This window comes from Chlorocebus sabaeus, chromosome 9 (assembly GCF_047675955.1).
Source record: "Chlorocebus sabaeus isolate Y175 chromosome 9, mChlSab1.0.hap1, whole genome shotgun sequence".
Lineage (NCBI taxonomy): Eukaryota > Metazoa > Chordata > Mammalia > Primates > Cercopithecidae > Chlorocebus > Chlorocebus sabaeus.
Window position 1 is genome coordinate 62,234,797 of NC_132912.1, and position 72,089 is coordinate 62,306,885.

The 72,089-nt window shown below is 47.5% G+C and overlaps 2 long non-coding RNA genes across 2 annotated transcripts; both read right to left on the minus strand.

The window, feature by feature from the left end:
• Positions 1-17,350: 17,350 nt before the first annotated feature.
• LOC119627911 (uncharacterized) lies at positions 17,351-29,887 on the minus strand. The gene is made up of 3 exons (XR_005244119.2): positions 29,743-29,887; positions 18,071-18,172; positions 17,351-17,970 (listed from the first exon to the last, which is right to left on the minus strand). It is a non-coding gene; the product is annotated as an uncharacterized lncRNA (long non-coding RNA).
• Positions 29,888-42,799: 12,912 nt separating this feature from the next.
• Positions 42,800-46,822, minus strand: LOC119627912 (uncharacterized). Its single transcript, XR_005244120.2, has 2 exons — positions 46,377-46,822; positions 42,800-45,169 (listed from the first exon to the last, which is right to left on the minus strand). It is a non-coding gene; the product is annotated as an uncharacterized lncRNA (long non-coding RNA).
• Between the last annotated feature and the right edge of the window lie 25,267 nt (positions 46,823-72,089).

Here is a 72,089-nt window from a genome sequence, read left to right on the forward strand (position 1 = left end):
GCAACACTCTGTCTCAAATAATAATAATAATAATAATAATAATAATAATAATAATAGCTATCTGTGAGCTTAAGTTGATCAACAGAAGCCATTTAACCTAAAAAAAAAAAAAAAAAAAAAAAGAGGAAGGGGAAGGGGGGATAAAAAAATGAACAGTGTCTAAGAGGCCTGTGGGATAACATCAAAGATCTAATATATGCATAATTGGAGTGCCAGAAGGAAGAAGAGAAATAGGAGAGCATATTTTTTTTTCTTAAGAAATAATGGCAAAACGGCACGGTGGCACACACCAACCTGCTCAAGAGACTGAGGCTAGAGGATTGCTTCAGCATGGGAGTTCAAGACCAGCAGCCTCCTCAGAAAAAAAAAAAAGAGAGAGAGAGAGAAAGAAAGAAAGAAAAAGAAATAGTGGCAAAAAAACAGCAATACCCACTTTCCAAATTGGTGCAAAACAAATTTACATACACTCATTCAAACTGCCAAAAATAAAAGATAAAAAGAAAACCTTGAAAGCAGCCAGAGGAAAAAAGACACATTACAAAGATGAACAAAGATTCAAATAACCACAGACTTCTTACCAGAAACTATGGAGGCCTGAAGCAGAACACAGTCATGGGACCTCAGATGGAAAATAGTTTTCAAAGATAAAATATAACAATACAATGATAAAAAGAGTAAAAACTTTTAAATGATACAACAACTATTTACATAGCATTTACATTGTATTAGGTATTATAAGTAATCTAGAGATGTTTTGAAGTGTATGAGAGAATGTGCAGAAGTTATATGCAAATACTACACCATTTTACGTAAAAGACTTGAGCATCCATGGATTTTGGCATCCATGGGGAGGTCCTGAACCCAATTCCCCGTAAGTATAGCAGGAGTACTGTAACATCATTTAAAGGGCAAAGAAAAAAAAAAACAACTGTAACCCAGAATTCTAAATCTAGTGAAAATATTAGTTAATAAGGAAGACAAAATATATTTTCATTTAAAAGAAAATGTATGGAATGTGTCACCAGAAGACCTGAACTATAAGAATACTAAAAGAAATTCTTCAGAATGAAGCAAAATAAAATCAAAGAGGCACTGGATCCTCAGGGAAAGAGAAAAAAAACATCAGAAATGGTAAATATTTGCTAAATATATAAAATTGTAAGTTAATTTTCCTCTTAATTTCCTTAGTATGCAGATAATTAAAGCAAAAATGATAACATTGTCTTATAGGGTTTATAATGTATATAGATGTCATGCATGTGAAAACTATAGCACACACGGGGGATGGCAAATATTTTTAAGAGGTTTATATTTTACGTAAAGTGATACAGTATTAACTCTAAACTGAAAAGTTAAGGACGTATATGTAATCTCTAGAACTTAAAAAAAAAAACACACTTTAAAAAATGTAAAGTAGTATAGCTAAAAGGACAAATAGTTGCGTGAACAGTGGAATTCTAAAACAATCTCCCTGGCTTCTATGCAAAGGGTGACAGGAGGCAAACTAGTCAGGGTGTTACTGAAATAATCCAGGTGGGTGATGTTGCTGGCTTGGACTAGAAGGGAGCTGTGGAGATGGTGAGAGGCAGTCAGATTCTGGATGGATTCTGAAGGTAGAACCCGGAGAATTCGCTCATAGATTGGGTTTGTGGTGTGAGAGAAAGAGCCAAGGATGACCCTAAGGCCTATGACCCTATAAGCTATAGGGACAGAGCTGAGTTTACTGAGACTACAAAGAAGACTTTTCTCCTCCCTTGCCCTCCCCGCTTCTCTGTGGCTTATGAGACCTGCAGCAGCTCCATGTTTGGGAACGAGCTGGGCTGGAGGCCCAGTGAGGAAAGAGGGGGACAGAGTCATATGCTACCCAGCCTAGCCCTCAAGTTGGAGCAGGGATGACAGAGCATGTGTGCCTCTCGGCAAGGTTCACGTCAGATCAAAACATCATCCTTATGGCTTCTTCCAGCTTCCAGAGCTCCATCTCCAAGAGTCCCTTCCCAATGAGAAGTAATTGAGAAATAATTGCTAATATTTCACAGAGATGGCAGAAGCCTCAGCCCCAGCCTCTGGAAACAAATTAGAGATGAGGATGAGGTTTAGAAATGGAGAGCAGCCCTGCTTCTCATTAGCAATTGCAAATAAGATTACAGAAAAAAATGTTTCTGCCATGAGGATGGCGTCTGCCTGGAAAAAATTAAACGAGTTGCAGGGTAATTTAGAGATCCTGGACCAGGATTCAGATTCTGGGTTGGGGGTAGGGCTCTAGGACTGACTTGCCCCAAATCAAAGAGCAGATCTGCGGCAACCTGTCTGAGCCTCAGTTTCCATGCCTGTTAGATGGGAAGAGGCTGTAGGACTCAACTCTGGGGCTGGACAATGACTTATGGGTATAAGTCACTTTGGGCAGCCAGTCAGCCCGGGCCCCACCAGCACAGGTAGCTCAGACTCACAGAGATGCGAAGACAGCAGGGAGCACTGGCTTAGAGGTCTTTGCCTTCCCTGGCCTGGCCTAAAGCCCCTGTATCCTGGCTCCATCCTGAGTAAGAATGGCTGACATTTATCGAATGATAGCACTGTTTGGAATTCTTTGTGGGTGTACATTTATTTAACCCTTGCAACAACCCTGTGAGGTAGGTACTATTAATATCCCCACTTTATAGAGAAAGAAAGTAAACTACACAAAGGCAAATTAACTTGGCCAAGGCCAGACAGCAAGCAAGCTGCAGAGCCAGGAGAGTGAACTCAGTCTAATTTCAAAACCTGTGCTCCTAACTGCCAGCCTATGTGGTCCTTCGAGTCTTGTGGGGCTCCCTAGCTCTGCCCACTGACTTCGAGACTGCAGAAGTTTTGGCAGTTAGTCCACGAAAAGTCCCAGGCTCCGAAGGCCCCATAGACTTAGGTGTGAGTTCTGATTCTACCACTTACAGCTGCACAACTCTGAGCCCGTGTTTGCTTGTGTGAATTTTTTTTTTTTTAATTAATTATAGATTTGGCACAGACTTGCTCTAAGGAAGAAAGAAGACCTAGATACTAAGAAATCAGGCCGGAAGCAGTGGCTCATGCCTATAATCCCAGCACTTTGGGAGGCCGAGGTGGGCAGATCACTTGAGATCAGGAGTTCGAGACCAGCCTGGCCAACATGGCAAGACCAAATACAAAAATTAGCCAATTGTGGTGGCACATGCCTGTAATCCTAGCTACTCGGAAGGCTGAGGCAGGAGAATCACTTGAACCCAGGAGGCAGAGGCTGCAGTGAATCGAGATTGTGCTACTGAACTCCAGCCTGCGTGACACAGTGAGATTCTGTCTCAAAAAAAGAAAAGGAAGGGAGGGAGGGAGGGAGGGAGAGATGGAGGGAGGGAGAGAGAGAGAAATCAGGCCCTGTCTAAGGGTCGGTTGCTCTCCCTGCAGCCCCATCTCTGGCCAAGAGCTAAAGGACCCTCAGGGCTCCTTGAAATACTCTCACCCCTCCAGGCTTGTCAGTCATCTTCTTGACCCAGCCCTAAGGCCACCCCTGAGTGAATCCCTCCTCTGTTCTCCCACTTCAAACCCAACCCCCAACCCACAGGCAGCACTCCTTCCCGGGCACCTGCCACTCCAAGTGTCATCTGTGTGGTCCCCTTTCCATCCAGAAATGTAGCACCCCATGGCTACCTGGTCTTCAGGTGTTTTCCCGTCCCTCCTTTGCCATTAAAGGTGGTGTTTGAGGATGGCCAAATTCTGCAGCCTGGCTTTCAAGGCGCTCCCTACCCTAGCTCTTGCACTCTGACCTCATTTCTATAACCTCCCCAGGGTTCATTGCCCCTACACACACTAGAGTCTTTGTCCAAATCCCTCTCCCCAGCCCCCACCCAGAAGCCAGGAGAAGGGAATGGATTCTGAAGTACCAGAAGAATATTCTGGCCACAGCTGCCCTGGAGACAGTCCATGAAAGGGAATCCTGAGACCAAGGCAGAGGGGTCGGGTTACTGGAGAGCTAATCTGATTAGATCCAGTCAAAGGGGGAGGGGGTGGGCAGTGGGGACCGGAGCCTTGAGACTGGAAAAATAGAGTAATAGACCAGGATGTTGATGCCGGATATGGGTACAGGGCAAGGAGAGGACAGAACACAGAGAGAACAGAAGGACCTGGTTTCCAGTCCCAGCTCCAGCACTTACCTGTGCCTATACCAGCTGGGTGGCCCTGCATAGGCCACCTAAGCTCTTTGAGGCCCAGGATCTTATTTCAAAGTCAGGCCAATCTACTCAGTGCCCCAGGATTTCTGGGGATTCTTTAAGAGAGCACAGGGGACCATGGGCTGGGTGCCGAGCTTGGCCCTGCCAGGGCTTTCTAAAGGGAACTTCCCCTCATCCCCTCTCCGTGCACAGAGCAGGACAAAGTGGCCCCCATTGCACCCTGGGGGCTGGCAAGGACCCTACAGCCGCCAGCAGCTGGTCTGTCAACCTGAGAGAGCCTCTGCCCCCAGGGAGGCTCCTAATTTAATCAGCTTTGCAAATCAGCTCGATGGGCTTAATTGATCTTTTTCACTCCTAATATTGTCGCTGTCACTTTCTGGGTTGTGCCTCCCCCAGCCACCCCCTGTGTCAGCCAGCTGGAGAGGGAAAAGGAGCCCAGAGGCCACAGCAGGAGGGAGCTGTGAACGGGAGGGTAAGGAGGGCAGGGAGAGTGAGAGAGCACCCAGACTGACACCTCAAGCCAGACTTTGGGGACTGCGAAATGCCGAAATGCCATGGTGGCAATGGTGGGGGTGGAGAGCAGAAGGGCTTCTAGAAATTCACCTGGCTGGGGCATTAAGCAGGTCACTCTAGGGTTCTCTGGGGCTCCACTTCCTCATCTATAAAGATCAAAGCAGTACTCTGCCTCTCCAGATCCATTCATTCTACATGCGTTTGTTGAACACCTACTATATTCCAGACATGGTGCTAGCTAGACACAGGGAATGGTGGTTAGCAAAAATAAATCTGTCCCAGACCCCATGGGGCACTCTAGACAGGCTGTCCTCCCCTGGGTGACATCTCCATGGAGCACAGACTAGTGGGCGTGTGTGCCATCAGTGGAATAAGTACTTGAGCACATGTCAAAGTGCAGCAGTGAGAAGCGCTATAAAGAGGAAGTCCCTGGTGCTGTATGGGTGGATGCTGGGTAAGGGTGAGGGTGAGGAGGGCCAAGGAGGGCTCATGGAGAAAGCAGTGCCTGAGCTGTGATTGAAAGAATGAGGTCAAGCTGGGCGCAGTGGCTCAAGCCTGTGATCCCAGCACTTTGGGAGGCCCAGGCAGGTGGATCACCTGAGGTCAGGAGTTCGAGACCAGCCTGGCCAACATGATGAAACCCCATCTCTACTAAAAATATTTTTAAAACATTAGCTGGGCATGGTGGTAGGTGCCTGTAATCCCAGCTACTGGAGAGGCTGAGGCGGGAGATCGCTTAAAGCCGGGAGGCAGAGGTTACAGTTAGCTGAGATCACGCCATTGCACTCCAGGCTGGTCAACAAGAGTGAAACTCTTTCTCAAAAAAAAAAAGAAAGAAAGAAAGAATGAGGTCGAGTTATCTAAATGAAGAGGCAAGAACAACATTCCAGGCAAAAGCCCTGTGTCTTTGACTAAAAGCTGAAAGGGGCTTAAAGCTGACCATGTGACTGTGAGCTAAGAGGCAGGGGGTGTGGGCTACATGAACTTAGATCAGGAGCTCCTGTATGACTGAATTCCCACATTTTTTATGATGCCCTATGGTAAGAAACACATTTTGCATGCTGACCCAGAACATAGAACACACACTTGTGCATACATGTATAATTACCTGCATATATCCACTTCAAAAAGACTGATGAAACAGTTATTCTTGCCACTTTAAATGTGACCTCTCAGAGTTTCTATTCTATTTCTATTGTAGCTCATTCTATGTCTTTGCTTTAAGGTCACAAGCCACGACATTGATTTCTCAGCCCCCTGATAGCTCATGGCTGCTGGTTAAGAGGCCGTGTGACTGGTAGGGTCTGGTGGGCTGCATTCAGGAACTATGTCCTTACCCCATAAGCAATGGGAATCACCAGTTCTCTGAGACACTCTATTGAGATTTGCCTGCTGAGGTCACCCTGGCTGCTGCCAGGGGGAGTCATTTGGAGGGACAGAAGGGGAGTCAGGGAACCAGGGAGGAGGCTACTGCAGTAGCCAGCCCAGAGATGGGGGCAGCTTAGAGCTGACTGATTTGCAAAGCCATTCAGGTAACAGGTATGAAAAACGGTGCCAACTAGAACAATGTTTTATGAAAAGCTGCCCAATGGCACTGCAAGATTGCCGTATCTAGATTCAGGCAACCCAGGTACCAAGACCAGCTGCATCATTTCTCACTTGTAATCTTGGAAAAATCACTTTGCCCCGGTGGGTCTCACTTTCCTAACTGTAAAATGGAATGTAAGAGTCCCTATCCCTTAGAGGCATTGCCAGATTAGATATAATGCAACATGCTTGGCCAAATGCCTGGCCTGTAGCAAGCACTAGATAAATCACAGTTATTAATATGGATGGATATGTTAGAACTCATTCAGTCATCAATGCATTCAGTGCCCATTCAGTGCCAGGTGTGGAAGAGATGATGGGGAATAAAGTCACACAGCCCCTGTTCTGCATTCCTGGTCCAGGGAGAATTTCTAGAACCATAATAGATATATTTTGGTCAAAACTGATTTTTAATCTGACAGCTGCCAAGCTCACCTCTCCCGTTTACAAGGTGCTCTCTCATTGCAACTGGCCCAGACCAGTTAAGGTTCCTTTTAAACAGGTTGCACCTTCATACAAACACTTACCTAGTGCCTGTTGCCTGAGCTCAATTTATGCTTGCAGAGTAACATGACCATTCTGGTGTATCTGGTTTGTCTGTGCCATATCTCTTAAACATGTGCGCTCCCTCTCCTCCTCCCCCTCAGAAACTTCTGAGGGGCAGACTTGTGGGGAGGTCAGAGTGACAGCAGGCTGTGCAGCCAGGAGCCAGCACAACAGAGCAGGCTCCCTGCAAGCCAAGCTCAAGCTGGCAGATGGGGATCAGGGCTGGTACCTTCTTGACAATGATCATCGCCACCGCTGAGGCTCAGTAAAATGAGCAGGGGCAGGTGGGTGCAAGATCTGTACTACCCACCCTTGAGTTGGGCTCTGGATACCTCATCCAGGTGCAGAGGGAAGGCTTGGCCTTCACTCCAGCACCCTCTCTGCAGCCACAGACTCACCAACCCCAATTTCCGAGCCATGTGCCGACTGATCATCAGGGGACTGACTCTCTCAAGGTCTGCCGGACTTCATCCAGTAAATTATTTTCTCCTCTCCTCGGCTGGTCTTTCTGGGAATAAGAGACTTTGTGTGGCTGGCTCTGTCTCTCTCCTTGTCTTGCTATCTTCATGCCTTCATGTGCATGGGTTAACATCTCTCCTGCATCTCTGCCTTCCTAGGTATCTGGGTGCATCTCTCCGGCTTCTCACCTGTCTCTCTAAGTCTGGACCACTCTCTCAGGCCTCATTTGCCATGGGTATTTCTCTTTGGTTTGCATCTCTGTGGATGCTGGTGAGGTCTTCTCTCAGTTGCCCCTGTAGCTCCCTATGTCTTGGGCCAGTCTTCATGTTCGTTTTTCTGTTTGTTGTCTCTGTGTTTATCTCTTTCTGAGGTTTCATGTGGCTGAGTCTGCCTCTCTCTGTACCCCACCTGGCGTGGGAGAGTGAGGAGGTGTCTCTCTCTGAGTCTCAAGGCACCTGCCTCTGGTGACAGGCTGTCCTTGAAATGAGCCAATTAGACTGCAAAAGTCATCTCTCCACCTTCCCATCCCACCCACCAGCTCCCACCAGCACACACAGAGATACACCTGCTTCCCTAAGCTTTGCACAGACAACATGCCCAGGAGCCCTTGACTCTGCTGAACAAGTCTCCCCTCCCACCCCTAGCAGTTGAAGTTCTCACTCTGATCCATAGAAAGCAGCCCTCAAATGCTGCCCCTGCATCCCACAGCTGTGTGACCTTGGGCACATCCCTTAATCTCTCCTTCCCCTGTTCCCCCAAAAAAGGTCTCAGTACAGCATTATGCTGCCTTCTCAACTGACCCCTCCAGGAGAGGATGATGAGGACTCGATACCCATTGGGAAGTTCTTCCCTTTAAAGGAGGAAAACGTCGAGTTTGCCAGCATGAGAGCACTCACCTCCTCCCAAGAGGAGCCTCAGCACTGGGGCAGTAACGGCGCTCAGGATCAGAGGTGGGACCAGCCATTTCACCTGGAGAAGAGCAGGGCTGTCCTTCCAGCTCCTTGCTGGACAAGAGGGGAAGAGATCCGCTCCTTAAGAGGCTGTTGCTCAATGAAGAATAAAACTAAATGTAGGCATAGATAGCACCCTGATGGTAGGAAAATCTTACCTGACTCTCCTGATTCTGTGCCTTTCTGAGGGCAAGAGGAAAATGGAAGTAGCCTTATCTGATGATTCCTGTCTAAGGAGGCAGGAAAATGCCAGCTGGTAATAGGTCCCTACTTTCTTCCAGACATCCACACAGATGCTCCCAGTGTCCAGGAGAGGCCATGTGTGGAGCCTGCAGGAGAAGGGGGCAGTGTGCACCATCTCTGGGGGCAGTTTTTATAGATGAAGGGCCTGGACTACAGGGTCTGCAGAGTTGCAGCAGATGTGTGCAGACTCCACCCTCTGGACCAGGGGCTGTGCTGAGGCCAGTTGTGATAGGGAAGGCTTTTGGAGCACAGCTGCACACCAGGCACTTGACATATGATGCCTCATTAGTGACCACAGACTCTGATGAGGTAGGTGTCATTATTAGCCCCCATTTTACAGATGAGGAAGGTGAGGCACAGACAGGTCAGGAACTGGCCCAGAGTCACTCAGTCCCCTAGCTAGACATGAACCCAGGCAGTCTAATTCCAGAGTGTGCACTCTTAACTACTGTGTGATGTATGTGGACTAGAAAGCAGGACACACAGCCAGCAGAGAAATTCACTCCGTGTGGTTTGGGCACTTAGCATGACTTCTTGGGAACCAGAGAGGCTCCCACTATCGTATTTTGTCTCTATTAGTAATGGCTTTATAAAATGCCAACAATCACTTGAGCCAACTTCTCATAATAAATCCTTTATATTTAAAAAAAGGTCAAAACAAGGTAACAACATCTTGGATGATTTTAAATGTTTACATTTCACAAATTAATGCTTTTAGCCTTATCAATACAATGCAATAAAAATTATGCTTTTTCCAAGATAGCTACATTATTTTCAAAAATAATGTGATTTCAGAGTACACTCAAGTAACGTGGGCTGGCGATGGGGAAAAAGATGTAAGCCGTGGATGATCATCTCTCTTTGAATGTTGTTGCTCTGAGGCTGCAAGTCTAACTATCCTCTTTAGAGGATAACATCAAAAGTCCAATCTGGGAGGAATCAGCCCGATGTTGCTGGCTTTGAAGATGAAGGAAGGTGGCCATGAGCCAAGGAAAGGACTTCTGTTCCACAGATTTGTAAGATAATAGACGTGTTGTTTTAAGAAAAATAAAAGAAAGTAAGTAAGTAAGTTTAACCTGGAGACCCTTCATGAACCTAGCGTTTCTTCTCTCCCACTCCCTTGGAAAATACTAAGTATTTACAAAAAACAGAAGTAGTGTAGGAAGGAGATGTGATCAGTCTGTCATGGGGAGGGGTTGGGAATTAATCAAGGATGGTGTCACAGAGGTGATGACCACGGAACAGGGGTTCTGCAGGCTGAATAGGAGTTCGTCAGGCAGATAAAGGGGGAAAGAGCATTTCCGGCAGAGGGGAAAGCCTGTGTAAAGGCTCAAAGTTAATGAGCAGTCTGTGTAAGGCCACCAGCTATGGTTCCGGACTACCTGATTAAAGCACAGAGAGAAACTGTGGGTGATGGGACGATAAAGCTCGAGAAGAGATTTTGCAGGGCCTTCACGGTAAGGCCTACTCTGCGGAAAAGAGAAAGAAATAGAAGAGGCTGGAGTTCACTTCCTTAGAGGAAGTTTCAAATATCCTGGAAATGCTTAGGCTGGAGGCTAAAGATTTAGGGGAAGACCAGAGTGTGATGATATCTATAGGACAACTTTCACATTTTTGTGAAGAATTTTTCATTCCACCCAGATGCACGGGGCTAAGAATATGCATGAAAGTTAACAAGTGGTAATGATAATCAAAGGTGTCTAAGAATGGAATGGGCCACAGAGGTAATGAGTTCCCTATCATCGGAGGTATTTAAGTAGAAAGCAAAGGGCTGCATGGCAGAGATGTTCACAGAAGACTCAAACATCAGGTGAAGGCTGGACTAGTTAATTTCTGAGTTTCCTTCTAGCCCTGAAAATCTCAGATACTATTTTGCCTTGTATTAGAATAGATTCAAGACATTGCCTTTGGGGGGGAAATAGTAATCAAAATGTAAATACCATGGGAATAATAGATTTGGCCTAATTATCAACGATTACTCAGAGTTTGTCATTATTTCCGTACAATATATCCCAAAGTTCCAGAAAACAAATCAAAGAAAGTACCACGGTTGATGCCATTAATAGAAGCAAAACACTTCAAGACGAGAATTTAATTTACTGGGTGAGTTCTTGAGGCACGTTTTTGTTGATGAATATTTATAAAAGTGGATTAGGCTGGACCTGGTAACGATTGTGAAATATTTTAATGCTGTCCCCCTCATTAATTTACTTTTAATGAATGACTTGGTAAAGCGTAACCATTTGTACGTAATGATTTCATTAATGGCTATGGCATATGCAACCGTTTTTCACACGTTTGAATGTCACTTGAATAAAATGATACCTTAAATTATACAGTATAATAAAGTATGTTTGTTGAAAAGTGACAAGTTTCTGCCTCTTTGTACTCAGGCTCCAAGAATTGGTTGCATTTGGAATAGCAACAGTTTAATGGGACTCAAGTGATGGATTACTTTTTCCATTTCTGAGTTTTCTCTCAAAACCGGTTCCTGTGAACCCTGCGCATGAAAACTTAGAGCCAGAGAACAGCAGTGAGCCTCTCCTAGGCCCCCACCTCCCTCTCCTCTTCTCAGTCTTTGGGATTCACTTAAACCCATTCCTAGGAGTATCAGGTCAGCCAGATTATCCTATGTAAGAAGAGTAACAGTGGGCAGAACCAGGCCAGGGGAGGGGCCATTATGGGGATGGGACTCAGACAGGGGAGGAGTCTGGGAGGGGTGTGGCCTGGCCAGGAGGCTGGGCCTGAGGGCCATTGCGTGGTGAGAGCAGCACACCAGAAGATGCTTCCCTTGGCTCACTCTTTCTGTTCATCTCACTGTCTGACTCTCATCTGTGTCCTCTAAGGACTTTCTAGCCTTGGTCATACGGGGTGCCATCCCAACATAGGTCAGCTTTGTAGAACCAGCTTGGGAAAACAGAGAGGCCTCCACCTATTTAAAATGGGTCTCCTGTCTGTTTCTCGCAGAGTGCTTATCCAGTATGCACCTGCTGGATTTATTTGTTTGTCGCTTATTTAGTGCAGGGACCACACTGCTCATGTTTGCTGTTGATTCCCCACCCCTGGAACACTAACAAGTGATCCAAAAACATTTGTTGGCAGAGAGACAGACAATGAGGAGGGAAGGGAGGAAAGCAGGAAGGGAGGAATGGGAAGAGAAGAAGGGAGGAGTGGGGAGGGAGGAAGGAGGAAGATGGACTGAATTAGATTTGAAGCATAAAGCAAGGCAAGCCACTGGCCAGGAAAAGAAAAGCTTAGGACCAATGCCCTTGGCTCCGTAGAGCAGCCATGTCCCTTCCTGCCACCCACCACCCCGCTCCCACCAGGCCGTGTCCCCTGCCTTCTTCACCTCTCCCCACCCCTGGTTTCGCATTCCCTCATATCACCATGAAAGTGATTGGGAAATGAATCAGGTGTTTGAACAACAATGGAGGGCATATTCCTCTGCAGGTGTATGCTGGTATGTGGTTTTCAAAGTGCTTTCCCATCTTTGATCTCTTCAAATTCCTGCCCTTCCTGTCTACCTCATAGGGTTGTTTCAATATTCCCACTTTTTTCCAGAGGAAACAAACTCTGTATAATTGAATGCTGCCTCAAGGTCATGGAGCCAGGAAATGGCTGAGCTAAGACTTCAACTCAGGTCCTGGATTATGCGGCTGAACAGCTTTTAAAGTTTCTCAGCCGCTTAATAGGTTACCTCTCCCAGGAGTGTTTGCATTTTAAAAGAGGACTAAAAGAAAGAAATGTATAATCCAAATGAATGAATGGTGTCTAGTGCAAAAGCAAGTGCACAGGTGATACTTTGGCACAAGGGCCAGAGGGACACAGTGGTCCTAGAAGACTCTTAACACATAGGCTTTCAGGGCCAACAGATCTGGGTCCAGATCACTTCCATTCCACTTACTAACCCAGTGATCTGGAGCCAGCTGTTTCTATTTCCTGAGCCTATTTCCTAATCTGTGAAATGGGGATGATAATCCCACCTCGAAAGGTTGATGTAAGGCTGACAGGTGTGCAAATTGGCAAACAATGGGTGACAGCAAACAGCATCACTACACAGAACACCAAGAGAATAGGGCCCATCCACAGCTGGCCTCAGCATGAATGAGGGTGCTGAGCAGGAGTCGGGTCCCCACCCTCCCAGCTCTGCAGGGGAAGGAGAGAGGAAGACAGGAGATGGTGAGCCCAAGACTGCTTCTCCGGGCCCATCTTGGTGCCCAGCTCTGGGCTGGAACCACCTACATTTGGGTTAATTCCTTGGTTATTAGGATCAAGCCCAGACAGGAAGGGCCAGGGTACCTGCAACTACATTGCAGCCCTCATCTTGGAGTCTTCCCCCACCTCCTCGGAAAGATTTATGGAAAGATTAAGCGGCCTTTTTTTCAATATCTATTAATATTCATGGCAGTCTTCACAGCCATCTGCTTTTAACGATTTTGTTTGCAAAGACCTGAGATTAAAATATGGCCTGCTAGTGCTCTGAAGCATCTGAACTGAAGGCGATAAAACAAAGGCCTTTTCAGGAGCTCCTGAGCCCGCCTGTCACTCTACCTGCAGTGGGGGAGACTAATGACTAGTGGGAGGGAGGCTGAGATTGGATCCTGGGCCAGTGCTCCCCTCGGGCAGGCAGGGTTAATTGTGGGGGAATGAACAGCCCCAGCTCCCTCCTCACCAGCACGTAGAGGGGCTCTGGGGACAAGAGGGCTTAGACAGGGCAGAAGGGAGATGCTGCCAGCATCACAGGGGACACTCAGAGCTTTGAGGGCTCTGAAACCCTGAGATCAGCATTCTGGAGAGAAGGCTGTCAGCAGTGGATGTGCCCAAGGGTTGAGAGAGGGCAGAGGGAGCCCCTTACTGTGAAACTGCAACCCAAATCCCACCAGTGTGGGTTTTAAATGAGATCTAAGAAGAAAGGGAAATACATAATCCAAATGAACGAGTTGTGCTCAGTTCAAAAGCATGTGGGCCGGGTGCAGTGGCTCACACCTGTAATCCCAGCACTTTGAGAGGTTGAGGTGGGTGGATCACTTGAGGTCAAGAGTTCAAGACCACCCTTGCCAATATGTCGAAACCCCATCTCTACTAAAAATACAAAAATTAGCCAGGCATGGTCATTCACATCTGCAACCCCAGCTACTCATGAGGCTGAGGCAGAAGAATTTCTTAAACTCGGGAGGCAGAGGCTGCAGTGAGCCAAGATCGCACCACTGCTCTCCAGCCTGAGTGATAGAGCAAGACTGCATCTCAAACACACACTCACACACACACATACACACACACACACACACAAGCATGTGCACAGGTGACATTTTGACACAGGGGTCAGAGGGACAAGGTACCCCAGAATATTCTTAACACAGAGGCTTCTAGGGCCAAAGAGGGCATCAGTGCAATGCAAGCTAAAGCCTAGTGTCTTTGTCCAAACTTCCAAAGGCAGTCACCTCAATATAGCTCTGACTTGCATGGAATTCCCCCTAAGTCACCAATATCTAGGGGTGCCTTGGCCAATCTGGTGACCCTCACTTGGCCTCATCCAGATGACGAGTTTTCAGTGAGCTTCTAGGACGTGGCTTGGGGACAAGGGCAGGACAACCAGTGGAGTGGGCCAGGGCCAGCCTGTGTGGCTGGGCTGATTGTGCCTTACACAACTACAGGGGGTGTCCCTCCTAGCCTCTGCAGCTGTCCCGAGTGGGCCTACAGGCCTCCCACCTGCAGCAGCCCCAGGTCTTTCTACTTTATGTGAGGAGGAGGCTCATTTGACTGAAGGCTCCTGCTGCTTTGGAATGTTTGCAAAACAGGGGAATTCCATTCACTCCTCCCAGTGCACAGACTCCTCTTCTCTCTGGCTCCATTCGAGGTTGCACACTTCCAGAAGATCCCAGCAGGGCAAATACTTGCTTCCTAGAGCAGGCAGGTGTGGTCAAAGATGATGGGATTCCATGTGCCTGGCCTGGTGTCCTTGTGCCAACAGGGTCACCTCTTAGTCCAAGCCTCAAACTTCCTGCCCCAGTCTCCTGCTTTCCAGGGTATAGAGTCACCAGTCTTCTCTACCCGCCTGCTTCTGTGGGTCAAGACCTGACCACAAATACCAGGAAATCCCCCTTGCTGATTGTCATGGGAAAGGGAGAATTTGAGGACAGGATCTCCCCGGAAAACCACTTCACCCTAAGGGAAGAGACTCTGTGACCTCATGAGGTGGGGATATTCTCGCTTTATTCTGGCTCCCTCCCTACTTATTGTGTCCACTTGTGACTCTAGAGTCAGGCAGCCTTTTTAAAATGTGGCAGACCCCACCTGCCATGGGTCTCCATGGCCTACAAACATCCATGCAATCTTCTGCCAGGCTTCCGAACCTGAAGGGAGGGAGAGTGGCAGCCGGTGAAGCCCCCACAATCCTGCAAAGGGGTTTGCCATGTTTTGCCCATAGTAGTACTCCACCTCTTTTGTCAAATCCGATTAGACTCAAGTGGGACCCGTCAGATTCTCTCCCCAGAGAACCCTGGTTCCTCAGTCTAGGTTGTGGCAAGCTGAGAAGGAGTGGCCGTTTTCCTCACAAGCCAGCCAGCCTCAAGTAGGAAAAAAAAAGAGCAAAAACGGTATGAGAAGAAAACCAGAGGTTGACGGGTCCCCCAGGCTGGCCAATTGTGCGACCAGCAGCTCCTGAAGGCCAACAGCTCCTCCCGCCCTGGTGCCCACAGGATACTTTGTGGAGCCTTCCTGAACCTCCCTGCCTCCACTGGAGCCACTTTGTGTTACCGTCTAAAACAAGACCAAGGTCTCCAAATACCCACACCTTCCTAGCCTTGCCCCTCAAGGTCTCACTCTCTGAGCTCCAGGCAGTCAAAACGGGTCCCAAGCACACCCTGAGCTTCTTCCTGGGCCCAGGCTATGCCCCGTGCCTGAGATGTTCACCTTCCCTTTTCCCCAGAGGCCTGGCTCAGTCTACACACGCTGCCCCTTCCAACCAAATGGGGTGCCACCTCTCCCTCACTCAGCGCCCAGGGACCTTGGCGTCACCTTCCAGACAGTGTCTGTCCTCCAGGGACTTCCACTGTAACAGGAGGGCTGGGGCCAGGAGGGAGCAGGACAGAGATATCCTCTACCACTCAGGTTTGAATCCCCTGCAGCACCTGGCTCTGTGCCTGGCACTCAGTAGACTGTTATCCCAAAACTGCTTTTTGCTTTGAAATGAGCTCACTGCTTTGTGGGGGGCATTTCTAGCATGCACTGATGTGATTGTTTAGCCCTCATGAAGACCCTAGAACAATCTCATTAGATGGGCTTGTGGAGAACAAGTTCAATTCTCCCATTTTACAGCTGGGGAGACTGAGACCAGAACCAGATGCCAGGTCTCCTGCCCAAAGCTGTTGCCAGCCCATGCTCCTCTACCTCAGAGGCACTCCCTTCGTATCACAGAGGAGCGCATAAGGCCTCCAGAGGTTTATTTTGGCAATTTCCGCCATTAATCGCATCTCTGCCAACCCACTACCAGGTAATTGAGGAGTCAAGAGCCACCGCAGAGAAATGGAGTTTCACTTTAAAAGTCCACCTACAAGTGCCATTTGGGAAACAAGAGGAAAGGAAAGTTTGTGTGCATTGGTGTGGAACTGTAGCCTGTGGGTGAGTGGTTATGGACACATGTAAGTGTGCGTGCGTGTCAGTGAGTGAGTGTGGGGGTGCCCCATGGCCTCTCAGAACACCCTGGTCTCTTATTTCCAGGCCCACTCCAGGCCATTCCCACCTGCCCCCTGATTCTCCACGGCTCCCCCCATCTGACAGGCATGCTCAACAGACCACAGCCTTTCAGCAGCCCCCAGCTCCTCAAGGGAAACTCCACCCTCAATGAAACCCAAGGTCTGTTGCCACTCAGGTACATCCTGCCTACCTTTCCAGAACCTTCACCCATCCATTCCTCCTCCTGATACCTCACACTGTCCTCCAGTCACACCAGATGTTCACCACGGATGGGACATGAATGTGCCGCCATGCCTGTAAGTCTTTTCACAAGCTGTTTTTTTCTGCCTGGGATATATGCTCCTTTTCCTCTAACCTTCAAGGCTGCAAACTCAAATATCGCCTCTTCCATGAAGCCTTTTGATAACGCCAGGCCACTCCTCCTCAGGCAGAGTCAGTCACTCTGCACACCTCTAAATGACAGCTAGCATTTGGGGAACACTTTGTCTGTGTTACTTCATGTACCTCATCTTGTACCTCCTCCTGTCCAGGATACCCTATTATTGTCCCCATTTTACAGTTGAAAATATTCCAGCACAGAGAAGTCGAATGACTTGCCCCAGGTCACACAGCTACAACAAGATAGCGCCAGAATTCAAACCCAGGCAGCTCGGCCCACAGCCTGTGCTCCTGCTCCCTCCACCACATGGTTCTTAGGTGCCCACATGGCACATGACACCTGTGCAGTGTGACACAAGAGAACACAGAAAACGAGCTACTGTCTGCCTGTGTGTTTTCCCTGCTGTCCCGCTACCCTGAGAGGACCCTCTTTCAAGCCTGTGTCCCTAGAACCAACTGGGGGCATGGGAAGGGTTCTGAACCATCCAGTGAAGGAAGGAGTACTCTACTCGTGTGAGTGTGTATGTGTGCACGCACGCGTGTGTAGCAGAGGACTTTGTGAGAGGGTTATGAAAGTGAGTGCCCGTAACCACATGTATGGTGTGTGAAGGGGTCTGGGAGCAGATCCGAGTGCGTGTGTGCATGTGTGCATGTGCGAGTGTGTGAGTGTGTGTGTGCATGCACCCTCAGGCATGCTCAAGCTTCCCAGCGGGAGGGTAGAGGCCCCATCTCAGCCACATGAATACTTAAAGCCCTTAAACCGCGTCGCTTCATCACTGATATTTTTACAAAGTTGTCACAGAGAAATATCATTTTTCTCCCTCCTTTATTTCATTTTCTTTGGGATATAGTAATTAACAAAAGCCGTTAGATGCCAGCAAAACTGTTTCTTTTGAAGTTTCTACATGGCTGTCACCCGGGAGATAAAGGCAGATTATTCAATCTTGACATTATAATTGTGGATGCCAGATGAAAGCCTGGATTAGACACTTCACAGCCCACTCAGAGGGGAGGCTGAGATCACCAGGCGGCGATCCTCCCTCAGCTGGGAGGGAAGGGGAGCTGGGTGGGGGGCAGGGGGCACCCCACATTGGGGAGGGAGTGGCTCACTGCATGGCTTGGCTTCTTTCATTTGAGTTGGATGGTCCCCAAATCACACAGTGTTAGACAGAAGGAGCATATTCCATACAGAGGTGGAAAAATCCAGAAGTCAGGAGTAGAACCCTCAAGCCTGGTCTATTAGCTCCCATGCCCCAAGGCTGCCTCCTCCACCAGCCCACACCCCCTCCTTGATTGGCAGGGACTTCTTGGCTCCCTGACTGGAGGCCAAGTTCCTCAAATGCAGAGGGGGTCCGGATCCTCCGAGGCCGTGGACCCTGGGTTCCAGTGGTGATGACTCCCTCACTGTGACTGGGCTGTGGAGAAGGCTGGAGAGGTCAGGGGAGGGAGAAAGTCATTTGCCTGCATGGAGCCCACCCAATCCCCCTTCATAAAAGAAGTCACCAGGTTAGGCGTAATGGCTCACACCTGTAATCCCACTTCTCCTTTGGGAGGCCGAGGCAGGTGGATGGCTTGAACACAGGAGTTCGAGACCAGCCTGGTCAGGTCTCTTTTATAGAGACCTTATCTCTATAAAAATACAAAAAAACAATTAAACAGGCATTGTGGTGTGCCTGTGGTCCCAGCTACTTGGGAGGCTGAGGTGGGAAGATCACTTGAGCCCAGGAGGTCGAGGCTGCAAGGAGCCATGATCATGTCACTACCCTCCAGCCTGGGGTGACAAAGAAAGGCCCAGTCTCAAAAAAAAAAAAAAAAAGAACCACAAATCAGGGAGAGGGTGAGCAGGGCAGGGCCAGAAGAAGCCCCAGCAGTGGAGAACGAGAGGTCACATTTCAGTGGAGGCAGAGGGGCCAGATGCAGATGCCCTGGAGAGTATACAAGACTAGAAGCTTCTACAGTGACTGATACTGTCTGATTTCCCAGGTCTAACCTGAACCAAATTATAACCTGGAATCTTCACACCCTATCCAGCCACCCACAGACAAGATTTTTGCTCTTCATTATGTTCATTAATAATAATTTCTGATAATAAAATTATGAAATGTATCAGTCAGGATCCAACCAGGAACCCAAAAACCATGGGAAGTATTTAAAACAGAGGGAATTTAACATGAGGGCTGGAGACTCAGGTGAGGAGAAACCAGCAAGGCAACCCAGAGATCAGCACCAGCTCCAGCCCCTAGGGAGGTGAGGAGGGAGGAAGGTGGTGTTCGTGACGAAACCCTGGAGCCAGGATGACCCAGCCACCCTGGACCCTCAGGAGGTCACAGAGAGACATGGCCAGGCCCTGAGAGCAGAACAGGGGATGTGGAAGAAGGGGCTCTGAGGACAAATTGAGCAAGGGCTGGCCCACTCATCAACATTTGAAATCCCAAGCTGGATTTCCAGTTTCTCTGCAAACAGCAACATCAGGCCTGCTTTCTCTGATGGCCACAAGCATCTGAAGGGGTAGAGGTGGCCTCCTTCAGATAGGGCATGCTCCTCTATGGTTTTTCCCAGGGCCCACCAGGACTGCCTTATTCACTGATGGTACCTAGGAGTATTTGAATTTGCAACCCCTGGTTTCAATCAGTGTACCCATTTTGTAGAAAGAGAAGCTGAGACCCAACCAAGAGAAAGTGATTTACCCAAGGTTACAGGATGGGTCAGGGGCAGAGGCAAGACCAGAACTTAGAGCCCCTGGATTATTTTAAGTGCAGAATTGATTAGCAAAGATGGAAAGCATCTGTGGAGTGACCGCATCTATCAGCAGGGAACGACTCGCCTCCCTTGCTGTGGCCGGGCTGTGGAGCAGGCCAGAAAGTGGTACTTGCTAGACCAGCAGTGCCATTGCTCCTGTGTGCCCTGGCCATCAGCCTTGTCACGAGGGCCAGCAGGAGAAACGACAACAGTGATCACGAGGACACAACTCAGGCAGGAGAGCCTGTTCTGAGGCCACTTAGGTGCTGTGTGATCATAGCAGAATCCCTCTCTGTGCTCCATAACAAAAGGTGGTTGGGCCCGACGCCCTCCTGGAGCCTTCTCCACTCCACCAGGCTGTTATTCTATTTCCTGGGGAGAGGTGGGAGGAAACCATCCCCCCATAGAAGCCAGCTGAGCGCATGAGGGTCCTTAGAAAGGAAGGTCGAGGGGGAGACACTGGGAAACATAAATCTGCCGGCACAGCTCTCTCAGAAAGGGTTTTAATTAATTGTTTTTATACGACATAAGAGCAACTCATTACCGAACAGCTTTGATTTGTGACACCTGCATTATAGATGATTTTTAAATTAACATTTCCCCAATAAAAGGTGTCAGTAGAGAGCTGAAGGCGCCCAGAGAAGTATAAAAGGATAATAGTATGAAAATACAAATAAACACCAGCCCAGCCTAACAAAGGGGGCTGCTTAATCAATTTTACAATTAATTAAGGCTGCCTGGGATGGCTGGGGCCCTGGAGGCAGTTCAAGGTACCGGGTTGAGGGGCTCAGGCATCAAATGCTAGGACAAGGGAAAGTGTTTGGGGCTTGCGAGAGAAATGCAGTGAGAATGTAAGACACTCTGCTAGGCTTCCCTGGAAGGGGAGAGAAACAGGAGGCAAATCTGTCCCGGTGAGTATCCTTTCTCCCTTTGTTGTCCTGGATTTGTCATGTGTGCACTCGGTAAATATTTAGAGAGCTCCTACAAGCTATGGCAGGCAGAGCGGAACCATTCAGGTGAGAGGGAGGAGTGGCACACTGGAGACGCTGAGAGCTCCATGCGTCTGACACAGAGTGAAGGGCAAAGGAGGAGAGAAAACTGTCAGGGTAGGCAGGGGCTAGACTATCACAGCCTCTGAAAAGGGTCATATGGTATTTGGGGTTGTTTTCAGATGTCGATTGCAGAGTGTAGGTAAGGGAACCACATGAGAAGATTTCCATTTTAGACAGAGGCTCCTGGCTGCCATGTGAATCATACAATGGAAGAGCAGAGGGAGAAAAGACAGGTGACCCAAGCAAGACCTGCTCATGAATCTAGTTCAGACAGCGGTAGCCGAGGGACAGGAACAGACCCAGGAGAGGCACAAGAGCTGGAGCCCTCACACAGGTGTTGCTGCTGTGTGGCTGTTGGAGGAGAAGGGAAGGGGAATTGAGAATAATTAAAGCCAAGGACAGTGCTGGAGAAGCAGCTGTGAACAATGCACAAATAAGGTCCTTGCCCTCAGGGATTTTACATGGTCAGGAGAAATGGGAAAAAGACCCACAAAGGAATGAGCAAAGGACTTGGTAGCTCAGGACTGTAATTCTAGCACTTTGGGAGGCCAAGGCAGAAGGACTGTTTGAGCCCGGGAGCTCAAGACCAGCCTGGGCAACAGAGTGAGACCCTGTCTCAAAAAACAAAACAAAAAAAAATTTGCTGGGTGTGGTAGTGCTCACGAATAGTCGCAGCTACTCAGGAGGCTGAGCTGAGAGGATCACTTGAGCCTAAGAGTTCAAGGCTGCAGTGAGCTGTGATCGTGCCATGGCACTCTAGCCTGGGTGACACAGCAAGATCCTGTCTCTAAAACAAGGAGAGACAGACAGAGAGAGAGAGAAAGGAAGGACAAGAAGACAAGAAAGTCAAATCAGTTGCTGTGGCTGGGACAGGTGAGAGCAGCACAGTTTGGGACAGGGTATTCAGACGGTGATCAGGGAAGGTGACATTTGACCTGAAGGCTGAGGAGCCAGCCAGACCAACATCTGGGAGAGGAGTGGTCCAGGAATTCATGCAACAAGTACAAAGGGCCTGTGGCTGGGATGAGTAGGAGAAGGCACCAAAACAATGCTCATCCTCCCCCATTTCTACTACACTCTCTCTTAGTTTTATCTTTCTTTTCCTCTGGTTGACCAAGAGGGGTTATATAATTGGTGCCTAATTGGTATATAACATGAGGACTGTACATAGAGGCTGTGGAGCATTGAGAAAAGTTTCCAGTGCTCCATGCCAGGCCCTATCCACTCCTCTCTGAAAGACCTGAGCCCTCCAGAGGAGCCCATCTCCACCACTATACCTCCAACTTCCCATCTTGATCGCTACCTATCCTAGACCTCTCTCCTGAACTCCAGATCCACCTGAGGGTCTTGCAGGCAATCATCTTCCTCCCAAAGTCCATTTATCCCTCTGTGTTTCCAATCTTAATTAAAGATACCACCACCCACCCAGACACTCAAAAGGGAGACCTAAGAACAGCCGTGATACTCCCTCTCCCCAGATCCAAGTCCTATGGGCTCTTCCTCCTTAGAGCTCTTGAACCCATCTCAACCCATTGCATGTCATTCTAATGGTTCTAGCTTTCCACATGTCTTACCTGGGTGACCTCAGCAGTTTCCACTCTCCTCCTATCCGTGTACCCTGGACACAGCAGCCAGAGGAGTCCTTCTAAAGCGAAAACCTGTCCTGCTGTACAGCTGCCAGAAAAGCTTTGGGGGCTTCCCTTGCCCTCCAGCTAAAGTTCAAACACTATTGTCACGCTTTTTGGGGCCCCTAGAGTCTAGCCCCTCCCTACCCCCTCAGAGCACCACATTACCCATCCCCATGCTTTGGTATCCAGACACAAGCATCTCCCTTCAGCTCTCCCACCTGTTTTCTTTTCTCTCTGCCTGGAACATTTTGGGTGCTCTGCCCTATACCCTGGCCCTCACCATTGTCTGGTCACCTTCAGCTCCATAGCCCAGGCTGCAGGCTCATCAAATCAAATCCTTTTGTAATTGTTTGCTTCGCTGTGTAGCTCCTCCCAGGCTGTAAGCTCCACCAGACCCGGATCTATTTCTGTCTTGTTTGCCCCATATTCCCAGCACCAATGGACAGACCACATACACTGAATGGAAAAGGAATTGATGAATGGATGAATTAAATGATGTCACATACCACAACATGCATGACTGGCTCATGTCTTCACGTGTTCCCTAAGAGGATCACTCTCCCAGGGTGGTCATTGATCCATCATTCGCATAGTGACAGGAGGAAGGGACAGAGCTCCACTAGAGACAGCATTTCCTTCTTCCACAAAGCCAGTGGGCAATGTGAGGCCAATAGAATGTCTGCACGGTCTGTGGACCAGCTGGTTGCTGTGCTCTCCACGTCACCCCAGGGTCCACCCCAGGGTCCAAGAGGACGTGGCTATCAACAGGGGCTCCTGGCTGGGAGATATGGGTGCTTTGTCTCCTTTGCATAGCAGGGATGTGAGATTGGTGGCCTCTCCCAGGCTAACCCCAGAACAGGGCACCTCCAGCCCACACTTATGGGATGGGAAGAGCAACTGAACAGCAGGGCTCATTGTGTCCAACACCCAAGTCAAACAAGTGAGTGTGTCTGACTGGGCTGTTTAAGCAAGGATGCCTTAAGGCAAACGTTGGGACCTGGGGCTCAGGAAGGGTTAAAGCCAGTAAGTGGGGCCAGCGTCGCCGACAGAGCTATGATGTGTGTGTGCATGTGAGACCCATTCACAGAGCTCCAGGTGGGGTTAGGGTGAGGGTTAGGGTTAGGATCAGTTATCAGAGTGGCTACAGGGAGTTTACCTCTAGCAAATTCCCCAGGCAGACCAGAAAGTAGACAACAAAGGCTGGGGTAGAGGTCAAGTTTAAATACATGGGTCCCTAAGAAACAGGAGAGATGGCCTGTGACTGAAGAAATCTAGGAGGGCATCCTAAAGGAGGTGGGCTTGCACTGCGCCCAGAAAGCCTGGGAAAGTTGGAGAGCAGGAAGTTCATAATCAAGCCACTGCTTTCATCTTCTTCAAAACCTCCCTGTAGAAGGAAGCACCTGTGAAGAGCAGTGTTCTCCTCCGAAGTCAGAGACTCAACCATCAGTGGTGCAGTGACTGAAAGTCACAGTGGGAACAGCCGGTGGAGTTCAACCATCCACTTGACACATGAGAAGACTGAGACCCACAGAGACAAACCAAAGTCATCCTTTGCCGTTGAGCAATGCTCCGAAATGGGCTTCTCCCCACGAACCTGAACAATAGGTTTTACTCTCCTCCACTTGACAAATGAGGTGACTGAGTCCCAGAGGGGTCACAGGGCTTGTGGAGGTCACACAGGACCTGTCAGAACCGGGACTGTCAGAACCAGGCTGGCCTGACTCCATGTCTAACACCCTTAAGTGAATTTTTCAGTCTTTGGTTCTGATTATTCTGAGACAGAAAGAATAATTGGCAGTCGATGCTAAAAATATGTGTAGCTGTTTTGATTGACAGTATAAACTCAGTGATGTACAAACAGGGAATGATTCTATTTTTCTCAATAACTGATATCAGCTTTGCTTGCCAAGCTCCCACCCCCACATTGGGAGTTGATGGGGAGGAGGGACGAATGGAGAAAAACACTTTCCAAATAATGGTATCTTCATTCCTTCTGACAGATTTTTTGGTCACATTTTATATTTGTAGCTGTCACTTTCTAATTATTAAAAATTGTTGTTGTCTGGTTGAAAGCCACCTCCTGCATGGTGTCCTTGAGCCCTAGTGGCAGGGATGGGGTGCTGCCACCTGTCTCCCGGTGCAGCCACTGGTTCCTTCTGGACGGCAAGCCTCTAGTCCTGGGAGGTCAGCTTATAGCTCCTTATCTGGCATTGCAGAAGACCTTCCAGGGACGATCTGACACTTTCTCCACAATCTGCTGACATCAGAAGCCCCCCACCATGGCTTCTCCCTCCCCTTGCTCCTGAAAAGTTTGGGAAGAAGGGCATGGCTGTTCCCCCTCACCAAGTGAATTCTGCTCTTCTCCTTGTACAGAGAAGGGGGAAAGGGGCACCCTGCTTTCGCTAAAACACCTCTCTCTAAGCAAGCCCTACATTAGATGTAGTGGTAGAGATCACTCACTGTCCGCCAAAATCCAGTCTCCCCTAAAAAACTGTGACCAAGCCCAAAATCACTGTCCAGACCAGGAGTCAGGAGTCCACAAACTGTAACCCACCAGTCAGTTCCAAACCACTAGTTAGTTTTGAATGGCCATGAGCTAGGAAGGGCTTTTACATTTTTTAATGCTTGGGAAAAAAAAATAATATTGATGACACATGAAAGTGACATTAAATTCAAATTTAGGTGTCCATGAATAAAGTCATGTTGGAACACAGCCATGCCCATTCATTTGCATATTTTCTATGGTCTTTGTCAAGCTACAAGGGCAGAGTTGAGTACTTGCAATGGAGAGTGTATGGCCCCGCAAAACTGGAACTATTTCCAATCCAGCCCTTTACAGAAAGCATTTGCCAACCCTGGTAAAGACTACACTTCCCAGGCTCCCTTGCAACTAGGTGAGACCATGTCCTAAGTGCTCACCAGCGGAAGGGGAGTAGAGATGACTTGGGACATCAGGTGCCCCTCCATGCTTTCTTCCAGCTGTGGCAGAACCAAGTATGGCACCTCCCTGCTCCAACACTGAGATTACACCAAGGGTCTCAGGGATGGTGGGGCAGTGGCTTGGTGGACCCCAATCCCTGGATGGCTGTGAGGCTCAGCGCTGCCCTGCCAACCCAGACCATTCATTTCAGAACTGTGCAGTGAGAAAGAAAGAAACTTCAATCCTCCATAAGCCACTTACCTTATCCTTACCCTGACTAGTACAGATGTTTATGTCCAGCTGGGCACTGTGTCCAGAGTACTTTACCCATCTATCCCAATTATATTTAAGAATATTGTGGGCCGGGTCTGGTGGCTCCCATCTGCAATCCCAGCACTTTGGGAAGCTAAGGCAGACAGATTGCTTCAGGTCAGGAGTTAGAGGCCAGCCTGGCCAACATGGCAAAACCCTGTTTCTACTAAAAATACAAAATTCAGCCAGGCATGGTCGCACACGCCCATAGTCCAAGCTACTCAGAAGGTTGAGGCACAAGAATCGCTTGAACCCAGGAGGCAGAGGTTGCAGTGAGCTGAGATCATGCCACTGCACTCCAGCCTGGATGACAGAGCGAGACTGTCTCAAAAAAAAAAAAATTGAAACAAATTTTTAAAAAAGGATATTGTTCTTTTGCAGAAGCCTTGCTTGATAGATGGGGTTGAGCTCCACCTCACATTGGTGCTATGCTATAGAGCTGATAAGATAATTGTTCGCATTAGAGTTCTTCTGTTTCTAAGGAAGAGAGAGGCTGCTAGTTCAATCAGAGAAACTCAAAAAGAGAAATTACAGACAGTCCCCAACTTATGATGGTTCCACTTGGGATTTTTTGACTTTACAATGGTGCAAAAGCAATACACATTCAGTCTTCTCCTGAACTTACAATGGGTCTACATCCCAATAAACCCATCAAAAGTCGAAAATATCTTAAATAAAAAGTGCTTTTTTTTTTTTTTTTGAGATAGGGTTTCACTTTGTCACCAAGGCTGAAGTGCAGAGGCATGTCTCGGCTCACTGCAACTTCCACCTCCCGGGTTCAAGCGATCCTCCCGCCTCAGCCCCCTGAGTAGCTGGGACTATAGGTATACACCATTACACCCAGCTAATTTTTGTATTTTTTGTAGAGACGGGGCTTCACCATGTGGACTCAAGTGATCTACCTGACTCGGCCTCCCAAAGTGCTGGGATTATAGGCATGAGCCACTGTGCGCAGCCCAAAAGTGCATTTTTGACTTACAGTATTTTCAGCTTACCATGGGTTTATTAGGACACGGCCCCATCGCAAATCAAGGCACATCTGTAGTTCGACGTAAAGCACATCCTCACCAGAATACCTAAACAGGAGGCCAGGAGCAGCCTGACTCCATGGGAGCCAGCACCCTGAGACTGTTGGGGAAAGCTGCCCTTCCAGGACTGAGGTCTCTCTCCAGGCATTCATTTACCTTTCTGTCTCCTTTCTCAGCCAGCCGGCTTCCTCCAATCACTCATAGCTGGTTATCATGATGAGTCTCCAGCCCTAAGTCAAGCTCATCAACTCTCCCCACCTCCAGACTCAGCTTCTTCCATACCTTTCCCCAGATGGAACTCAAATTGGCCCAGCCCGCACTTTTGAGCCAGATCACTCAAATTATATAGTGTGGACAGTCTCTGCTTCAAGTGTCCACCCTGGATAAATCAGCAGGTGTCCAGAGGACACAGACCTGTGGCACCAACACAGCTGCCACCCACACAGCACACACTGGGGGACAGGGGTTTCCCTTAGCCAGGAAATCGACCTCTCTAAGAGGTCTAGACAGTGAGCTAGAATGCCAGGTTCATATCCACCACTGACACGCTGTGTAGCCATGGGCATCTTGCTGTATTTGCTGCTGCTTTTTTGAAATAGGACTCATAACAAAAACACCTGTATCGCAGGATTGTCAGGAGGATGAAATGAATGAATACATGTGAAGCCCTTTTAGAACAGCACTTCCTGACACCTAGTAAGCTTTCAGGGAAAGTTAGTGATGCGAATTACTGTCATTCTCTGTAAAACAAGAAGGAAATAATAAGTCAAGGCTCCATTCCTTTCCTGTAAAATCTCTCAATGTGTGCTCAGTGAATGGTCCAGGTCAGCCTGAGGAGAGCACGATGGTTTGCTCACAGACCACCTCCTTAAGTAGCACAGGGGCATAGGCACTGCCATCTGCTGAGGACCCACTCTCTCCATACCATCCCCATGCTTGGTCCCCTTTACTACTGTGCATTCAGCCTCACCTTGAGCCGGTGAAGTTAAAGCTGAGAGAGTCAATGAGCTGCCCAAATTCACAGACTTAGGATTAATCCCACTCACTGTTTCCATCAGAATGGATGACCCAAGGGGTCCACTGCAGAGTGCTTGCTTGCGGAGTCCAGTCCATTTGGAGATGCTAAGGACAGAGAAAGGGGTTCCAGGAGCAAGGTATAGCAGGACTCCAGTGGGAGTGGGAAGGGTGGAATGATGTGGATGGGATAGGAGGATGCCCAGAAACAGCAAAAGAAGGGCAACACCCTCTTGGGAAAAGAGGGTAAGATTGGGGCAGGCAGAGGACGTGGCCATGAGCTTGGTCTCTCCTCCCACATTGGGCTCTCCAAATATATCCAGCAGAGTCCCCATTTAGCAAACAGAGCCCTGGCCAGCAGCAAGGCCAGCAGCCCTGGGTGCTCATCCCAGCTCTGCTTCCCTGTCCCTGTGTGACGTTGAGAATGAGGCCCTGCCCCTGTCCCAGTCCCAGCCACAGTAGCCACATATAGTAGACCAGATGATCTGAAGGGCCTCTTAACTCTGGGTCCCACTGTGGTGATGTCCTAGTTTCTGTTGTGTTCTTAGGGCAGATCCAGAGCACAGGCTACCCCGTGACTCCCATCCAAACCTGGGCCCATGGCGTTTCACTCCCCAATTTATTGTATGCTTAAGAGTCATGGAAAAAAATAAATAAAACTATTATCCTCAAAACCCCAGTAGGTCTCTTAATGACTACTCCACTAATTAGTAGCAGCTGTTAATGAAGTGTGCAGGTACAAGCCTAACCTCGTCAATTAATCCATACATGCTCCTGGGCTGCAGTAATATTTAAAGGCGAAATCGATACTTGACAGCTGGGCCTGGGGAGGTCTCTGTCCGGGTGGGCAGGGAAGGTGTAGCATTTCAAGGAATTTGTAACTAAAATAACTTATGCCTGGAGCATAGTGCAGGGGCCAGAAATGAATACAGCCCATAAGGGGCACAGGAATGCAGGCATGCCTGTGGGGAGCTGAGGGAAGCAGGGGTTAGGTGAGCAGGGTGAACAGGCATCTGCTCCCCCCATGGGTGGGCAGACAGGCCAGTAGGGGCACACCTTTCAATTGTGTTCCAGTTCATCATTGATATAGTTTGGCTGTGTTCCCACCCAAATCTCATCTTGAATTGTAGCTCCCATAATTCCCACATGTTGTGAGCGGGACCCGGTGGGAGATAATTGAATCATGAGGGCTTTTTCACCCACACTGTTCTCGTGGTAGTGAATAAGTCTTACGAGATCTGAGGGTTTTATAAGGGGAAACATACTCAGTCTTGGGTATGTCTTTACCAGCAGTGTGAAAACAGACTAATACAATCATATAACAAAATTCACTTATTCCTGGGGGTAAGGGGGTTGGAGGGGGGTTGCTATACCTTCTCTGGGCACATGTCATGATCAAAGCCACCAAATGAGGCATTAGGTCACCTAAGGTTGCCAAGCAAGTAAAAGTGACAGTCACTTTTCTGGCCTACACTGGGCTAAACACCTTACATGCATCATCTCATTTAATCCTTATGCTAGCCCAATGAGATGAGAAACATGATTCCCCACTTTTAGAGCTGAAAATGCTGCAGCTTTGAGAAAGCTGGTTAGTGGCCAAGGTGGTATTCAAACCCTCATAATCTAAGCTTATATGCTTAACATACACAGACTCTTAAGTAGTGATAAGCCTTGAGCCCTACAGAACAAAATCCAAACCTCTTGACATGGCTTACAGCATCTTGAAATCTGGCCCCTGACATTAGATTCCAGTTGCTGCTATAACAAAGTACCATAAACTTAGTGGCTGAACACAACACAAACCTAGTATCTTACAGTTCTGGAGATCGGAAGTCTGAATGAGTTTCATTGAACTAAAAATGAGGTGTTGGCGGGGCTGTGCTCCTTCTGGAGGCTCTAGGGGAGAATCTGTTCTGTTGCCTTTTTCAGCATCTTGAGGCCGCCTGAATTCCTTGGCTCATGGCCCTTTCTCCGTCTTCAAGCCAGCAATCACATCCCTCCAACCTGTGCTTCCATTGTCCCATCTCTCTCTGACTCTCTTCTGCCTTCTTCTTGAGAGAGCTGAGAAGCCCAACGGGGGCTTTGGAAGCAACTTAGAAATGAGCAATAACAAGAAGCAACCTTTCCGAACCTTCCCCACTCCACTCACAAAGACACATGTGGTCAAGGTCAACAGCCTCTCCTCTGAGCTGCAATAACCTCATGTCAAAGAAATGGCTGAGGTCCGTGAGCCTCTGTCTGATCCATGGTGCGCCCTCAGCACTGAGCCCAGAGCCGTGCACAGAACAGTTGCTCAAAGAAAGATTCCCTGGGCCAGGGCTCCTTCCTCCACACCAGAGGTGAGGGCAACGCCCCAGCCCAGGGCTCCCAGAAGAGGTCATGGTGGCAGTTAGGCAGATAAATAAAATGCATTGGCTCAACAGCTGACCTTGGCTGCTGAAAGCCAGGGCTGCTGTGTTGATGTGCACTTCACTGCCAATCACGTGCTTGGCCACACCAGTCTTACCTATTTGGAGAAAACAGTGAGGGGCAGACAGATCACCCCCTATTAGGGAACAGACCCTGGGCCAGGGGTGCGGGGTGCTTGCTCTGAAGGGTCTGGCAGGAATCTGTCCACCATGCAGCTTGAAGGAAACACTGAGATTTTTCTTAGCTTAAGCAGTTGAGGCTGGCTTGTTACCATGCAAGAGACACAGGGCGACACCATAATTAGAATCCTGGATTAATAACCTTCCCTGATTGGACGTTTCCACAGCTCCTCTCCCCCAGCTGTTTATCTTGAGATCGCTGCTGAAGGGGAAGGGAGGAGACTGGGAAACTATACCAGGGAGGAAGGGAATGGAAGCAGAAAGGAAAAGGGGTAGAGAAAAGAGCCCAGAAGTAGACTTTACCAAGCAAACCTGGGTCAGGCCCAGAACAGGACACCTAATACCATGCAGTGATCCCACCTCTCCCACCCACCCAGAGCTGCAAATCATCCCCACCCCGCCCTGGGACTAGGTCTCCTCCAGGGGCCCCATCCTGGTTAGTGTCCCCACTAGTACCTCCCCGCCAGCAGGCTAGATACCCTGGAGTGGCCCTGGACTCTTTTCTCCCCAGAGGCCCTCTCCTCACACACCAGTCGATCGGTCACCAGGCCATGGCCATTCCAGCCATCCTCTGTCCATATCCATAGCGCCGCAGCCTTGATGGGGCTCCTGCTACCCCCTCTTCTGGCTTCTTCCAACAACCTGCTAGTGAGTGGCCCTGCCTCTGGCCTCACCTCATAATCTATTCTTTTCTTTTTTTTTTTTAGACTATTTTTGCTCCCGTTGCCCAGGCTAGAGTGCAATGGCGCGATCTCAGCTCACTGCAACCTCTGCCTCCTGGATTCAAGCAATTCTCCTGCCTCAGCTTCCCAAGTAGCTGGGATTACAGGTTCCCACCACCATGCCCGGCTAATTTTTGTATTTTTAGTAGAGATGGGGTTTCACCATGTTGGTCAGGCTGGTCTCGAACTCCTGACCTCAGGTGACCCGCCCACCTCGGCCTCCCAAAGTGCTGGCATTGCAGGTGTGAGTCACTGTGCTCTGCCTCCAGCTGCCAGGATTGTTTTTCTAAAAGAGAAATGATCACACTAGCCCTTACCTAAACCCTTCATGGGCCTCCTGCCACATCCAGGGAAATTCAAGGCCTTCACAGCCTGGACCTCACCTCCCTCACCAGCTCCTTCTCCTCTCACCTCCTCCCTCCTCCTACCCACCTCCCTCACGTCACTGTCCAGAAACTTCATCGGTTCACTCATGGACACACACACACACATGCTAGTGTGCACACAGGCCCACATGCACACGTGCTCTCACACACACAATGCACAGGCACACATGCACACACATATGTACACACACACTGCCTTTTCACTTTTCCACTTGCTGTTTTCTCTGCCTGGAATTCTCCCCTCACCTTGTGCAGAAGCTTACAGTCTGAAGAAGCTTTGGAAATTTGATGTAAATCTCGAGTCTCTGCAATTGCATTCAGGAGTCAGCCTCTGTGACCTCCCCACCCTGACCCCACACCCTCCTGCTGCCCCATTCTGCTCCTATACCTGTCTCCACCTGGTTTGTGCCTTACCTCCGAAACTAGCTGTGAACTCCTGGCAGAAAAGACTTCCAAGACCACCTCAGGGCATAGCATGGGGCTGGACACCAAGCAGAGGCTCCCACAGCCTCCGGGAGTGAGGGGGAAGGCTATCTACAGAGAGGTCCCACACACTTGGTAGGGGAGGAAATCGGATGTCTATTCATAAGCATTGATGTTCTGCTGCATTTTCCATCAGGATCCTCCCTCCTTTTAATATCCCTGGTCGGTCCCACAGTGACCTGAGTAGCAGAGGACAGCAATCAGTTCTGTTGTTTACTGAAGTTCAGGAAATGTTACTGACATAGGATATGGTTTGGATGTTCATCCCCTCCAAATCCCATGTGGAAATGTGATTCTCATTGTAGGAGATGGGACTAGTGGGAAGTGTTTGGACCACAGGGTTGATTCCCTCATGAATGGTTTGGTGCTGTCCTCGAGGTAATGAGTGTTCTAAATCCGTTAGTTCAAGAAAGAGCTGGTGTGTTTAAAGGAGCCTGGCACCTCCTCTTCTCCCTTGCTTCCTTTTGCCGTGTGATACACTGGGTCCTTTCCACTTTCCACCATGATTGGAAGCTTCCTAAGGCCTCACCAGGAGCAGATGCCAGTGCCATGTGCTAAAGACTGAAGAACTGTGAGCAAAAATAAACTTCTTTTCTTTATAAATTACTCAGCCTCAGCTAGCAATGCAAACGGACTAACATATCTTAACACCTACCAACACCATGGGAAAAGAGTATCCTCCTTCTCGATCTTATTTCAAAAGACTTCATTCGAACCTAGACTCTCTGAAAAACCCACTCTCCCTTTGTGAGAGGTCCAGTTCAGCCCTGCCATCACCGTGACAGTTAACACGCCACAACAAGACATGATTATCAGGAGGCACAGGAGGGGGCAGCCTGCCAGGGTGGCCCTTAGCATAACTTCAGGGTCATTTTTATCATCTTCTTGGGAGCTCTGGGCATCCTACAATATTTACCACCCACCCTTGGGCATTGCAAGGTCTTGAATGAATGTGAATTTGGGCTTGGATGAATTACTTGACATCTTGCCACGTGATTCTTCCCCATGACAGGTGATCAAGGAGCCATCCATCCGACTGCCATTCACTCACTGATTCTTCAGATATGCAACAAAAGCCTACTGGTTTCTGCAGTCCTCTAAGGGCTTTGGGTAGAGTAGCACACCCAGCAGTGAGGTCCCCACCCTCACAGAGCTGAGATTCTAATGTGGGGAACAGAAAGCAGTAAACACATGGTGCAGAGATGAAGAGAAGCACTACCGAGAACAATAGACAGAGAGACGGGGGTGGGAAGGCTGGTGCATGGGTGGTTTACAATGTCACAAGAGGACAACTATTCCAACCCCAAGGGGGTGCAGCTCCTGCACTGCATAAGAGCTAACGAAAAGTAAAATAACAGAGAACTGAATAACAGCGTCTAGTCCTGGAGAAGAATGGGGAAGAAAAGGTTACCCCAACATACTGCACCATAAGTGAAGAGCTGAGGCTAGCACCCCCAGATGCTATCCGTGCTCCCCAGTGCTCAAAACATTGGCACCCAAACACCCCTCCCTCAATGTGCCTGCACAGAAATACCATCTTGTATGGAGTGTTCACCTGCACACACTCCACCACACAGGTTTGCTTTCTTTTCTGAGCTTCTGTGCACCCATGCATTGACCCAAACTGTTCTCTGCCCTGAAATGATCTTTCTTCCTTCTTCTTCAAGTGCCAAGCCACTCCAGGCTCAACTCAGCACCATCCATGAAACTCTTTCTGCTCAGGCCTCTTACTCCTCTGAGTCCCCAGGCCGTGGGGCCCTGGTTACTTCCTGCTCTGCAGCAATGGCATTTCTGGACACACACTAGCTGCCCTGCCATGGGTCTGTTCATGTTTAAAGACAGTGGCATTTTCTGAATGGCCTCATGTCCTCTGTGATGTCTCAAATGTTGTTGTGTACACAGAGAGAGGGAAGGAGGCAGGTATGGGGGGAGTCCCACTCTGTGTCAGGAACACTGCCTCATTCATCCTCGCAGGATGAGGCATGTAGGGTGCATGGCCACATCGCTGGGGTGAGGAGCCATCTGTGCAGGCCCACACCAGTTAGTGATTAAGCTGGGTGCACGTGGAGCTCCCCTGACTATAGACTTCTTTCCACTCTATCATGCCACTTGGTCATCAGAAGTGCTCGATAGATATTTGATGAGCAAGAGTGACTCAACAAGGAAACAGACACACTGTCTCATCCCCAGTCCCAGATGCCTTCCACGGGCCTCCAACTAGGCACATGGCCAGGCTAGGCTTTGAGTTCAGCCCACTGCCTTGCCTCCAGGGAGGAGAGCTCTTCTGGTGCCTTCTGCAGTGTCGTATTTTGAGGGAAGGACTTTATCCAACCACTGATTTGGCTTCTTAACTCTCTCTTCTAGAGAGCTTTCTAGACCCTTCTTCCAACACAGAAAATGGGAACCCAGTTTACAGGTTCTAAGGCTGTACTCAGTGATAGCCTAGAATCAGCAAGTGTCAGGTCTAATGGACCAGCCCTCTGCTCTCTTTGCGAGGAAGGGATTTGACCCCAACAGCACAGTTAGCAAATGGCAGGCTGGGCCCAGGCCCCCCAGCTCCAAGCCTACTGTTCTTCCAGCCATGCCTGTGCAGAGCTCCTACTCCCCTCATTTTAAATGCGCTGGGCATGTACTTAACTAACTGTGGTGGGCTACACTGGAACTTCTTGACCCCATCCTATGGCTGAGATAAAACGTGGTCATTGTCTGCAGATTCCAGAGACCGTGTGTACCGTGGGACTGTTCATTTGCCAGCTAATGTGAGGAAGCTTTCATCACGCAGCACAGGACACAGACTGTGGATGCTCCCTGAGCATAATCAGACCAGCGCTGTCATTTCACAAGAAACGGGGTCACAATTATGTTAATAGGAGGCACACGGATTTCTCACCTATCTGAAAGGGAGTTTGAGAAGGAATTAATTCTCACAGTGGTGAGGCGGATTTGATTGCTGATGGTTCAGGAGAAATCAGCCCCAGACTGCAGTGGGAGCCTCTGTACTCCCTGCTCCCCAGCACTCTCCAGCCTCACCCCTCCTCAGAGTGGACTCAAGCCTCCCTCTGCCAGCAGAAAATGGGCAGAGGAAAGCCACTGACAGTCAGCAGATGACAACAGAATTTGCAAGACGCAGGAGTAGGAGGAGAGAAAACTCATTACTCTGCAGGGAGGAGTAACTCAGGACACCCTCCAAAGATGCAGGGAGCCTCCATGTGGCCACAGAACCCAGGCACTGCCCTGTCACCCCTCTGCAGGTCAAGGGAGCAAGATGCCCAAGCAAGGCACAAGGCCTGATTCTGCTCTTTCCCGTCCCCTTCTTCCTCCAGACCCTTCAATATATACTTGATTAAAAGGTCATCACAGTTGCAAGTTGTGCTTGATTCGGGAAGGAAGACAGAAGTTGGCTTTGAGAAATGGGGACTTTTCACCTTCATGGCTCCCTAGTGGGCACCACAGCCTCCTGCCTAGGAACTACTAGGTAGTGGCAAGTAGCTTCCTGAAGACAGCTGCAAGGAATACCCCACCCACCCACAGCCCAAACAATCCCCGACAAGGGGTTCTTAGGGACAGGCCACATGAAACAGGACAGAAACCAGCCAGCCACAAGGATTATAGCACTAGTTTGTTGCAGGATTCAGAGACCTAGGTGAAATCTCTGTCCCATGCAGAGCCCAAGACAATGTTAGAGGAAAGAAACCTTGTGAAGCCTACCTACACCATGGCCACCCCCCGAGGCAGGGCGTGTGCTCTGCGCCAACCCTGCTAGGCTGTGAGGGCAGCTGAGGATGGGGCAGGGAAGGAGATCCATCTCACACGCTAATCGTCAAATCATAGACCTATTTCAAGAGGCCTGATCTCCAGTGTCCACTGCCAAGCTCACATAGGCCCACCACTCTAAAGAGCTCATTAAAACAATAACCCCTAGACAAGGAGTCCTGCCTGAAGACTGCCCACCTCAATTTCATTCAAGCCAGAAACCCCAGACTCAAGATTTCCCTCTTGCTCCCCACCACACCCCCTTTCATCTTGCCGGCTCACTTACTGACTCAGATTATTTGCTATTGGAAACCTACCATCTGCTAGGCACTACTCTAAGTGCTGGGGATACGACTGTGAGCCACGGCCCCTGCCCTCCTGAAGTTTACAGTCCCACAAGGGGTCTAAGTATGCAACCAGCATGGCCATGCAGCTGGAAAGTGCTCTGATGGGGGAAAGGCAGAGCAAGCATTGCAAAGCATGGGAGAGAGTTGGAGGGCTGGAGAGAAAGGAAGAGAGTGCTCCAGGTAGTGAGGATGCCTCTGCCAAATCCTGCGGGTCAGAAGAGCTGAAAGGTCAGCACACCCAGTGGCCAGCATTTGAGGTGGAGAGTTGCAGGGAGATAGGTAGCGGTCAGATCGTAGCCAGCCTCCTAAACCACTTTAAGGAGTTTGGAATTCTCCCAAGAACAATATAGTCTTCAAAGGCACTAACATAATCAGATGCATAATGGAGAAGGATTTTTCTGGCAACAGAGAAGAGGGGAGATCAGAGAGAGGTGCACAGAGGAGACCAGTTCCAAAGCTGTTGTCACAAGTGAAGGGAGAGGTGAGGAGAGGATGGTGAAAATGGAAAGAGGGCCTTAAGAAAAAGTTAGAACTTGTAACATGCGGTAATGAGTAGCCACAGGAATGGGAGTGGAACCAAAGATATTTCCAGTAACTATTGAGCACTTAGAGTGTGCCAGCCACTGCCATAAGCTCTTAGCGGCATCATCTCATTTAATCACACAACAGCTTTGTGAAGCAGATATGACTAATATCCCCACCTTACATATGTGGAAACTGAGGCTCAGAGAGGTTTTCCTCTCTGACTTACTTTGGGACAAAGAGCTAGCAACTGGCAGGACTGAGATGATTCAAGGTTTCATGAGAACCAGATGGGCGTGCGTGTCATTGCCCTGAAAGGAAGAAAGGACCCAATGGGCTTGTCTGAGGACTGGAGGACATTAAGGCAGCAATGAGCAGGTGAATATGTGAGTTTCACTGAAGCTCAAGGGTGAAAGAGGTAGCTTTGGGAGACTCTGTCTAGAGAAAGGAAGCTGCCGTGGAGAAGGAGGTGCTCCGTGTTACACATGTAGAGTAAGAAGAGCAGAGACCAACATCAGAGCTCTGGGAAACCAGCATGTTGGAGGTGGGCAAAGCAGGTCGGTGGGGGAGAGGGCCAGCTGCACGCCTGCAGTTCATTCTCTACCTGTAGGAGGGACATCTCGGGCAAGACAGAAAGATGACCCCATCAAATCCCCTCATAATCCTTCCAGAGACAGAGCCTCTGGCAAACACTCTAATGATATTGGCCAGCAGAAGTGCTCTTATCTATGGAATGCTTTTAGTGAGACGTGCCCTATCTGCCTAAAACCGCTCATGGTAAACAAACCTGGAACCTATGGATTTATGGCAGATGGCTCCCTGGAAAATGTTGTGCAAGCTATGAAACTAGCGAGGAAAAAAGTGAAGATGTTTCGGGACCCAAATAGCTCCCCTTTCAAGAAGGATGGCTTGCATGCAGCACGTAGAGACCCCTAGTGATAAATCTGGGCCAGGGCACAGCGTAATGTGGCAAAAAAATTCCTGGGAGCTCTATTGTGGTTCAGACTTCACACTGTACCTGGGCCTCACAATTATTTGTACCCTTGCAGTTATTAGTAAGGCTTAGTACTGGGTAAGATCTCTGATCTTTAGGAATCCAACTTGACAAGCTGACCCTTTCTATTTTAGCTTAATGACAGAAACTTAGTAAACTGCGCTACAATCATTTGAATTTTCTGCCTAGCCCTGGTGCTGAGCCAGGCTGGTGGAGTAGCTATTTGATTATCCTGGAGGATAAATACCTAGAGGCAGAAGAGGAGCCAGGCTAAAGTGTGGATTTTGTCCAAAAAGAAGCAACAGGACACTACTAAAGGCCTGAATGGAGGGAAGTGACAAGGTCAGACTGAACCTGTTCTTAAGTCACCATGTGAAAAATAGTAGGAGAAGGCACGCTTAGAGGCAGAGAACCCAGGGAGAGGCTCATCCAGAAGAAAATTTGGGTGGTCCTGGACAGGGCAGGAACAGTGGGAATGAAGAGCAACTGGGAACTTAAGACCTATGTAGGGGTTAGAATGTACAGGACTTGAAGAGTGGTTGGGTCTTTGGCAGGGGCAGTGGAAAAGGAGGAGTCAAGTTTTCTCCCTTGCATAACTGGTTGGGCGATGGTGCCAGTCACAGGGAAGAGGAACATGGGACAGCAAGCATGGAAATGATGAGAAGTTCTGCTTTGAATGTTTCCACTGCCTGGCACATCCTCATGAAGGTATCTTGTAGGTAGTTGGAGGTGTGGTTCTGAAGCTCAGGAGCAATGGCTGGGCTGGAGATAGAAAGTGAACTTGTCTTGGTTCATTCATGCTGCAACAATAAAGTACTTGGGACTGGGTAATTTATAAGGACAGAAATGTATTCCTTACATCTCTGGAGGCTGGGAAGTCCAATATCATAGCATCAAATCTGGTGTCTGGTGAGGGCTGATCAACTCTGCTTCCAAGAGGGTGCCTTGCTGCTGCATCCTCACATGGCAGAAGGACAAAAGGCAAAAGGGGCCCAGATGCTTCCCTCAAGTCTTTTTAAAAGGACACTAATCCCATTCATGAGGGTGGAGCCCTCATGACTCACCACCTTCTAAAGGCCCCACCCATTAACACTACCACATTGGGTCTTAGGTTTCAACATACAAATTTTAGGGGTACACATACATTCAAACCTTAACATTCTACCCCTGACCCCTCAAAATTCATGTTCTTCTTACATGCAAAATACATCCATTCCATCCCAATAGCCCCCAAATTCTTAACTCATTCCAGCATCAACTCAAAAGTCTAGAGTCCTAAGTCTCATCTAAATGTCATCTAAATCAGATATGGGTGAGACTCAAAGGTGTGATTCATCCTGAGGCAAACTGCCCTCTACCTGTGAGCCTGTGAAATTGGACAAGTTATGTGCTTCCAAAATATAATGGTGGGACAGGCGTAGGATAGATGTTCCCATTCCAACAGGGAGCAACAGGAAAAAAGAAAGAAGTAACAGGTCCCAAGTAAGTCCAAAACTCAGCAAGGCAAACAGTGTTAAATCTTGAGGCTTAAGAAGAATCTTTTTTGACTCTATGTCCTGCCTTCTGGACACAATGAGTCAGGGGTTGGGCCTCTGAGGCTCACCACCAAGGTTGACAGCCTGTGCCCTCTGAAGTGGTAGCCCAAGCTGTACCAGGGCTCTCTTGAGCCATATTTGAGCCCCAGCTGGGGTGACTAAAGAGCACTGCATCAGAAATATGAAGCAAAAATTGGAGGTAGCTCTGGTCAGCAAGCCCAAGGTCCCACAGGGACACTGAGCCCCTCACTTGAAACAGTTCTACCACCCTCAAGGCTCTGGCACTCTGGGCCTGTGATGGGTGTGGCAGCCCTGAAGATCTCCAAAACGCCTTTAGGGCCATTCTTCCAGTGTCCTGATGGAAAGCATCTGGCTTCTTTCTGTCCCTACTAATCTTATCAAACAGTTGCTTAGCCACACTGTAGCTGTTCTCTCCTGAATACATTTTCTCAGGTGTTACAGGCTGAGAATTCTCCAACTCTTTGAGTTCTGCTTCCCTTTTGATTATCAATTCTGTATTTAATTTGCTTCTCTCTTCTCACATTTTACTCTAAGCAGTCAAGAGAAGTCATGATGCACCTATATGAGGTGTTGGGCCTGAGATCTGACCTGCATTCTAGCAACCACCCTGGATGATTTTTAGACACCTCAGAAATCACTGAGATAAGGAACAGGTGGAGGGAGAATATTCCCAGTCTGAAAGGGAAGAGGAGGGATAAGAAAATCAGGATAATTCAGTGTTATGGAAACCAAGGAAAGAGGTTTTGCAGGAGGGAACTGTTGAGGGTGTCAAACATTTCTGCAAGTTTAAGTAAAGTAAGGACTGAAGTATCCCTGGGTGTGGGAACGTGGAGGGCACTAGTGACATGGTCAGATCAATTTGGGAGGAGTATAGGTAGAAACGCTGTTGAAATGGAGAGAGGACTGTGTGGGAGGAGAGTGTAGCTCATTATCTCAATAAGTTTAACTGCGAGTTGAGAAAAGAGTGATAAGGCAGAAGCTAGTGGGTGAGCTGCAAAGGAAGGGGAAGAAAGAACTCCATTGTAAATGTGGACAAGATGCGGACATACCTAAATCCTGATGGGAATGGCTTTAAAGATAGAGCAATGAGTGTGACCCTTTAGACCCTTAAGGAGCACGTGATTCCATTAGCCTTGGTCAGTCAGAGGCCCGTGAAACCAGGACAAGGAGGCAGACAATTTTTTTACGTTTAGAGTTTTTGTAGTGAGAAGTTGGTATCCCCATCTAACATCCTCTATTTTCTCTGCAAAGCAGGAAGAAAAGTTAACTGCAAAGAGTCAATGAGGTGAAGGTGATAGCAGAGATGTAGAGAGCTAAACAAGCAACAGAAGTGAGGCCATGCAAATGATGTCCCCAATTCCAACAGTGAGTATACTTTGGCTCAGGATGTATCATGGATTAGAGATGATTTTGTCCAGGTCAACAGAGCCTAGCCAGAGTGATGTTCTGCTTTCTACAATTACCACACTTGCACCCTTCTAAGTCACATAAAGTCATAGACCCTGTAGTAAATAGAACTTCCTTTCTCCACTTGTCTCCTCAGAGGGACCAAATGAATGAAACCCACTCTTGATCCAGAAGTCTTGGGAGAAGGATCAGAGGAGGATTCATCCCCAACTTTGGTGCAGAGGATTTGGGGGCGCTGCTTCTGTGCTCAGCCTTGGTTATTTAGAAACCCTTAGAGAGCCAGCTCACAGCCTTTCCAGTAGCAAAAAGCCAAGTAACTGGAATGGTGGTCATTCTGGCCAAATCCTGGCCCCCAGAAGGTCGTGACAATTGCATCCACCCTAAGTCACCCTGTCCTGGAAGCAAAGCCCCAGTGGCACAAGATCCAACTATGGAGCCAGAAGCTGAAGATTCAGAGGAAGAACAACGGCCAGCAGTTCTGTTCTCTTTTTGTTCACAACTTCCAAATAAAGAGGCCCTTTTTCCTTCTCTAATGTCATTGTTGAGGGTTTAATTTCATGAAAGCCTACAGGGGGGTCTCAGGAGAATTAAAGTGGGCTCCGTGTAAATTACTCAAGTGAACATGAAAGTCAATCGGCAACACCCAGCGAAGAGGCTCAAAGGAGGCAGACAAGGGGGCCCACAGGCAGCCAGGGGAGGTGTGGTAGCGTTGTGCAGGCCCTGGGTCTCAGTCTGGCTGTGCACCAGGCCTCCCTGAGGAGCTATTCAGTAGAAGGGCCTGGTCCCACCTGACCTCATCAATCAGAATCTCCGGGGGTAGGGCCCTTAAACTACATTGATACACTCCTGACCTTGAGAACCTGGGGTCAAGGCCTGACCACGCCCTGCAAACCAGAAACGCAGTGTCATCGACAACCAGACTTGACAGGCTCCAAGATGCTGACTCATAGCTCACAAGGACGATGAACAAAGCCCAAATGCCAGCTTACTCATTGCAAACGGTTGCGCTGCCTGACCAGCACATTCTCTCCCCATTGGCTAGCAAACACAGGAAGCCAACGCTTTCAGACATTGCTGGAGGAGCCAGTGGCATCAGGCTCTAGTGTGTTCTTGTTCACAACTGACAGAAGCCCATAAGGCAGTCCAGACATTCCACAGGAAAGCATGCCTCTGGGCCGCACCATTTTCTGTGCTCCTATTGGCTGCCAAGGCTCCCTTCTGATGGACATGGCCTTCATGTACATTCAGGAGTGATGTCTAAGCTTTCTGGGCCACTGTCCCTTGTAGGTGACTTTGTGTCTTTCTTCTGCTCCTTTTGATGGGTTAAAGTCTTAGTTGAGGACTCAAGGGGCCATTATATTCCCCTGACATCCAAATCCTTGGAGACATTTCACATTTCAAGTGTAGTGCTCCATCTCCATTTCCCAGGTAAGGAACAGAGGCCACCCTGGGTAGGTGTCAGTTCCAGAGCCAAATGGCTTCCTCCTAAGAAAGACTGAGGTCACAATACTGTGTAGTTCAGAACTAACTAGGGGTAACTTAAAAATACAGATCCTCGGACCCATCCTTGGAAATTGCGATTTGACAAGGCTAGGGTGGGCCTCAGGCAACTGTATTCTCAACAGGCTCCTTGGGATCTGCTGATGTAGAACCACGTCGGAGAACCACTGTCTTACCCGGATTGCTAAAGCTGAGAGGGAACTTCTCCTCTATGAAATGACAGCTGTCAACTAGAACCTGGGCCAGCACACTGTGTCCTGCAGGCCCAACCCAGCCTGCTACTTGGTTTTTTTTTTTATCAATAAAGCTTTACTGGAACACAGCCACACCCATTCGTTTACTTGTCTTCTGCCACTTCTTCCACAGTATCATGGCAGAAGTCGTGTGAGCCAGAAAGAAAAAAATAATTTACTCTCCAACACTTTCCAGAGAAAGTTTGCCTCCTCCCGAATTAGAAGGTAATCTCTGAGGTCCAGAAATGTATCTCTCTCTTAGTCAGAGATTTGGAACCCAAAGAAACTGCTTTTTCCTCTTTTTGTCCAGTGGTCTCACTGCCGCCCCGTGGCTTGGGATGTGTGGAGGGCATTTGTTGTTTCCTCTACTCAGAATCCATCATTCTTCTGAAAACAACCTCTTAACCTTTGGAGAACTCCTGGCCCTCATTGGATAAGATCTCAATATAACTGTCAATCAAAACACCCCACCCTCTCCTTGGGCATGGGACCCAAGCTGAGCCAATTCTATGTTCACTTACTGCAATTTAAATCTTGAGCTGAGAAAAGAGCCATTGACAGCCATTAGGTCTCCTTCCTTTCGCCACAGAGCCGGAAGGGAGCCCGCTTCCAGGTCCCTGCAATTGCCCTGGTTATCTGTCCCTCGGACAGCCAATTTCTCAGCCTTTTCTGTGATTCTATGGGCAGCCCCATCTCCTCCTAAAATATTCCTTTTGATGGCAAATTAGACAGAATTTAAACCAGGTGTTTACACCCCAGAAAAGGCCAGCGGATGCCAAATGCAGGGATTGGATTAGGCCATGAGACATGGATCTGCCCATTTCACAGATGGACACACGGCTTCCAGGGAGGAAAAGAGGCAGTCCGGACAAGAATCCAGACCTCTGTCCTGTTCCCATAATTCCTCCTATCCCAATGTGACCCTTGATCATTCATAGTCAATAGCATCAGACAACATCAATCCCAAAATACAGGCATCATTTTAGAAATTAATAAATACGTAAGGAGGAGCCCTCCTCACACAGAGAGCAGTGATGACAACTCTATAGAAAGAATGATTCCCAACGAGAGCTGTGTGTGTATGTCACGTAATATCAGGAATTAAAAAGTGTCAAAAGATCAAGTGGGAGGAACATTAAATATGAATGGGATGAAAGACACATTTCTGTGCACGGAATAATGACTTTAATGAGTTTCCTCACCCAAGTCACGGCATCATAAAGTACAAAAGCTGGGAAAGGGATTGAGGAGGGGAACGGGGAGTGCAGGGGAGGCTTTGTGTGTGAAAGCAAGATGAGCAGGTAGGTAGGGAAGGAAAAGACAAGAGCTGAAAGAACTGTCAGGGTGAGTTCTGGGTCCTGATGAAAGTCACCACATTCCCAGGAGGTGTCTATGGGCACAGAGCAGCAGGACCTCCAGCCCCAGGTCAGCTGACAGTCCCCGGAGCCCCACAGAGTCCCACTATGACTCAACCCTCGCCCCAGCCCACCTGGACAGAGGTAGTGTGGGTGCCAACCAGTTGGCAAAGCACCTCTGCTGACCTTGGCCACCCAGGGTAACCAGATGGTAGCCATGCTTGGAAGCGGTGGTTTCTTTGGTGGGGAGGAGCAACTACACACATGCTATGGTCAGAATGCCTGTGTCCCTCCCAAAATTCATGTCAGAATCGTAACCCCCAACGTAATGGTATGGGCAAGCGGGGCCTTTGGGAGGGGATTAGGTCATGGGGGTGCAGCCCTCATGAATGGAATTGGTGACCCTATTTAAAGAGGTCCCAGAGAGAACCCTGACCTCTTGCTGTGAGGCCACAGTGAGAAAGGGACATCTATGAACAAGGAAGTGGGTCCTCACCAAACACTGAACCTGCAGGAGCCTTGGTCTTGGACTTCCAGGCTCCAGAACTATGAGAAATAAATTTCTGTTGTTCATAAACTACCCAGGCTATGGTATTTTGCTGTAGCACCCTGTACAGACCGAGATAACACAGAAGGACATGACATAAGCTTTAAAGGCAGAAAAACCCTGGCCACCAATCCTGGGGCTGTCACCTCCCGGCTGTGAGGCTCAGAGCAGACAATTTAACATTCCTTCAACTTGAGCTTCCTCGCCTGTGAGGTGGGATGCTGTATTTTCCTCACAGTGCTGTTGGAGGATTAAGTGAGAGGACACACAGAAGCCTGGTCATGAAGATGTCCAGTAACCATCAGTCCTCTTGCCCTCACCCTCCCTCAGGCCTTGCACTCAGTGGCCATCCAGGAAGTAGTTGTTTCCAATGTTATTCAGAGTCCACTATCTTGTGCCATATTCACAGTAGCTCAGGAGATCAGGAAAGCTAGAGTGTCTGTTCACACCGGCGACAGAAAGCCACAATGCAGGCTGGTGGTGAGGAAAGATGTCTACCTTTGTCCAGCCTCCCACTGACCCAGGTAAAGCTGAAGTCAGTGCATGGTAGGCCCATGCAGAGTCAGCCCAGAGCCCAGAGTGTAACGACTTGGAACAGGTGCATTTCCATGACAACCTTCTGCTTCCACAGTCATTGTCATCTTCCTCCTGCATAAGAAAACCCCCCAAAATGCCCAGTCAACATCCATTGTCTTCTCAGCCTCCAGCACTCAGAAGCGAGGCCTGCAGCACTGCAGGCATGGCTGAGTTCCACGGAGCTGATCAGGCAGCCCACGAGAGGCAGAGACGAAAGTTCCTGCCTCATCTGCATCATCAAGCTGACATGCCAGGAAAATTGTAACAGTAATAATGATAGAAAGGCTTAAATGGTACTAACTGTGAACCAAGAACTCTGCATATAATAACTTACTTAATCCTTATAGTAACTGTGCTAGATAGATATTATTATGCCCATTTTATAGAAAAAGAAACTGAGGCACAGAAATGTTAAGTAACATACCCAAGGTCATATGGCTAGTAAGTGGCAGAGATGGATTCCAACCTGGGTCACCTGGTTCTAAAGTTCATACTTCTAACTCTGAAGAACTTCATGGAAATAAGCCTATCAGAAGAGGGAGCTGGTCAGAAGAAGGCTGGGAGGTAGTGGGTGGTAAGTACCATTTAGAAAGAAAGCAGAGTATGAAGCCCAAGGAGCATTTTGTTTGCCATCACAGATGCCACTCAGGAGAGGCAGCGCATGGACTGGTGCTTCAGCAGATGACACAGTCCTAGAGCCTTTGCTACATATCAGGTTGTTCTTATTGTCCCCTATTTCTCTGCAATGACCAACAGCAAAGCAGTTAACAAAGAAGGCCTGTGGCTTACCAACGAAGGAAGTCATGGGGCCACCATAACCTGTCTTGCAGCCCAGCTTGGTGGGGTGTTAGGGAGGGATGCCACAGATGTCCATACCCCACCCAGGAGCCAGGGCAGGTTCGGCTGGGGCACCAGGTAGACTTCAGAACTCGGGCAGGAGATCCACGTCAGATCTGGATTCCAGCTGTAATAATAATTTATTCGTATCATTGTAATTATTTGTTTAGCATCCCCCAATTGACTCTATGTGAGAAAGTGAGTGAAACTATGTCTGTCTTGTTCAGTTCACATGCCCAGCTGCTGGCTTAGAGCCTGGTGTATAGTAGGTACTCAATAAGTATGTATTACATCAATGAGCAAAGAAAATAAGTATAAGCCAGGGTTTCTCAACCACAGCACTATTGGCATCTGGGGCTGGATAATTCTTTGTTTTTAGAGGCCTGAACTGTGCACTGTAAGTTGTTGCAGCAGAGTCCCTGGCCTCTGCACGTTAGATCCCAGTAGGACTCCCTCCTCGACGTAAGAAGCAAAAATGTCCCCTGGGGGGCAAAATTGCCCCCAGCTGGGAATGACTAATATAAACCAATATCCTTCTCGAGTGCCACTAATTGAAAGAGAGAAGCCAAATATAATCTGCATATGCAACAGGCAGGAGGGAATCTGAGTCCTAAAAGCCAGGAGGGGCTGAGAGGAAGAAGGTGTAAAAGCCGGGGCAAGCCACTGAGCTCTCAGATGACGACCAAGTGCACTCTCCAGTTTGTCTCTTGGGTTGTAAGGCATGAGGGCGACTTGTGCTGACTTTAACATACAGAATAGGATAGGTGGGAATGAAGGGGGCGATGGCAGCATCCAGGAAAGAGGCGAACCCAAGACCAGACACGAAGGCAGGACAAAAACAGCCCCAGGCATGGGCCTGAGAACAGATTGGGCAGCAGAAATCCCTACACAGTTCCCGAACAAGGAATCTTTTGACAGGTGGCCTTGCAACAGCGACCCTCTCTTGTCTCTACTTTGAAGGCTGCCCTGTGCAATGTGGCCTCACACCCAGGAGGCCCTCAGATCAAGGTGGTCTTGGCAGATCCGCCAGGAAGGATTAGACCGTGACATTACAGCTACATGACGGCCTCGTTCTTATTACACACACACTCGCCCTGTCTAAGCTTGCAAACTCTGATTTGTTTATTTCTGAAAAACTGTCTCCACCAAGACACCAAGCTGGGCTACAAGAGATAGCACTGACTCAGCCATTTCCCCATCCTCAGCATAAAAGGATCTGAAAAGAATAATTTAAGCTTCTCTGGAGTGAGATCATTTAATGAATCTTCTCGATGCTAAGAGGTTTTATATGCCTTTTTAAAAACCCTTCCCCAAGCACGGAGCTATGATATTACCTTGGAGAGCAGAGAGATGAAGTGATACACGTATGCACGGCACACAGGAGGAAGGAGGTGGTTTCCTTGGCAACAACATCCATGTTCTGGCTTCCCTTGGCTAAATTGGAATATATTGACATATCTGCTTTGGGCACCTCTATTGCGAAGGGAAATGAGTGGTTTTCTATTCAGGCACTCTCAGAACTGCGGGCCGGCAGCTGGGGAGCGATGTTCTGTGAGTTCGATGCATCTGAATGGGGCAAGGCCGTTAGCAAGCTGGCAGAAGTCCCCAGCCTTCCTTTGCAAAACCAAACCATCATTTCCTCAGCCAAGAGAAAATGAAAGCAGCGAACACATAAGGTTCGACTGGCCGGACAGATAGGCTAGGACTCTGTCTCACACAGTCTTTCTATGGCCACTGCTCTGTAGCTTTCCAAACACACCCAGCTCTATAGATCAGACTCCAAAAGTCTACTCATGATGTGTTTAAAATGGAGAGTGGTTGTAAGAAAAATATAGACCTATTGAAAAAAGATCCTCAAATCTGATCTGCTCAAAATCCTTGACAATAGGGAGGCAGCTATGCCCCCAAAGCACAGTGCCTGGCACCCAGGAGGATGTTAACACCATGTTTGTGGAATTGGACTTGGACTCAGGCTGACCTCGGTTTTGGCCCTGGCTTCACTATTAACATTCTGCATGATGTTGCACATGTTCCATAAACCCTCTGGCCTCAGTTTCCTCCTCTCTAAAGCAGAGACAAGCATCCCTTCCTATAGAATTGTTGTGAAGATTAAATGGAGTGACCTGTAAAATGCCTGGCATGAAGGAGGCATTCCGTTATGGTTACTTTTCCCCACCAAGAAACAAGGAGCATTCTGCTTCTTTCAGATAGGTGAAATTTACAGAAAAGAACAGTGTCTTAGGGAGAGCAGGAACAACCTCACCCAAGGAGCCGAACTCTTTTCCATTTTTATTTTCAGGGTGCTTTTGGAGAGCTGAGACAGCCTAGGTTGGGAAGTGTCTGGTTTGGGAGGTCAGAAGGGTCAGCTCAGTCATAACCACAGAACCAGCCACAAGCTTCAGGGTAAATGGGACAAGGAGATAGCGAGGGGCTGAGGTCTCGGCAGGCCAGTGGCAGGTAGCACCGCAGAGACCAATGGCAGCATCAGCCATCAGCCTGGGACAAGGAGGGAATGCTGAAAGGGCAGGGAGGTGAGGTCTGCTGGGGAGGAGGACCAGCCCCACACATCAGGAACACGGTCTTTATAATTGACTCTCTATTTAAAGACCCTCACAGAAGATTGTACAGTATGTTTTCTTGCAATAGCTCATACCTGTCATTCCTAAGAAGGTCTTTCATAGGACTCAGTTAGAATAGTTGCTTCAATGTAAACACATCAGGACCAAGGATTTCCCATTAGAAGCATAGACTTTAGAACTAATTCCTAGATTGTCATTCTTTCTAAAAAGCCTTCTGAATACAAAACAGCATTTCAGTTATATTTCTAATATTTATCTGTGTGCCTTTGGGGGAAAAAGTCTTTTCTAAGCCTTGTACTTGTGCTCTACCCACTGACTGTCCTTCCTAAAGTCACAGGACAGCAGTGAGAGTAAAATTAAAAGGCAGTCAGCATAGTGAGTGGTAACACACCATCTGTGTCTTTATATCATATGCTTTTATGTCTTCTGACCATCTGTGAAAGAGAGGTTTGCTACTTAGTTGAAGAATGTACAAGCTCAGGCCCTTTCCCCCTCGGAAGGTAAAAAATAAATAAATAAATAAACAAAAAACACAATAATAATTCAAAAGATCCTCTAGAAAAATAAACTTCTACTGCTCACTAATAAATTTCTGAGAAAAGAACATCACTAAAGGGATATTTGTTCTGCAAATTTTAAAATGCATTCTAAAGCTACAATAATTAAACCAGTGTGGTACCAGCAAAAAAAAAAAAAATTAGCAGAGGGAACACTGAGGCAGACTCAATACCTAATATGTTTAAACTTTAATATACTTTTAAGATAGAATTTCATGTCATTATGGGAAATATGGACTATTCAGTGAATTATGGCTTGAGGATAACTGACCAACTCACTAGGGAGCAATTTTAAACTCTATCCCTACCTCACACCACACCTTTTTTTTTTTTTTTTTTGAGACAGAATCTCACTCTGTTGTCCAGGCTGGAGTACAGTGGCGCAATCTCGGCTCACCGCAAGCTCCCCCTCCCAGGTTCACGCCATTCTCCTGCCTCAGCCTCCCAAGTAGCTGGCACTACAGGCACCTGCCACCATGCCCTGCTAATTTTTTTTTGTATTTTTAGTAGAGATGGGGTTTCACTGTGTTAGCCAGGATGGTCTTGATCTCCTGACCTTGTGATCCACCCGCCTTGGCCTCCCAAGGTGCTGGGATTACTGACATGAGCCACCACACCCAGCCCACACCACACTTTAAAATAAATTCCAGGCCAGGCACAGTGGCTCACACCTGTAATTCCAACACTTTGGGAGGCCAAGGGAAGAGGATTACCTGTGGCCAGGAGTTCAAGACCAGCCTGGGCAACAAAGCAAGATCCTGTCTGTAGAAAAAATTTAAAATGTACCCAGGCATAGTGGCACAGGCCTGTAGTCCCAATTACTGGGGAGGCTGAAGTGGGAGGACCGCCTGAGCCCAGAAGTTTGAGGCTGCAGTAAGCTGCAATTGTGCCACAGCACTCCAGCCTGGGCAACAGAGCAAGACCTCATCTCAAAAATATAAAATAAAATAAAATTCCAGATAGGTTTTAGAAATAGAGTATTAAAAGGAAATATGAAGTAAGATTCACATTATCTTCAAGTTGTATGCCAGACATCTTTTATGCCCCATGTCACACCCTCTCAGCTCCTCTTTTTGTTTCACCACCCCAGCCATGCCACATCTCACTCTCTCTCTGCTCCCAGCTTCTCTGGCCCAGCTCTTTGGGATACCTGATGTCAGTGACCAACTCTGCCATTCTGCTGTGTACACAATACTGGGAGTGCAAGAAGTCCACATCTGCCAGGGCAGCCTTTGATCCTTGTGAAATAAAAACCTTCTTCCCTCTGCCAGGGAACCAATTCTGAGGCATGTTCTCCAAAGTTCCTGACAGGACCCCAGAATGACTGAGCCCTATTTCCCCTGTGTTGTCCCCCCCTTATGTCCTGTCTCCCTCTTTCAAGCCTCCCACTCCTCTTCCCTGGGAGCCAATCACAAAATAAACTCTGCAGATAGACCTTTGTCACAGGTTCTGCTCTTTGGGGGACCCAAGCTAAGATGGGTAGGAAAGACCTAAGTATCTAGCTAAATTGACAAAACATGAAGAGAAAGGTCAATAGGTTTACTTTCTTCAAAATATAAAACTTCTGTACATCAAAATATTTCACATATATTCTTCCTTTTCCTTCCAAAACAATTTATGCTAGAAGCCACCAGGTGGGATTAAGCAAGGTTGGCATCTATGTAAAAGGAGACAGTAGCCATTGGGGCACTGGGGCACATCATGGGGTGGTGGGGATCGTGAGGTGTCAAAGGCTGAGCAGGTCAAAGGGGCCATACATGAGGATGAGTGGTGGCCCAGTGTAAGTGGCTGAGCCCAAGTGGTGTGAAGTCGGCATCTGAGGAGTGGGGAACAGCCCAGCATGGGGTGTCACAGCCTGAGTAGGTTGAAGAGGTATCCATGAAAGGAGGTGGCCCAGCACAGGGTGTTGGAGCCAGAACAGGATAAGAAAGGCAGCTCTAATACAGTGGTGGGGAGGGTGTCCCTAGGGCAATGGCAGTGATAAGGGATTGGTTACATACAAGGCATTGATCAAATGACCAAATATATTACAGATGATAAGATGGGAACCAGCTTTTTCACTGTCACAGAAGACAGTTATAACAATGGCCTGGTATGGTGGCTCAAGCCTGTAATCTCAGCGCTTTGGGAGGCCAAGGCAAGTGAATCACCTAAGCTCAGGAGTTCGAGACTAGTCTGGTAAACATGGTAAAAACTCATCTCTACTAAAAATACAAAAATTAACCAGGTGTGGTGGTGGATGCCTGTAGTTCCAGCTACTTGGGAGGCTGAGACAGGAGAATTTCTTGAACCCGGGAGGCAGATGCTGCAGTGAGCCAAGGTTGCACCACTGCACTCCAGCCTGGGTGACAGAGTAAGACTCTGTCTCAAAAAAAAAAAAAAAAAAAAAAGACTGTCACAACAATGGAAAGGGAGAAAGGCAAAATGTGTCCTATGGTGTGTGATCAGTATTGGAGGCATTAACAATTAACATGAACTTTGACATTCCACAGTGCCTCCTCCCCAACTTTGGCTCCTGTCCCACCTTACACAGATGCCAACCTTGTGTATATATAGATATATGATAACCACTAACAATTATTTTACAAATTTACTCCACTATGGCAACAATTTAAAAGTAAGCAAATATGATTTAATATATATGTATTAGTCCGTTTTTACGCTGCTGATAAAGACATACCCAAGACTGGGAAGAAAAGTAGATTTAGTTTGACTTACAGTTCTGCATGGCTGCGGAGGTCTCATAATCATGGCGGAGGGCAAAAGGCACTTCTTACATGGTGGCGACAAGAGAGAAATGAAGAAGATGCAAAAGCGGAAACCCCTGATAAACCCATCAGATCTCGTGAGACTTATTTTCTGTCATGAGAATAGCATGGGAAAGACTGGCCTCCATGATTCGATTACCTCCCCCTAGGTCCCTCCCAAAACACGTGGGAATTCTGGGAGACGCAATTCAAGTTGAGATTTCAATGGGGACACAGACAAACCATATCATTCCACCCCTGGCCCCTCCAAATCTCACATCCTCACATTTCAAAACCAATCGTACCTTCCCAACAGTCCCCCAAACTTTTAGCCCATTTCAGCATCAACCCTAAATTCCACAGTCCAAAGTCTCATCCAAGACAAGGCTAGTCCCTTCTGTCTATGAGCCTGTAAAATCAAAAGCAAGCTAGTTACTTCCTAGATACAATGGGGGTACAGGCATTGGGTAAATACAGCAGTTCCAAATGGGAGAAACTAGCCAAAATAAAGGGGTTACTGAGCCCATGCAAGTCTGAAATCCAGCAGGGCAGTCAAATTTTAAAGCTCCAAAATTATCTCCTTTGACTCCAGGTCTCATATCCAGGTCATGCTGATGCAAGAGGTGGGTTCCCATGGTGTTGGGCAGTTCCACCCCTATGGCTTTGCAGGGTGTAGCCTCCCTTACAGCTGCTTTCTCAGGAGGGCATTGAGTGTCTACAGCTTTTCCAGGTGCACAGTGCAAGCTGTTTATGGATCTACCATTCTGGGGTCCGGAGAACTGTGGCCCTCTTCTCACAGCTCTATTAAGCAGCACCCCAGTAGGGATTCTGCATGAAGGTTCTGACCCCACATTTCCCTTCCGCACTGCCCTAGCAGAGGTTCTCCATGAGGGCTCCACCCCTGCAGCAAACTTCTGCCTGGGCATCCAGGTGTTTCCATACATCTTCTGAAATCTAGGTAGAAGTTCCCAAACCTCAATTTTTGACTTCTGTGCACCCACAGGCTCAATGCCATGTGGAAGCTGCTAAGGTTTGGGGTTTCCACCCTCTGAAGCCACAGCTCAAGCTGTACATTGGCCTCTTTCAGCCATGGCTGGAGCTTCTAGAACACAGAGCACCAAGTCCCTAGGCTACACACGGTGTGGGGACCCTGGGCCAGGTCCATGAAACCAAGTTTTCCTCCTGGGCCTCCAGGTCTGTGCTGGGAGGAGCTACTGCGAAGGTCTCTGACATGGCCTAGAGACATTTTCCCCATGGTCTTGAGGAGTCATGTTAGGCTCCTTGCTGCTTATGCAAATTTCTGCAGTTGGCTTGAATTTCTTCTCAAAAAGAGGGGTTTTTCTTTTCTACTGCATCATCAGGCTGCAAATTTTTCGAACTTTTACGCCCTGTTTCCCTTTTAAAATGGAGTGCTTTTAACAGTATCCAAGTCAGCTGGGCACAGTGGCTCACGCCTGTAATCCCAGCACTTTGGGAGGCCAAGGCAGGCAGATCACGAGGCCAGGAGATCAAGACCATCCTGGCTAACATGGTGAAATCCTGTCTCAACTACAAATACAAAAAATTAGCCAGGCATGGTGGCGGGCTCCTGTAGTCCCAGCTACTCGGGAGGCTGAGGCAGGAGAATAGCGTGGACCCGGGAGGTGGAGCTTGCAGTGAGTTGAGAGCGTGCCACTACACTCCAGCCTCGGCGACAGAGTGAGACTCCATCTCAAAAAACAACAACAACAACAACAGAAAAGGTACCCAAGTCACCTCTTGAACACTTTTCTGCTTAGAAATTTCTTCTGTCAGATACCCTAAATCATCTCTCTCAAGTTTAAAGTTCCACAGATCTCTAGGGCAGGGGCAAAATGCCTCCAGTCTCTTTGTTGAAACATAGCAAGAGTCACCGTTGTACCAATTCCCAACAAGTTGCTCATCTCTATCTGAGACCACCTCAGCCTGGACCTTGCTGTCCATACTGCTATCAGGCTTTTGGTCAAAACCATTCAATAAGTCTTTAGGAAGTTCTAAACTTTCCCAAATTTTTCTGTCTTCTTTCTGAGCCCTCCAAACTGTTCCAACCTCTGCCTGTTACCCAGGTCCAAAGTTGCTTCCACATTTTCAGGTATCTTTTCAGCAATGCCCTACTCTACTGATACCAATTTACTGTATTAGTCTATTTTTGCACTGCTGACAAAGACATACCCAAGACTGGGAAGAAAAGGAGGTTTAATTTGACTCACAGTTCCACATGGCTGGGGAGGTCTCATAATCATGGTGGAGGATAAAAGACATTTCTTACACGGCAGCAGCAAGAGAGAAATGAGGAAGAAGCAAAAGTGGAAACCCCTGATAAACTCATCATATCTTGTGAGACTTATTCACTATTACAAGAATAGTACAGGAAAGACTGGCCCTCATAATTCAATTACCTTCCCACGACATGTGGGAATTCTGGGAGATACAATTCAAGTTGAGATTTGAATGGGAACATAGCATACCATATCAGTACATGTATACATATATAATATAGATGTAAATGTGTGAATGTGTGCTTACATGTGTGTGTCCACTGAGAGAACCTGGGAGCTGGAGCTGTGGCACTCCAATAGTAATAAGCACACCTAGGATCCAGATCTCGTCTTCTAAATACCATTCTCTGCTAAAAGAAACAAGGGTTCCCTGGAGTAAAAGCTGATTCCAAGGCTAAGGAGGAGTACCTTGGTTTACCAAAAATTAAAGAATGTTCAAAGAATGATGGGGACAAAATCAAAAAGATACAGAAGCCCACTTGAAGGGGCACCTACTGGTTGAATCTAGGACAGATTGAGCATCAGAATAAATAATGATATTAATGAATTATAACGCATTGCGTCAAATAGAAATTCATGAGTTTATATAGACAAAATATACAAATGAATAAATTGAAAGTTTAGGAGGAACAAGATATTTACATAGTCTCAAAGTACCTCTTCATTTAAAAAAATGTATTAATTACAAATGGGAAAAAGTAACTTTACAGTGGAGAAAACTGACAGAAACCATCTTCAAGTGATCAAAGCTTCACTCTCCAGTAAGGAAAGAAATCAAAATCCCATGTGATATGAGGGGATGCAACAAGGAGAACTCAGCATCACTTCTGATATTCCTACCAAATACAAATAAGATGAAGCAAGTCCTGAAAAAATATCAGAAAAACCCACTGGCAGATGTTCAAGAAAATAACTGACCTGTACTCTGCAACAGTGCCAAGGTCATGAAAGTCAAGGAAAGCCGGAGGAACAGTCCCAGATAAAGGAGAATGAAGAGACATGACAACTAAATGCAAACGTGATTCTGAACTGGATCTTTCTGCTGCAAAGGACATTGTTGGGGCAATTGGCAAAGGTTAAATGGTGTCTGAGGAATAGCTAGTCCTAACATACAAGGTCAGCATCCTGATACTGATGGTCATATTAGGTTAGGTAGGAAAATGTCCTTTCTTGTAGGAAATGTGCACTAAAGTATCCAGGGATGAGGAGGCATTGGGTCAACAAATTACTGTCAAATGGGTTTAGAAAAAAAAAGTTCTTTATACTCGCAATATTTTTTTTTTTTTTTCTTCAGACAGAGTCTTCCTCTTTTGCCCAGGCTGGAGTGCAATGGTACAATCTCAGCTCACTGCAACCTCTACCTCCTGGGTTCAAGTGATTCTCCCCTGAGTAGCTGAGATTACAGGTGCATGCCACTGCGCCCAGCTAATACTTGCAACTTTTCTATAAGCTTGAGATTATTTCAAAATAAAAGTAAAAGCCGGGAGCAGTGGCTGATACCTGTAATCCCAGCACTTTGGGAGGCCGAGGCAGGCAGATTGCTTGAGTTCAGGAGTTTGAGACCAACCTGCCAACATGGTGAAAACCTGTCTTTCTACTAAAAATATAAAAATTAGCTGTGCATGGTGGCGGGTGCCTATAATTTCAGCTACACAAGAGGCTGAGGTGGTAGAATCACTTGAACTCGGGAGGTGGAGGTTGCAGGGAGCCGGGATCATGCCACTGCACTCCAGCCTGGGTGACAGACCAAAATGTTGTTTCCCAAAAAATAAACAAACAAACAAAATAAAAGTTAAAAAAACATAAACATGTAACTGACACACTGGAAAAAATGCAAAACACAAGATAGAAAAGGGGTCACACATTGTTCCTGAGAGGTAGGCATGGAGGCTTCACTGCCAGCCTCCTCAAATAGCAGGCCCTCTGCCAGGCCAGCCTCCGAGAGGGAGAAAGAGAGGGGGATGGCTGAGCCAGGCCCCTGGGCCTGTCCTTCCTTGATTCCACTACACCTGGCTAAGGTTCCTCTGCCTGCCCCGTACCTAGCTCCCATCCCTGCCCCCAGCCCTGGGGTGAGTCTCCCTGGTACCAGCTCTGCTTCCTTTTTTGTGTTTTATTTAGACAAGAGACAGGAATGAGGTGGGAGGTGGAAGAAGGGGGAAGAAAGGTGAGTTGAGCTGCCTTCCCCAGCACTAGAGCCCGGATGGGCTCTGTGCAGTCGCTAGAGGTTGAAGCCAAGTGGGGTGCAGGGAGGAGGGAGAGGGAGGTCACTGGAAAGGAGAAGAGCCTGCTGGGGCCCACCATAGAGGAGGAAGGCAAGAGAGGATGGAGGGGGTGTGGCAGTGGTTTTGGCAAACACTAAAGAACCCTTGCCTCCCCATTTCCCATCTGCATCTCTTCTCTCCTCCCCAAATCAATACACTAGTTATTTTTATCCCTGAAAAAGAAAACAGGGGGTCACAATCTCAACATACAAACAATGCTTCAAATTGTACTAGAAAAAATATGAATATCCAGATAGAAAAACACAGCAAAAGATATAAACAGATAATGCCAAAAAATTAAATGTCTTATAAACACATGAAAGAAGTTTACTTTCTTCTGAAACCAAAGAAATGCAAAAATGAAAATGAGAAATCATAATTTATGATTCTTCAATATGCAAAATATATTTTAAAATCATATCCCATCTTGGCAAGAGTGTGAGGAAACAGGTATTTTACTTATCGCTGGTAAATATGAATTCACATATTCCTTCTGGATGACATTTAACAATTCACATCAAAATCCTTAAAATTTTGCAAACCCTTCAGCAAAAAGAAATAACACCTGAAAAAAATTTGCAAACCCATTACCCTAGTAAGTCTATTTCTAACAATGTTTCCTTAGGAAATAGTCACGAATGTTCACAAATATTTGTTGTAGAGTTGCTTATAGAGAGAAACAACTTAATATCCCAACAATAAAGGATCAGATAAACTAACTTCAATGCATCCAAACAACAGAACACTACGGCAACCTTTTAAAATTATTTAATAAAATTTTATTTAGTGACAGCTGTGCATATGAATGTAGTCATACCAGCATTATATTCAAATCTTAGTAGCTCTGGATCCTAACTGCCTAACTGAAGAGCGTTATCACCTCCCTTGGAAAATCTTCCTGAGTTGTTGTTGAAAGACATCGCAGGCACCTCATGTGCTCAGAAGCAAGTCTGGCCAGCCCTCCTGTGGGGCTGTGAGCTAATCAAAGAGGCACCTGCAGACAGGGCCATCCATCTGGCTTGGCAAGGACTGCACCACTGAGGGACTGCTGCCTGGCCCCCATCGCATATTGTCACTCAGTTCTAGCACTGACCTGATGCTATATTGGCCCTGGATCCCAACATGGGCCGCCTCCTTGAGCTCAGAGTCTCCCCAGCCATTTTCTTAACTCCATTCTTAACTCCATTTCCTCTTTCATCAGGGCCAAAATCCAATTCTTCAGGCCAGGCGGGGTCTCCCTTCTTGTCCCACCTATGTGCTCCAGAAAAAAAAAAAAAAAAAAAAAATCTCCTAAACCGTTTCTCTCCATACACAATCACAAAAAAAAGAAAATCCTTCCACCCCTACAGAGACAACTGCTGGGGATGGGAGAGGAAGGAAACTAGGTCTAGCCCCAGAAGAATCAGTCAGTCCCAGCTCTGTCTCAGCCTGGACACATCCATAGGTAGAGACTGATGCAAATCAGCAAACATTGAACAAATAAAATGAGTCCATAAAACCCTGGAATGACCCACACCAAAAGATGGCCTGTGTTTGTGTATTAGTCTGTTTTTACTGTGTTTGTGTATTGGTCCATTTTCATGCTGCTGATAAAGACATACCCATGACTGGGCAATTTACAAAAGTAAGAGGTTTAATGGACTCACAGTTCCACGTGGCTGGGGAGGCCTCACAATCATAGCAGAAGGTGAAAGGCACGTCTCACACGGCAGCAGACAGGAGAAGAGAGCCAAGCAAAAGGGGTTTCCCCTTATAAAACCATCAGATCTTGTGAGACTTATTCACTACCATGAGAATAGTATGCAGGAATACTCCCATACTAGGAGGAACCCAGTTTCTCCCACTGGGTCCCTCCCACAACATGAGGGAATTACGGAAGCTGCGATTCAAGATGAGATTTGGGTGAGGACAGAGCCAAACCATTATCAGTTTGTTTCCTAGGGGAGAGATAACAAGCAACTTATTTTTTTTTATTATTTATCTGTTACTTTATAAAATAACCACACTTGAAATCTGTTACATATTTATTGTAATGTAAAATAACAATTATAAAATATATATAAGGTTACAATAAAAAGCCAGGTGGAATGGCTCATGCCTGTAATCTCAAGATTTTGCAAGATTTGAAGCCAGAAGTTCGAGACCAGCCTGGCAACACAGCAAGACTCTACCTCTAAAACAAAAAAAAAGAAAGTTTTAAAAAGAAAATAAAATATATGTATATAAATAAGAATACCCATAACACACCCATATACCCACCACCCAGCTGAACAAACTGAACTTGATCATTTTGGTCCCTTGTGTGATCCGCCTGATCCTAGTCCCTTTCCTTCCCATAGCAGTAACCGCCAACATCACCATCCTGAACTTTGTTCTTCTCACTCCTTCGTCCTTCTTTGTAATTTTACTATACATTATTTGTATCCCTAAACAGTAGTTTTGCGTGTCTTTTTATTTCCTATAAATAAAATCACGCTCTGGGTATTCTTCTGAGACCCGCTCTTTTCACTCAACATTACATTCCTGAGATTTATTCACATGTAGCTGTAGATCGCTCATTCTCTGTGGGATGAACATACACAGTTTACTGATCCGTTCTACTGCAATAAGCATTTGGGTTGTGTTCAGTAATGCGGCATGAACATTCTTACTCGTGTCTCCTGGAGCACGGGTCCAAGAGATTTTCTGTGTACTACTCCAAGGGCTCTCTGGGTCACAAGGTATAGGCTTCTCAGACTTTTCTGGATAATGCCTAATTGTTTCTCATAATGGTGTGACAATTGACTCTCCCCCTAGCAGTGTTCAAACATTAAGGCAGGGATCCTTTTAGAAGTTCAAAATGAGGACTGTCTCTACCACGAAAGACCTCCTAGGGTACATCTTCTCTGGCTGTTGGAGTTGCTATCAGGCACCTAGAGTAATTCAATGGCACTTCTTTCCTAAGAATGCAAATGGCATTCCTACTCTCCCACATCATCTTCTATGGTTCTTGTTCTCTCTGGGCTCTCTGATCTGTGTTCTTGGTAGAGCTCTTTGCTCTCTGCGGCCAGAAAAGCCTCTCTGAAGCACCATGGGAGGAGTCCTGGGATGGACAACAGGAAACCAGGTCCATGGGCCAGTCCCTGCCCCCACGCACCATGTGGCCTTAGAGAAGTCAACTCCTTTCCTGGGGCCTCTGCCTCCTCTGGGGTGAATGAAGCAAAGAGATCGGCTGGAGAGTCTCGGAGGCTCCTTCCTTCAGGCTGCACGACTAAGTCTTCCCACTCCTCTGCACTGGCCTGATGAAGTCAGTCACAAAGTGAGAACCACTGCCGGCCACATCTAGTGCCTCACCAGTGCCTCCAGCCAACACACCACAAAAGCTGTCATTTCCTAGGGTCACATCTCTATCTGGCCTCTATCTGGCCAAGGGACAAAAGCTGCATGGGACCCATGTAGTCATCCTCCCTGCCCTCGTTCCCCTGAGCTGTCTCTTACCCAGAGCCATTGGATAGGGACTCCCAATGAGAACCTTTTTTGTTTTTGTTTTCAAGACAGTGTCTTGCTCTGTCACCCAGGCCTGCATGCAATGGCACCATCTCAGCTCAATGGCACAGTCTCAGCTCATGCAACCCCTGCCTCCCAAGCTCAAGCAGTGCTCATGCCTCAGCCTCCCAAGTAGCTGGGATTACAGGCGTTCGCCACGACACTCAGGAATTTTTGTATTTTTAGTAGAGATCAGGTCCTCACCATGTTAGCCAGGCTAACTCTGGCCTCAAGTTGATCTGTCTACCTCGGGCTCCCAAAGTGCTGGGATCACAGGCATGAGCCACCGTGCCTGACCCAAATAAGAACCTCTGTGGCCTCCTTCTCTTACTGTGTTTAAGGGTGGAATAACCATACCTGGATCTGAATCCTGGCTTATTCTGCCTTTTTGGACTGTGTGATCTTGAATTAGTCATTTAACTTCTCTGAGCTTCAGCTTCCTAGTATATAAAATGAGGACAATACCTGTCCGACAGATTTGTTGTGAGGCTTAAATGAGATCACATACCTGGAGCACTTCACATGGTGCTTGGCACATAGGACATGCCCAATGAATGGCAGTTACTAGTAAAACAGGCTCCCTTGGGACACGGTATGGACCCCATCCAGGCACTAAAGTTAGCCAGAGCTTAGAGAATTCAGCTTTTCCTGATTTGCTCCTATTTGCAGAGAAATAATTTTTGAAAATGTCGGCCTGCTGTTCAGTATTGAAAAGAATGGAGAATGGTTTTATCCTGTTGTTAAGAGAAGGACAGAGCAGCCAGAGAGATGGCAGCAAAGACCAAAGGGAGGCCCACCTAGGGAAGCAGAGACACCTGAGGTCCACACAATGGCCCAGAGAGGTAGCACTGCAGCACCCCGTAAGAAGCTTTCATGGATATCATGTGAGTTTTGTTTCCCAGAAATTCTCCTCACACACTGTGTGTCCCTCTCTCAATGCACTAGTGGCAATCAACCATCTATTGACTCAGTCTGTGTGTGTATGTGTGTGTGTGTACATGAACATACCTTGCGTGCCCCCATCCTCCTCTCCTCATCTTATGTAATCCGCTGAATGCAGAGATTGTGTTGGATTCATTCCTGGACCTTTTATGAGCCTAGTCCAGAGGTTTACATGAGAGCACTCATCAACTCTCATCAAGTGTGGATTGAATGTCTATCTTGCCATGGGTCTGGGTTTTGACAAGTGCTCAGAACAGCTCCTGGCCTTGGGGACTTCTCAATCCAGCAAGGAAGGCAAGACCGTAGTCAACTCTGAGAGCTGTCAGGGTAAAAGCATTCTAGAAGGAAGCCTCAGTCAGAGCAAATCCTCTATCTCCAAGCAGGCAATTCCTTTATATGAATGAGAACTCTTGTGCCCCATGCGGGAAAAAATAAATAAATTTAGAAAGAGACCAGTAAGACTAAAAGAGGGTCTTTTCATCATGCATCCAGCATGGTGAGTTGGCTGGAGCAGATGCAGCATTGGCTACATGGAGAGGCTTAATGTGATGACTCTGGAGAAATGTGCTGGGGCCCACAGATCACACCAAAAACACAGGACTTCTCCTGTAGGCAATGGAAAGCCAATAAGGCTTTAATATGATAAGTCTGTGTTTTAGCACACTCTCTCTGGAGCTGTGTGAGGGATGATTTGAAAATCAAATATAGTGCCACAATAAACATACGTGTGCATGTGTCTTTATAGCAGCAAGATTTATAATCTTTTGGGTATATACCCAGTAATGGGATGGCTGGGTCAAATGGTATTTCTAGTTCTAGATCCTTGAGGAATCGCCACACTGTCTTGCACAATGGTTGAACTAGTTTATGGTCCCATCAACAGTGTAAAACTGTTCCTATTTCTCCACATCCTCTCCAGCACCTGTTGTTTCCTGACTTTTTAATGATCACCATTCTAACTAGTGTGAGATGGTATCTCATTATGGTTTTGATTTGCAGTATATTTATTATGGCACTATTCACAATAGCAAAAACTTGGAACCAACCCAAATGTCCATCAATGATAGATTGGATTAAGAAAATGTGGCACATATACACCATGGAATACTATGCAACCATAAAAAAGGATGAGTTCATGTCCTTTGTAGAGACCTGGATGAAGCTGGAAACCATCATTCTCAGCAACCTATCGCAAGGATGAAAAACCAAACACTGCATGTTCTCACTCATAGGTTGGAATTGAACAATGAGAACACTAGGACACAGGACAGGGAACATCACATACCGGGGCCTGTCATGGAGTGGGGGGAGTGGGGAGGGATAGCATTAGGAGATACACCTAATGTAAATGATAAGTTAATGGGTACAGCACACCAACATGACACATGTATACATATGTAACAAATCTGCACATTGTGCACATGTACCCTAGAACTTAAAGTATAATAAAAAATAAAAAAAGAAAAAAAAGAATATCAAATGTATAAAAGAATAAAGCAATAAAATTAAAAGGATTGGAAGATGAAGTTGAAGAGAGATTTCAAAAAAGAGTGCAAAAATTCAAAGGGAAAAAATTAAGAAGAAAGATAAAATTAGAAGATCAATCCAAGAATTCTAATATATAAACTATAGAAGTTCTCAGAAAGATAAAAGCAAAAAAATAAAGGAAAGAAAGTCATCCAAGAAATAATTTAGGAAAATTTCCCAAAACTGAAGAGCATGAGTTTCTAGACTAAAAGTTCCATCAAGTATTCAACACAAAGGATAAATATGAGTTTTCACCACAGCACAAGATTATCTTTCAGATCTCTGGCAACAATGAGAAGAGCTCACAAGCTTCCTAATAAGAAGGGGAAAAAACAGGTAATATATAAGAGATTTAGGAAGCAGAATGGCATTGACTTATTTACATCACTGGAAACAAAACGATAATAGTGAAAAGCTCATTTTCAAAAGAAAAAACTCACTCCTAAATTCTATATCCAACCAAATAATCAACTATGATTTTCAGAAAGGCAAAATTTTTGTCTCCCATGGATCCTTTCTGAGAAGCCATTAGAGGATGTGCTCTAACAAAACAAAGTTGTAAACCAAAATAGATGGAGACTGAACAGGCAGGAAACTCTGACATAGGAGAGGAGGGAAGGGCATCCCTAGGAAGCTGATAAAGGGAGATCCCAGGATGAGATGAGGCCCAGGCACAGAATGCTGCCTGTTCTGAGGGCACCAGGTCAGAAGACTGTCAGGGAAACTCTTCAGGACAATGAAATTGATAAGCATCCGATATGGGTGAAAATATTGGAATAGACAATCAGCAAAGACTCTGGAGTTGAATTAGTGATAAGTACACAGAAAGGCAAACAAACAAAAGAATAAAATAGTTATTAGCTCCTAGGAAAACAAAAGTTATACAGGGAAGGAAAAATAAAGTAGGCCACATGGAACTCTTCACCTCTTTAAACTATAAACATGCATACCTTTGACAAAATTTTAAATGAAAACAGTAAGTTTTTTAACACATATACATCAGGGTTATCCTGCCCCAACCCATGCTGCTTCCCCCAAAGTGCCCCCAGAGGATAAGCTGAACCCAAATATCTTCCTCTATCCATCTCCAAACAGGCAACTTCCCTTCAGGAATGGAAGCTATTTGGCCCCAGAGGGAGGAAAAAAAGAGAAAAATAAATTTGAAAAGAGACCTGTAAAACTAAAAGAGAGAAACCTGGTAATTAGTGCTTCAGACAGATAATAAATTCTGAATCTCACAAATAAGGCTTTACAAGTTGAGAGTATATAATTGATACCCAAGCCTGGAGAGCCTATCAGATCACCTTAATCCCACTTTTTGTCTTGTGCATTTTAAATTATTCAGTTCCTCTGAAACCTAGAAATACTGCCTTTGTAGAATCAGACAGTTCACTCTATGGGGTGCCAATTTAGGATCTCCACAGTGGATTCAGCCAGAGATGCTTGCCTTGAAGTCTGGAGATACGTATCCAGTCAAGCCACAATGACAGATGCCAGAGCTCAGGGCTGCTCTGTTCTGTTGGCATTCTGAGGACCCCTCCAACCTGGTGACTCCACCAGAAGACAGCCATCTGTAGGGCACCAGGAAGCATGAGAACATTACCAGGATGAGGCAGTTGAAAGGCCCAGAATGCTGCAGGCTGCTCAGATCTCCCCTCAAGGACCATGTCCAGCCCCAGCCACCATGTTCAGCAGGGAGCAGGTGCTAGTCACTACAGGCTGGGTGCAGGACTTGGTGCAGGACTTGGTACCCTCCATTCATGATGCCATTTAATCCTCACAACAGCCCTGTGATGTAAGTGATACTATCAGACTATTTCACACATGAGGAAACTGAAGCTCAAAGAAGAAGAAAAAAAAACAGCCTAAGACCCCACAGTTAAGCAGCAGTAAAGCCGGGATTTGAATGCAAGTCTTTCTGACTCCAAAGTCCACTTTACTCTGTTGCTTTTGAGGACTTCCACTGAGCCAGATCCAGGGTTGGGCTGTGGAGATTTAAAGACTAAGATGAGGCCTCTGTCCTTAAGGAGCGCATCTTGTGGGATGGTCAGGGACATAGACCGTTCCAACACAATGTAGTGAATTCCTTGATGGAAGGTCTGTGAGCAGAGGCCCAGAGAAGAATGATCTAGGGATAAAGGGAATGTGTAAGCAGCTACTCTATGCTCCCTTATTAGGGCTAAGAAAGAACAGACTTCAGGGCACAGGAAGCTGTCCTAAAATCCCTGAAAGGCATGGTCATCTGAACAACCTCCAGGAAGGCCAATGGGCTCTGTGGGAAGAATGCTGGCAGCCTGAGCCAGAAGGGGCTTCTTTGCACGAGGGCAAGGTCGCTGGCGTAGCCAGATGTTCGTTGTCAGAAATGCAGCTCAGGGGATTCTTGGGCTGGGAGAAGAGGGCAAGAGCATTTGTTCTCAGTTCTGCTTCAGCCTCCCCTTCCCAGAACATCCATTACTGCTCTTAGCCAGCTCTAAAATTAGGAGGAGAACAGTCCCTCCCCCACCCAGTGGCTGGGAAGACTAAATGAGGAAACCAGGGCTCAGAGAGATTTCACAATTTGCCCAAGGTCACACAGCATTTGAGCAGGGGACAGGGTGTCCTTCACTGCATGGTCTTCCTTTTAAATCAGTCACGTCATTGCTTTTTCCAGATGATCCCGTTGTGGAATGACTCAGCTGTGCTCCAGGTACAGGGATGGAAAGGTGGTGCTCAAGGCAAGGGAGAAAGAAGACTGGAGTCTGAGCTCTCTGCCTGGCAACTGATCCAGAATCACATCACACCCATACATGCCGGCCCAGGCTTAAGCCAGCCCTGAGCTCAGAGAATTCTGCAGGCTGGTACTGCAGGAAGAAGGCCAGACTTGAATTCAGACGACATGGTTTACACCTCACCTTTTCCACCTACTAACTCCGTGATCTTGCACATGGGTCTCCACCTACTAACTCCATGATCTTGAATTCAGAAGACATGGTTTACACTTCACCTTTTCTACCTACTAACTCCATGATCTTGCACATGGGTCTCAGTTGTGCACCTGCAGAATGGGCGTAATAATTCCCAATCTAAGAGACTGCCAGGATTGGCTTACACTTCCAATGAACAATATGTGTGAAGGCCCTCTATTAGCTAATGTACTTGACGAACATGGGGAGAGGAGGAGGGAACCACGGTGAATTGAAATCCTGCTATGCGTCATGTCACAGGCAGACCTGACTTGAAGATTCACGTGCAAGCATTATGAAATTGCTCCTGGGAGAACCCAGAAAGGGAGTGGGGAAAACAAGACAGGCAAGAGAAGGAGCCACACAACAATACAATTACAGGTGAAGTCCCTGCCAAGGCCCGATCCTGCAGGGAGCTCTGTAGTGTAAATTCCATCTCTGAGTTTGCCTGCCTTGAAGGAAAAGAGCTGGGCTTTCATACTCCCGCCGCTGGATCCCTGTCTGCAGGCCTCTCTGGGACACTTCTGGCTCTCAGCACCTTTGAGCAAAGCAACCGCAATAGCCTGCAGGTATCTGAAGAAGGTTACAACTGCAAGCTGTTAGGAGAGAAGCATGCAAGGGCTGGGGCAGGAATGCATCGAGCTCATAAAGGACATCTAAGAGGATCTGAGGGCATCAGGGCAGAGAACTGGCAGCTTCTACTCCGCAGATCCTCAGAACACATGTTGTCATTTAATTAATATTCAACTCAATGAAGGGGTATTAGTCCTACTTGACTGATAGGAAACTAAGGCTCAGAAAAGTGGCTCACTCAAGGTCCCATGGTGCATCAGAGATCAATTCCATCTGCCTCCAAATTCATGCTCCCACCAATGATTTTATTGTACTGTCCCTCTGCTTCACTCTCCAGATCCCTTGGCACTGGTCACCTGGACCCTGCTCCCCGCAATGGCTCCAGTCACTCCACTTATTGCATCACTCTCACATAGGGACCAAAGATCCATGGACTCTGACAGCAGTGAAAGTTTTCAATGCTGGTGCTTTCAGATTTTTAAAAGTAATGTCAAAGAAGCAGTGTGGATACTATGACGGTCAAGGTCCTCACTGACATGGAAGATGTGGAGACAGTGGTGTTGGTGGCAGAGGGTGGTGATTGTAGTAGTAGTGAGGGTGGCAGTGATAGTTCTGATGGTGTTCAGAGAGACAGTGACAGGGATTAGATTGGTGTGGAGGTACCAGTGAAAGTACTGGGATGTGGAGATAGTGGGAGTGGGGTAATGGTGGTGAAGATGGTGTTGGTTTGGCTGAGTGGAGTTAGTCATGGCAGTGGAGACTGTGGTGGTAGAGGTGATGATAGCGGTGGTGGTGGAAGTAGCAGTGGAGGCAATGATGGTGATGAGGATAACAGCTGTGGGCAAGGTATCACTAGCACAGTGGAGGTGGTAGAAGTGATGGTGGTAATAGATATGATGGCAGTGGGAGTGGAATTGGTGATAGTGCTGGTCAGAGTGATGGTGGGGATGATTAGAGTGGTGGTGGTGGAGGTGATGACGTGATAATATTGCTTGTGGATGTATCAGCACGATAGAAGTAGTGGAGGTGATGATGAGGGAGGTGGTGGTAATGGAAATGATAATGATGGTGATGGTGGAGGCGATGACGATGATGCCAATGTAATAATAATAATGGCAATTATTGGTGAAGGTGGTATTATGAGGGTGGAAATACTAGCAGTTTTTTCGTATTTTGTTTGTTGTTTTTTTTTTTTTGAGACAGTGTCTCACTGTATCACCCAGGCTGGAGTGCAGTGGCGTGATCTCAGCTCACTGCAAGCTCTGTCTCCGGGATTCTGGCCATTCTCCTTCCTCAGCCTCCCAACTAGCTGGGACTACAGGCGCCTGCCACCATGCCTGGCTAATTTTTTGTACTTTTTAGTAGAGATGGGGTTTCACCGTGTTAGCCAGGATGGTGTTGATCTCCTGACCTCGTGATCCACCCACCTCGGCCTCCCAAAGTGCTGGGATTACAGGCGTGAGCCACAGCGCCTGGCCAGAAATACTGTTTTGATAGTGGTAATGTTATTATTGGTGATGACAATGACTGACCAGGAAGATGGCAGCTGTCAATCCTGTCTCCCCAGGTACATGAGAAAAACGGAGCCCTCTGCGGGACCAGGGCAGGAATGATAACACAGCCCGCCATCATAAAGCCAAATCTGCCATGTACCACCTTCACCAGAGAGCCAGAAGTCTGCAGAGGGAGAAGAGGATAGCAGGGTGAGCCAGACAGTGGAGTGAGTCAGTCACACTATATTTCAGGAACAGCGTGTAGCTGCTTGTTAGCAGAGATCTGCTTTCCAACGGCAAATAATAAAATTATGCTTTTTGTGCGGCTAATGAAATGCAAATTGAAGCTGGATGCGCATTAATGCAAAGAGTTGAATATCCATTTAATCAGCTCCTCCCTGCAGGGGCCAATGATAAAAATGACAGAGGAATTGCATTGCTAATTCTAGGCCTGTCACATCTTATACGTCCTTACCTTGTAAATCCACTACTCCTGGCTGGCACCTGCCTGAAGGGCCCAAGGTTTATGTTGATCAGGGTTCTGAAATTCTGGGAATCCCTTTAGGGGTGTGGACTAAGATGGGGCTGGGGGGAGCCTGAAGGAAATAGAGTGAAAAGATTGGATCTTTCCTGTAGTCCCAAAATAAACTGTGGATACCCCTTCTTCTGAGTGCCCCCACCAGGCCAGCCTCTGTCCTACAGGGATGAGTGGGGTGAAGGTCAGGCTATTTCTTCCTGTGTTAGAAATCAGAGCCCAGTGATCTAATACTAACAGCTAACATGTAGCAACTGTTTACTTGATGTGCGGTTCTATGCTAAGTAATTTACCTGCATCCTTTCATTCAATCAGCAACCGTGCGGTAGGAACCATTACTCCTGTTGGCAGGTGAGGAAACTAAGACTCAGAGGTGAAGTGCTTGCCACAGCCAGGAAGAGATTTGAACCCAGACAGTGTGAAAATGCAGTCCATACTCTTACCTAGCACATTATACTGTTTCTTCTGAGGAAAGTGGCACCCATGAAAATAATCCACAGCAGACCACCTAGTGCTCAGAGCCCAGTGATGAGGAGGAGCTCAGAGGAGGGAGAGGCGGACAGAAGGCTAGCTGAAAGAGGTGAGACTGGCTCTGGGAGTAAATGATGGCAAGTTCTGCCTAAATAGTAGAAGGTGCTGGATGTTGTGTTTGTTTGATTCCCAGTCCTGCCCAAGCTGGCAATTTGTGGGTGGAGGAAGCAACCCAGCCCATCGGGAGGGGGCAGAGGGGAATCAGGTCAGATACTGAAGCCCACATCACAGCAAGTCTTGAACGCAGGCTAACGTGGGAGAACCGGACTGTGCAGACAGGGCCAGCCATGCACTCGGTCTGCCCAGGAGAGAGACAATCCATGTTGACCTGCAAGTCAATGATTCCCGTGGTAGCGACGAAGACAGATTCAAGGGGACAGGTCTGGGAGCAGAAGGAGCAGGGAGGGCTTGCTACAGAGGCAGCGGCAAGAGGTGATGGGCTGCAGGAGGGTCTGCCTGGGCACATCCCATCGGGGCCGCCACTCTCTCTTGCCAGAGGCATCCAAGGACAGTGAGAAAGCACTTGGGCCTTGGGTCCTCTCCTCCTCCTTCTCCCAGCACAGAAAGCAGCTTTGGTGGGCTCTGAGGGGCTTCAGTGTACTTGTTTAAGCATAGCCAAATGACAGGGGCAAGAGGTTCTTAACCTTCCCCAATGGCTCCTCCGAAATAGGGGCAGGAGCAGGCATGCTGTGGAGTGACCCACTCTGCTTTCACAGAGCCTCAGCCGTGACAACCTGTCTCAGGATTCTGATCCAATCTGCCAGGTTCCTTCCAGCCATCACGCCACTGCTTGGGCAGGAATAGTTTCTCTCTGACGGAGCACACATGAGGAGATATGAGATCCCAGGTATATGCTGTAAACAAGAACTTCATTCTGCCAGCCCCACAAGCTCCAGGGGAGATGTCGGGTCCTCCGAGCCAGCCCCGCAGCTCACACCTTCACAGACACACTGATGCCACTCACCTCAGGGAGTCACCATTTCTACCACTTATTGAGCACCTACTCTGTGCCAGACACTGAGCAGAGGGCTGCAGACTCAGGACTCCTTTGACTTATCTCAACCACAACCCTTTCAGGCAGGTACTATTATTGTCCCCATTTTGCAGCTATGAAAACAGAGGTCTCCAAGCTTACCAAGAATGTGACTCTACTAACTCCAGAAGTCTACGCTCCGCCATGCCATTCCCAGCCACGGGCAAGGCCTGAGGTCAGCTAAGAAGAAGGGAGCATAGTCACTGTTCTCAAAGACCTTGTGAGTTTATTTAGGGTGAATGTCTTTAAAAAAGAGTGACTATCTCACATGTCACACAGGTATCTTGTATCTTATAGCTTAAAACACCATTTAAAAAGCAAAGCACAAAGCAGTGTGTTCACTATGCTACCACTGGTGCAAAAGGAGAGAAATGAACATATGTGTTTGCTTTAAAGTAAACACATTCAAAAGAAACTCTTCAGGAAGTAGGAAACTGATAGCAGTGTCTAGCTAAGAGGGAGGGAATGGACAGACGGGGCAGAGGGAGCGTTTCACTCGACAATCCTCTTATTTTATTTTTATTTTCGAAAATGTAAATATATCCACTATTCAAAAAAATCAGAGTTTTTAACGAAAAAATTAAACGTCCTCAGTGTGAATTTTACAGAAAAGGAGCCTGAAGCTCAGAAGGAATGGCTTGGGGCTGTGACTCACAGCTGGCCAGCCAGAGACCCAGGACAGGCCCTACCCATCCATCCCCTCATTCCACAAGCATTGGCTTTCCACCCTGGCACCAACTGGGCCTCACGCATAGAAGGTCTCACTTCCATTACCACCACCCTCATCGCCTCTATTGTCAACACCTCCGCTACTTCCACCACGTCAATACAACCATGGCCTAACCTTTGTTAACGCCATCACCATCATCACCTCCACCACTACCTCTACTACCACCATAATCATTTCTGGCGCTACCCTGCCCCTCATGACCTCCAATTCCATCACCACTGCCACCATAACTGTCACCATCATCACCTGCATCACCTCCAGCATGCCAGTACGACCTTGGCCAAGAGTTTGTCATTGATGTGCCTAAAAGTGATAAGACAGAGGTGGCCATTGAGCTGCAAAACAACAAGATGAGGAAGGGAGTAAAATGTTCACAAAAGTTTTGAGCCAGGGCTTCTCTACCAACATACATATTCTAGATCCTGGCTTGGGATGGGGTGTCACGAAGAAGAATGAGACAGGCCTCCCCACTCATCAAGGGAAGTCAATATAAAAACAGTACATGTAAAAGAAGGGAGAAGTAACTTTGGATCTCTCCAGTGGGGAAGAAACTTCAGAAAAAAGAGCAAGTTTTCTTTCACTGCATTTGTTCAAGACCAGGTCTACACCACGTAAGCAATCTACTACATACGTGAGCTGTAGATTCTAAAGCAACACCGTCCTGCGGAACATTCTGCAGTAATGGAAATATCCTGTGTCTGTACTGTCTGACACATGTGTGGCTACTGATCACCTGAAATGCATCTAGTGCAACTAAAGAACTGAGTGTTTAAATTTTTAAGTTTGTATTCATTTAAATTTAAATAGCCACATGTGTCTCAAGACTACTGCATCAGACAGTGCAGCCTTAAAGTTTCTAGAAGAATAAGAGTGAGAAATGCTGCCAACATGCAGTAGTCACCTGGCTGTTATGAGAGGAAGAGATTCCTGAGGATTGAGGCTAGTCGAGGAGAGAAGGTTAGCACTGGGGAACTTCTAGACATCAAGCTAAGACTGGGGTCAAGCAGACCTCACCTACCCAGGCCAATCACGGATCGTCTGATTTCCCCCAGAAGCCCAGGACAGTGGCTACCCCTGAAATCACCACTGAACCAAGTTTGGGGTGGCTTGAATTGTCTTTGTTTGGGGCTGTTTGTTTTGAGTGGTGTCATTATTTTATTTTTAAATTACCTATAATGCACCCTTTAAAAATTCCCTAATTACAGATAGGATAAATACATAATTGCAGACTTTTAAAAAGCACATATTATTTACTCAATACTCCATAATTACGGTCTTTTCCATGAAATGTATTATTTCCTGGATGGTCCGTAATCGCTCCTTTGCAGCCGGCTAGGGAAGGCCGAATTGTTCCTCAGATTCAGTTCACAGGTCACTGGTCCCATCCCATCAGGCAGTTTATGAGCCACTGCCACTGGCTGCTGGAACCCAGCAGGCCCTCACCACAGGAAACACTGGGCTTGGTTACTGTACAGGCAGCTCGCTACCACCAAGGGCACTGGTCTGAAGTCAAGTGGGGTTTGGGGTTTGAGGTTGGGGCTCTCCTGTTTCTTTCATAGTTCTTCCAGTGACAAGAGGAGTGGCTTGTTGGTCATGAGCTCAGGCTCAAGGTTGGCCGGCCTGGTGTGTATCCCTAGGCCATCTATTGTTAACCCTGCAATCTTGGACAAGGGCCTTAGTTTGGGTTACACCAGAAGCAGCCCCTGAGCCTAGGATTTGGGTGAAGTGATCCCAGAAAGTCCAGATGAGAACGAGAGAAAATCAGACAAGGAAGACAGAAAAGCCACACTAATATGCACATGTGAGCAGGTTACTGCCATGCACACTTCAAGAGACTGCCGAACACACCTAGGAATTGTCCCCTAATGGCAAGGAAGCTGGACTGTTTATCCATCACCTCCCCTCTCCCACTTCCTGAGGGTTGTCACTCTGGGCATTAACTTCCCGGCATGCCCAGGCCACCTTGTACACAAGCAAGTCAGCCACTGTCCACCATGGCTACAGGTGACCTCCAAGAAGGACCAAAGGGTTGTGGGTGAGACACCAATAGTATCTGCCAAAGCACATCACTTACTCTCCCCCGGCCTCAGCTCTCTCATCTTCAAATGAAGATAAAAATAATATCTGCCTCTTAGATCACAGTGGGGGAAAGTGAGTTTGAATAAATAGAAGTTGCTATTTATGTGCACCACCATGGATAAGGACTTAGTTCAGCTCCTGGACTGCTCTTATCCAGGCCTCCATCTGAGCCACCTTTCGCAGACTAGATGTCAGCCAGCACCAGCCCAGAGAGGCTTTCAGGACTAGCCGAAAACCTTTATCAGGCCCTGCAGAGCACAGCCTGGTATGACGGCAGATTCTTTGCTATGTTGCTGTGTCCCCACACCCTGTTACCCTGAGTCAGACATTACTAGCTGATTTACCATCCCACCCCGCTTCTTCCTCACTACGGACCTCCAAGTTAGTCCAAGTATGAGTGGTTTCGGGAGGACAAAGCTGGGTCAGACTCAGCCAATCACAGTAATTCCATTCTTTTCTCCCCCAAGTAGTTAACCTAGGCATTTGACCCCTTTCCAACCAATCAGGTGTCAAGAACACCATTGGAGAAAGTTTTTCTCTCCCCAAAAAGAAGAGATATTCTGTCTTCTGGCTCTGGACAGTGATGCTTGGTTCAACTGCAATCATCTTGAATAAGGAAGGCATAAAACTGAGAACAAAATCAACACATTGACAGTGGCAAAGTAGACAATGGAAAAAATTCGATACCTTGTTTAC